This window comes from Silene latifolia, chromosome Y (genome assembly GCF_048544455.1).
Source record: "Silene latifolia isolate original U9 population chromosome Y, ASM4854445v1, whole genome shotgun sequence".
Lineage (NCBI taxonomy): Eukaryota > Viridiplantae > Streptophyta > Magnoliopsida > Caryophyllales > Caryophyllaceae > Silene > Silene latifolia.
In genome coordinates this window covers 274,108,236-274,180,324 of record NC_133538.1, presented here as the reverse complement: position 1 = coordinate 274,180,324, position 72,089 = coordinate 274,108,236, and the positions used below count along the sequence as shown (strand labels likewise).

Genomic DNA, 72,089 nt, shown 5'->3' with positions numbered 1-72,089 from the left:
AAACTAAACCCTAGGGAAGGACGGGCGATACACTGTCGAGGACGATATTTAAATTTGGGGAAAAACGCTCCTAAAACGGGATGGAAAATGGTTTAGGGTTGGATTAGGCAGCACCGCTTCGCGGAGCCGCCTAATCCAACCCTAAACCCTTTTCCTTAAAAAATCGTGGTGCAAAAAAACCAAAACTAAACCCTAGGAAAGGACGGGTGATACCCCGTCGTGGACGGGATTTAAATTTGGGGAAAAACGCTCCTAAAACAGGACGGAAAAGGGTTTAGGGTTGGATTAGGCCGCATCGCGGCGATGCGCGCCTAATCCAACCCTAAACCCTTTCCTTAAACAAAGGTTTTTCGTAGTACAACACTTTATTACGAGAAAATCAAAACTAAACCCTAGGAAGGACGATTTAAATCTGTCGTGGGACAGGATTTAAATTTGGGGAAAACGCTCCTAAACGTTACGGAAAGGGTTTAGGGTTGGATTAGCGGCACCGCTTGGCGAGCCGCCTAATCCCACCCTAAACCCTTTTCCTTAAAAAATCGTGGTGCAAAAAAACCAAAACTAAACCCTAGGGAAGGACGGGTGATACCCTGTCGTGGACGGGATTTAAATTTGGGGAAAAACGCTCCTAAAGCGGGACGGAAAAGGGTTTAGGGTTGGATTAGGCCGCACCGCTTCGCGGAGCCGCCTAGTCCAACCCTAAACCCTTTTCCTTAAAAAATCGTGGTGCAAAAAAACCAAAACTAAACCCTAGGGAAGGACGGGTGATACCCTGTCGTGGACGGGATTTAAATTTGGAGAAAAACGCTCCTAAAACGGGACGGAAAAGGGTTTAGGGTTGGATTAGGCGGCACCACTTCGCGGAGCCGCCTAATCCAACCCTAAACCCTTTTCCTTAAAAAATCGTGGTGCAAAAAAACCAAAACTAAACCCTAGGGAAGGACGGGTGATACACTGTCGTGGACGGGATTTAAATTTGGGGAAAAAGGCTCCTAAAACGGGACGGAAAAGGGTTTAGGGTTGGATTAAGAGGAACCACTTCGCGGAGCCGCCTAATCCAACCCTAAACCCTTTTCCTTAAACAAAGGTTGTTCGTAGTACAACATTGTTACAGTAAAACCAAAACTAAACCCTAGGGAAGGACGGGTGATACCTGTCGTGGACGGATTTAAATTTGGGGAAAAACGCTCCTAAAGCGGACGGAAAGGGTTTAGGGTTGGATTAGGCGCGCACGCCGCGAGCCACATAATCCAACCCTAAACCCTTTTCCTTAAACAAAGATTATTCGTAGTACAACACCACATAAAGAAAACCAAAACTAAACCCAAGGGAAGGACGGGTGATGCCTTGTCGTGGACGAGATTTAAATTTGGGGGAAAACGCTCCTAAAACGGGACGGAAAAGGGTATGGGTTTAGATTAGGCGGCACCGCTTCGCGGAGCCGCCTAATCCAACGCTAAACCCTTTTCCTTAAAAAATCGTGGTGCAAAAAACCAAAACTAAACCCTAGGGAAGGACAGGTGATACCCTGTCGTGGACGGGATTTAAATTTGGGGAAAAACGCTCCTAAAACGGGACAGAAAAGGGTTTAGGGTTAGATTGAAGCGGTGCCGCCTAATCCAACCCTAAACCCTTTTGCTTAAACAAAGATTATTCGTAGTACAACACTGTTACAGTAAAACCAAAACTAAACCCTAGGGAAGGACGGGTGATACCCTGTCGAGGACGATATTTAAATTTGGGGAAAAACGCTCCTAAAACGGGACGGAAAAGGGTTTAGGGCTGGATTAGGCGGCACCGCTTCGCGGAGCCGCCTAATCCAACCTTAAACCGTTTTCCTTAAAAAATCGTGGTGCAAAAAAACCAAAACTAAACCTTAGGGAAGGACGGGTGATACCCTGTCGTGGACGGGATTTAAATTTGGGGAAAAACGATCCTAAAGCGGGACGGAAAAGGGTTTAGGGTTGAATTAGGCCGCACCGCTTCGCGGAGCCGCCTAATCCAACCCTAAACCCTTTTCCTTAAACAAAGGTTTTTGGTAGTACAACACTGTTACAGTAAAACCAAAACTAAACCCTAGGGAAGGACGGGTGATACCCTGTCGTGGACGGGATTTAAATTTGGGGAAAAACGCTCCTAAAACGGGATGGAAAGTGTTTAGGGTTGGATTAGGCCGCACCGCTTCGCGGAGCCGCCTAATCCAACCCTAAACCCTTTTCCTTAAACAAAGGTTGTTCGTAGTACAACATTGTTACAGTAAAACCAAAACTAAACCCTAGGGATGGATTTTGTGATACCACGTGGACGGATTTAAATTTAGGGAAAAACGCTCCTAAAACGGGACGGAAAAGGGTTTAGGGTTGGATTAGGCGGCAACGCTTCGCGGAGCCGCCTAATCCAACCCTAAACCCTTTTCCTTAAAAAAAAATCGTCGTGCAAAAAAATATAAACTAAACCCTAGGGAAGGACGGGTGATACCTGTCGTGGACGGGATTTAAATTTGGGGAAAAAGGCTCCTAAAACGGGACGGAAAAGGGTTTAGGGTTGGATTAGGCGGCACCGCTTCGCGGAGCAGCCTAATCCAACCCTAAACCCTTTTCCTTAAACAAAGGTTGCTCGTAGTATAACACTGTTACAGTAAAACCAAAACTAAACCCTAGGGAAGGACGGGTGATACCCTGTCGTGGACGGGATTTAAATTTGGGGAAAAACGCTCCTAAAACGTTACGGAAAAGGGTTTAGGGTTGGATTAGGCGGCACCGCTTCGCGGAGCAGCCTAATCCAACTTTAAACCCGTTTCCTTAAAAAATCGTGGTGCAAAAAAACAAAAACTAAACCCTAGGGAAGGACGGGTGATACCCTGTCGTGGACGGGATTTGAATTTGGGGAAAAACGCTCCTATAGCGGGACGAAAAAGGGTTTAGGGTTGGATTAGGCCGCACCGCTTCGCGGAGCCGCCTAATCCAACCCTAAACCCTTTTCCTTAAACAAAGGTTGTTCGTAGTACAACACTCATTCATAATAAAACCAAAACTAAACCCTAGGGAAGGACGGCTGATACCACTGTCGTGGGACGGGATTTAAATTTAGGAAAAACGCTCCTAAAATGGGATGGAAAAGGGTTTAGGGTTGGATTAGGCGGCACCGCTTGCGAGCCGCCTAATCCAACCCTAAACCCTTTTCCTTAAAAAATCGTGGTGCAAAAAAACCAAAACTAAATCCTAGGGAAGGACGGGTGATACCCTGTCGTGGACGGGATTTAAATTGGGGGAAAAACGCTCCTAAAACGTTACGGAAAAGGGTTTAGGGTTGGATTAGGCGGCACCGCTTCGCGGAGCCGCCTATTTCAACCCTAAACCCTTTTCCTTAAAAAATCGTGGTGCAAAAAAACCAAAACTAAACCTTAGGGAAGGACGGGTGATACCCTGTCGTGGACGGGATTTAAATTTGGGGAAAAACGCACCTAAAGCGGGACGGAAAAGGGTTTAGGGTTGGATTAGGCCGCACCGCTTCGCGGAGCCGCCTAATCCAACCCTAAACCCTTTTCCTTAAACAAAGGTTGTTCTTAGTACAACATTGTTACAGTAAAACCGAAACTAAACTCTAGGGAAGGACGGGTGATACCCTGTCGTGGACGGGATTTAAATTTGGGGAAAAACGCTCCTAAAATGTGACGGAAAAGGGTTTAGGGTTGGATTAGGCGGCACCGCTGCGAGCCGCCTAGTCCAACCCTAAACCCTTTTCCTTAAAAAATCGTGGTGCAAAAAAACCAAAAATAAACCCTAGGGAAGGATGGGTGATACCCTGTCGTGGACGGGATATAAATTTGGAGAAAAACGCTCCTAAAACGGGACGGAAAATGGTTTAGGGTTGGATTAGGCGGCACCACTTCGCGGAGCCGCCTAATCCAACCTTAAACCCTTTTCCTTAAAAAATCGTGGTGCAAGAAAACCAAAACTAAACCCTAGGGAAGGACGGGTCATACAAATCACATCGTGGGACGGGATTTAAATTTGGGGAAAAAGGCTCCTAAAATGGGACGGAAAAGGGTTTAGGGTTGGATTAGGCGGAACCACTTGCCGAGCCGCCTAATCCAACCCTAAACCCTTTTCCTTAAACAAAGGTTGTTCGTAGTACAACATTGTTACAAAAAACCAAAACTAAACCCTAGGGAAGGACGGGTGATACCCTGTCGTGGACGGGATTTAAATTTTGGGAAAAACGCTCCTAAAGCGGAACGGAAAGGGTTTAGGGTTGGATTAGGCGGCACGCGCTTCGCGAGCCACATAATCCAACCCTAAACCCTTTTCCTTAAACAAAGATTATTCGTAGTACAACACTTTATTAAAGAAAAACCAAAACTAAACCCAAGGGAAGGACGGGTGATGCCTTGTCGTGGACGAGATTTAAATTTGGGGGAAAACGCTCCTAAAACGGGACGGAAAAGGGTATAGGTTTAGATTAGGCGGCACCGCTTCGCGGAGCCGCCTAATCCAACCCTAAACCCTTTTCCTTAAAAAATCATGGTGCAAAAAAACCAAAACTAAACCTTAGGGAAGGACGGGTGATACCCTGTCGTGGACGGGATTTAAATTTGGGGAAAAACGATCCTAAAGCGGGACGGAAAAGGGTTTAGGGTTGAATTAGGCCGCACCGCTTCGCAGAGCCGCCTAATCCAACCCTAAACCCTTTTCCTTAAACAAAGGTTTTTGGTAGTACAACACTGTTACAGTAAAACCAAAACTAAACCCTAGGGAAGGACGGGGATACCTGTCATGGACGGGATTTAAATTTGGGGAAAAACGCTCCTAAAACGGGATGGAAAGTGTTTAGGGTTGGATTAGGCCGCACCGCTTGCGAGCCGCCTAATCCAACCTTAAACCCTTTTCCTTAAACAAAGGTTTTTCGTAGTACAACACTTTATTACAAAAACCAAAACTAAACCCTAGGGAAGGACGGGTGATACCCTGTCGTGGACGGGATTTAAATTTAGGGAAAAACGCTCCTAAAACGGGATGGAAAAGGGTTTAGGGTTGGATTAGGCGGCACGCCGCGGAGCCGCCTAATCCAACCCTAAACCCTTTCCCTTAAAAAAATCGTGGTGCAAAAAAAAAACCAAAACTAAACCCTAGGGAAGGACGGGTGATACCCTGTCGTGGACGGGATTTAAATTTGGGGAAAAAGGCTCCTAAAACGGGACGGAAAAGGGTTTAGGGTTGGATTAGGCGGAACCACTTCGCGGAGCCGCCTAATCCAACCCTAAACCCTTTTCCTTAAACAAAGGTTGTTCGTAGTATAACACTCACATTAGAAAACCAAAACTAAACCCTAGGAAAGGACGGGTGATACCCACATCGTGGACGGGATTTAAATTTGGGGAAAAACGCTCCTAAAGCGGGACGGAAAAGGGTTTAGGGTTGGATTAGGCGGCACCGCTTCATGGAGCCGCCTAATCCAACCCTAAACCCTTTTCCTTAAACAAAGGTTGTTCGTAGTACAACACACATATTACGATAAAACCAAAACTAAACCCTAGGGAAGGACGGGTGATACCACGTCGTGGACGGGATTTAAATTTAGGGAAAACGCTCCTAAAAACGGGATGGAAAAGGGTTTAGGGTTGGATTAGGCGGAACCGCTTCGCGGAGCCGCCTAATCCAACCCTAAACCCTTTTCCTTAATAAATCGTCGTGCAAAAAAACATAAACTAAACCCTAGGGAAGGACGGGTGATACCCTGTCGTGGACGGGATTTAAATTTGGGGAAAAAGGCTCCTAAAACGGGACGGAAAAGGGTTTAGGGTTGGATTAGGCGGAACCACTTCGCGGAGCCGCCTAATCCAACCCTAAACCCTTTTCCTTAAACAAAGGTTTTTCGTAGTATAACACTGTTACAGTAAAACCAAAACTAAACCCTAGGGAAGGACGGGTGATACCCTGTCGTGGACGGGATTTAAATTTGGGGAAAAACGCTCCTAAAGCGGGACGGAAAAGGGTTTAGGGTTGGATTAGGCCGCACGCTCGCGAGCCGCCTAATCCAACCCTAAACCCTTTTCCTTAAACAAAGGTTGTTCGTAGTACAACACTCATAAAAAAAACCAAAACTAAACCCTAGGGAAGGACGGGTGATACCCATGTCGTGGACGGGATTTAAATTTAGGGAAAAAACGCTCCTAAAACGTGACGGAAAAGGGTTTAGGGTTGGATTAGGCGGCATCGCTTCGCGGAGCCGCCTAATCCAACCCTAAACCCTTTTCCTTAAAAAATCGTGGTGCAAAAAAACCAAAACTAAATCCTAGGGAAGGACGAGTGATACCCTGTCGTGGACGGGATTTAGATTGGGGAAAAACGCTCCTAAAACGTTACGGAAAAGGGTTTAGGGTTGGATTAGGCGGCACGCTTGCGGAGCCGCCTATTTCAACCCTAAACCCTTTTCCTTAAAAAATCGTGGTGCAAAAAAACCAAAACTAAACCTTAGGGAAGGACGGGTGATACCCTGTCGTGGACGGGATTTAAATTTGGGGAAAAACGCACCTAAAGCGGGACGGAAAAGGGTTTAGGGTTGGATTAGGCCGCACCGCTTCGCGGAGCCGCCTAATCCAACCCTAAACCCTTTTCCTTAAACAAAGGTTGTTCGTAGTACAACACTGTTACAGTAAAACCAAAACTAAACCCTAGGGAAGGACGTGTGATACCCTGTCGTGGACGGGATTTAAATTTAGGGAAAAACGCTTCTAAAACGGGATGGAAAAGGGATGGGGGTTGGATTAGGCGGCATCGCTTCACGGAGCCGCCTAATCCAACCCTAAACCCTTTTCCTTAAAAAATCGTGGTGCAAAAAAACCAAAACTAAACCCTAGGGAAGGACGGGTGATACCCTGTCGTGGACGGGATTTAAATTTGGGGGAAAACGCTCCTAAAAACGATTTTAAAGGGTTTAGGGTTGGATTAGGCCGCACCGCTTCGCGGAGCCGCCTAATCCAACCCTAAACCCTTTTCCTTAAACAAAGGTTGTTCTTAGTACAACACTCACATACAAGAAAAACCAAAACTAAACTCTAGGGAAGGACGGGTGATACCCTGTCGTGGACGGGATTTAAATTTGGGGAAAAACGCTCCTAAAATGGGACGGAAAAGGGTTTAGGGTTGGATTAGGCGGCACCGCTTCGCGGAGCCGCCTAGTCCAACCCTAAACCCTTTTCCTTAAAAAATCGTGGTGCAAAAAAACCAAAACTAAACCCTAGGGAAGGACGGGTGATACCCTGTCGTGGACGGGATATAAATTTGGAGAAAAACGCTCCTAAAACGGGACGGAAAAGGGTTTAGGGTTGGATTAGGCGGCACCACTTCACGGAGCCGCCTAATCCAACCCTAAACCCTTTTCCTTAAAAAATCGTGGTGCAAGAAAACCAAAACTAAACCCTAGGGAAGGACGGGTCATACACTGTCGTGGACGGGATTTAAATTTGGGGAAAAAGGCTCCTAAAATGGGACGGAAAAGGGTTTAGGGTTGGATTAGGCGGAACCACTTCGCGGAGCCGCCTAATCCAACCCTAAACCCTTTTTCTTAAACAAAGGTTGTTCGTAGTACAACATTGTTACAGTAAAACCAAAACTAAACCCTAGGGAAGGACGGGTGATACCCTGTCGTGGACGGGATTTAAATTTTGGGAAAAACGCTCCTAAAACGGAACGGAAAAGGGTTTAGGGTTGGATTAGGCGGCACCGCTTCGCGGAGCCACATAATCCAACCCTAAACCCTTTTCCTTAAACAAAGATTATTCGTAGTACAACACTGTTACAGTAAAACCAAAACTAAACCCAAGGGAAGGACGGGTGATGCCTTGTCGTGGACGAGATTTAAATTTGGGGGAAAACGCTCCTAAAACGGGACGGAAAAGGGTATAGGTTTAGATTAGGCGGCACCGCTTCGCGGAGCCGCCTAATCCAACCCTAAACCCTTTTCCTTAAAAAATCGTGGTGCAAAAAAACCAAAACTAAACCCTAGGGAAGGACAGGTGATACCCTGTCGTGGACGGGATTTAAATTTGGGGAAAAACGCTCCTAAAACGGGACGGAAAAGGGTTTAGGGTTAGATTATGCGGCACCGCTTCGCGGAGCCGCCTAATCCAACTCTAAACCCTTTTGCTTAAACAAAGATTATTCATAGTACAACACTGTTACAGTAAAACCAAAACTAAACCCTAGGGAAGGACGGGTGATACCCTGTCGAGGACGATATTTAAATTTGGGGAAAACGCTCCTAAAACGGGACGGAAAAGGGTTTAGGGTTGGATTAGGCGGCACCGCTTCGCGGAGCCGCCTAATCCAACCTTAAACCCTTTTCCTTAAAAAATCATGGTGCAAAAAAACCAAAACTAAACCTTAGGGAAGGACGGGTGATACCCTGTCGTGGACGGGATTTAAATTTGGGGAAAAACGATCCTAAAGCGGGACGGAAAAGGGTTTAGGGTTGAATTAGGCCGCACCGCTTCGCAGAGCCGCCTAATCCAACCCTAAACCCTTTTCCTTAAACAAAGGTTTTTGGTAGTACAACACTGTTACAGTAAAACCAAAACTAAACCCTAGGGAAGGACGGGGGATACCCTGTCATGGACGGGATTTAAATTTGGGGAAAAACGCTCCTAAAACGGGATGGAAAGTGTTTAGGGTTGGATTAGGCCGCACCGCTTCGCGGAGCCGCCTAATCCAACCCTAAACCCTTTTCCTTAAACAAAGGTTTTTCGTAGTACAACACTGTTACAGTAAAACCAAAACTAAACCCTAGGGAAGGACGGGTGATACCCTGTCGTGGACGGGATTTAAATTTAGGGAAAAACGCTCCTAAAACGGGATGGAAAAGGGTTTAGGGTTGGATTAGGCGGCACCGCTTCGCGGAGCCGCCTAATCCAACCCTAAACCCTTTTCCTTAAAAAATCGTCTTGCAAAAAAACATAAACTAAACCCTAGAGAAGGACGGGTGATACCCTGTCGTGGACGGGATTTAAATTTGGGGAAAAAGGCTCCTAAAACGGGACGGAAAAGGGTTTAGGGTTGGATTAGGTGGAACCACTTCGCGAAGCCGCCTAATCCAACCCTAAAACCTTTTCCTTAAACAAAGGTTGTTCGTAGTATAACACTGTTACAGTATAACCAAAACTAAACCCTAGGGAAGGACGGGTGATACCCTGTCGTGGACGGGATTTAAATTTGGGGAAAAACGCTCCTAAAATGTTACGGAAAAGGGTTTAGGGTTGGATTAGGTGGCACCGCTTCGCGGAGCAGCATAATCCAACCCCAAACCCTTTTCCTTAAAAAATCGTGGTGCAAAAAAACCAAAACTAAACCCTAGGGAAGGACGGGTGATACCCTGTCGTGGACGGGATTTAAATTTGGGGAAAAACGCTCCTATAGCGGGACGGAAAAGGGTTTAGGGTTGGATTAGGCCGCACCGCTTCGCGGAGCCGCCTAATCCAACCCTAAACCCTTTTCCTTAAACAAAGGTTGTTCGTAGTACAACACTCATTCATAAAAACCAAAACTAAACCCTAGGGAAGGACGGGTGATACCCTGTCGTGGGCGGGATTTAAATTTGGGGAAAAACGCTCCTAAAGCGGGATTTTGGGGTCTAGGGTTAGATTAGGCGGCACCGCTTCGCGGAGCCGCCTAATCCAACCCTAAACCCTTTTGCTTAAACAAAGATTATTCGTAGTACAACACTGTTACAGTAAAACCAAAACTAAACCCTAGGGAAGGACGGGTGATACCCTGTCGAGGACGATATTTAAATTTGGGGAAAAACGCTCCTAAAAAGGGACGGAAAAGGGTTTAGGGTTGGATTAGGCGGCACCGCTTCGCGGAGCCGCCTAATCCAACCTTAAACCCTTTTCCTTAAAAAATCATGGTGCAAAAAAACCAAAACTAAACCTTAGGGAAGGACGGGTGATACCCTGTCGTGGACGGGATTTAAATTTGGGGAAAAACGATCCTAAAGCGGGACGGAAAAGGGTTTAGGGTTGAATTAGGCCGCACCGCTTCGCGGAGCCGCCTAATCCAACCCTAAACCCTTTTCCTTAAACAAAGGTTTTTGGTAGTACAACACTGTTACAGTAAAACCAAAACTAAACCCTAGGGAAGGACGGGTGATACCCTGTCGTGGACGGGATTTAAATTTAGGGAAAAACGCTCCTAAAACGGGATGGAAAAGGGTTTAGGGTTGGATTAGGCAGCACCGCTTCGCGGAGCAGCCTAATCCAACCCTAAACCCTTTTCCTTAAAAAATCGTGGTGCAAAAAAACCAAAACTAAACCCTAGGGAAGGACGGGTGATACCCTGTCGTGGACGGGATTTAAATTTGGGGAAAAACGCTCCTATAGCGGGACGGAAAAGGGTTTAGGGTTGGATTAGGCCGCACCGCTTCGCGGAGCCGCCTAATCCAACCCTAAACCCTTTTCCTTAAACAAAGGTTGTTCGTAGTACAACACTCATTGCGAAAAACCAAAACTAAACCCTAGGGAAGGACGGGTGATACCCTGTCGTGGACGGGATTTAAATTTAGGGAAAAACGCTCCTAAAACGGGATGGAAAAGGGTTTAGGGTTGGATTAGGCGGCATCGCTTCGCGGAGCCGCCTAATCCAACCCTAAACCCTTTTCCTTAAAAAATCGTGGTGCAAAAAACCAAAACTAAACCCTAGGGAAGGACGGGTGATACCCTGTCGTGGACGGGATTTAAATTTGGGGAAAAACGCTCCTAAAGCGGGACGGAAAGGGTTTAGGGTTGGATTAGGCCGCACGCCGCGGAACCGCCTAATCCAACCCTAAACCCTTTTCCTTAAACAAAGGTTGTTCTTAGTACAACACTCACATTAAAGAAAAAACCAAAACTAAACCCTAGGGAAGGACGGGTGATACCACCTCCGTGGACGGGATTTAAATTTAGGGAAAAACGCTCCTAAAACGGGATGGAAAAGGGTTTAGGGTTGGATTAGGCGACATCGCTTCGCGGAGCCGCGTAATCCAACCCTAAACCCTTTTCCTTAAAAAATCGTGGTGCAAAAAACCAAAACTAAACCCTAGGGAAGGACGGGTGATAACCTGTCGTGGACGGGATTTAAATTTGGGGAAAAACGCTCCTAAAACGGGACGGAAAAGGGTTTAGGGTTGGATTAGGCCGCACCGCTTCGCGGAACCGCCTAATCCAACCCTAAACCATTTTCCTTAAACAAAGGTTGTTCTTAGTACAACACTCACATTAAAGAAAACCAAAACTAAACCCTAGGGAAGGACGGGTGATACCCTGTCGTGGACGGGATTTAAATTTGGGGAAAAACGATCCTAAAGCGGGACGGAAAAGGGTTTAGGGTTGAATTAGGCCGCACCGCTTCGCGGAGCCGCCTAATCCAACCCTAAACCCTTTTCCTTAAACAAAGGTTTTGGTAGTACAACACTCACATAAAGAAAAACCAAAACTAAACCCTAGGGAAGGACGGGTGATACCCTGTCGTGGACGGGATTTAAATTTGGGGAAAAACGCTCCTAAACGGGATGGAAAAGGGTTTAGGGTTGGATTAGGCGGCAAAGACACGCCGCGAGCAGCCTAATCCAACCCTAAACCCTTTTCCTTAAAAAAATCGTGGTGCAAAAAAACCAAAACTAAACCCTAGGGAAGGACGGGTGATACCCCGTCGTGGACGGGATTTAAATTTGGGGAAAAACGCTCCTATAAGCGGGATTTTAAAAAAGGGTTTAGGGTTGGATTAGGCCGCACCGCTCGCGGAGCCGCCTAATCCAACCCTAAACCCTTTTCCTTAAACAAAGGTTGTTCGTAGTACAACACTCACACAGAAAACCAAAACTAAACCCTAGGGAAGGACGGGTGATACCCTGTCGTGGACGGGATTTAAATTTAGGGAAAAACGCTCCTAAAACGGGATGGAAAAGGGTTTAGGGTTGGATTAGGCGGCATCGCTTCGCGGAGCCGCCTAATCCAACCCTAAACCCTTTTCCTTAAAAAATCGTGGTGCAAAAAACCAAAACTAAACCCTAGGGAAGGACGGGTGATACCCTGTCGTGGACGGGATTTAAATTTGGGGAAAAACGCTCCTAAAACGGGACGGAAAAGGGTTTAGGGTTGGATTAGGCGGCACCGCTTCGCGGAGCCGCGTAGTCCAACCCTAAACCCTTTTCCTTAAAAAATGGTGGTACAAAAAAACCAAAACTAAACCCTAGGGAAAGACGGGTGATACCCTGTCGTGGACGGGATTTAAATTTGGAAAAAAACGCTCCTAAAACGGGACGGAAAAGGGTTTAGGGTTGGATTAGGCGGCACCACTTCGCGGAGCCGCCTAATCCAACCCTAAACCCTTTTCCTTAAAAAATCGTGGTGCAAAAACCAAAACTAAACGCTAGGGAAGGAAGGGTGATACACTGTCGTGGACGGGATTTAAATTTGGGGAAAAAGGCTCCTAAAACGGGACGGAAAAGGGTTTAGGGTTGGATTAGGCGGAACCACTTCGCGGAGCCGCTTAATCCAACCCTAAACCCTTTTCCTTAAACAAAGGTTGTTCGTAGTACAACATTGTTACAGTAAAACCAAAACTAAACCCTAGGGAAGGACGGGTGATACCCTGTCGTGGACGGGATTTAAATTTGGGGAAAAACGCTCCTAAAACGGGACGGAAAAAGGTTTAGGGTTGGATTAGGCGGCACCGCTTGGCGGAGACACCTAATCCAACCCTAAACCCTTTTCCTTAAACAAAGATTATTCGTAGTACAACACTGTTACAGTAAAACCAAAACTAAACCCAAGGGAAGGACGAGTGATGCCCTGTCGTGGACGAGATTTAAATTTGGGGAAAAACGCTCCTAAAACGGGACGGAAAAGGGTATAGGTTTAGATTAGGCGGCACCGCTTCGCGGAGCCGCCTAATCCAATCTTAAACCCTTTTCCTTAAAAAATAGTGGTCCAAAAAAACCAAAACTAAACCCTAGGGAAGGACAGGTGATATCCTGTCGTGGACGGGATTTAAATTTGGTGAAAAACGCTCCTAAAACGGGACGGAAAAGGGTTTAGGGCTGGATTAGGCGGCACCGCTTCGCGGAGCCGCCTAATCCAACCTTAAACCCTTTTCCTTAAAAAATCGTGGTGCAAAAAAACCAAAACTAAACCCTAGGGAAGGACGGGTGATACCCTGTCGTGGACGGTAGTTAAATTCGGGGAAAAACGATCCTAAAGCGGGACGGAAAAGGGTTTAGGGTTGAATTAGGCCGCACCGCTTCGCAGAGCCGCCTAATCCAACCCTAAACCCTTTTCCTTAAACAAAGGTTTTTGGTAGTACAACACAGTTACAGTAAAACCAAAACTAAACCCTAGGGAAGGACGGGTGATACCCTGTCATGGACGGGATTTAAATTTGGGGAAACACGCTCCTAAAACGGGACGAAAAAGGGTTTAGGGTTGGATTAGGCGGCACCGCTTCGCGGAGTCGCCTAGTCCAACCCTAAACCCTTTTCCTTAAAAAATCGTGGTGCAAAAAAACCAAAACTAAACCCTAGGGAAGGACGGGTGATACCCTGTCGTGGACGGGATTTAAATTTGGGGAAAAACACTCCTAAAACGGGACGGAAAAGGGTTTAGGATTGGATTAGGCCGCACCGCTTCGCGGAGCCGCCTAATCCAACCCTAAACCCTTTTCCTTAAACAAAGGTTGTTCTTAATACAACACTGTTACAGTAAAACCAAAACTAAACCCTATGGAAGGACGGGTGATACCCTGTCGTGGACGGGATTTAAATTTGGGGAAAAACGCTCCTAAAACGGGACGGAAAAGGGTTTAGGGTTGGATTAGGCGGCACCGCTTCGCGGAGCCGCCTAGTCCAACCCTAAATTCTTTTCCTTAAAAAATCGTGGTGCAAAAAAACCAAAACTAAACCCTAGGGAAGGACGGGTGATACCCTGTCATGGACGGGATTTAAATTTGGAGAAAAACGCTCCTAAAATGGGACGGAAAAGGGTTTAGGGTTGGATTAGGCGGCACCACTTCGCGGAGCCGCCTAATCCAACCCTAAACCCTTTTCCTTAAAAAATCGTGGTGCAAAAAAACCAAAACTAAACCCTAGGGAAGGACGGGTGATACCCTGTCGTGGACGGGATTTAAATTTGGGAAAAACGCTCCTAAAACGGGACATAAATGGTTTTAGGGTTGGATTAAGCCGCTCCGCTTCGCGGAGCCGCCTAATCCAACCCTAAACCCTTTTCCTTAAACAAAGGTTGTTCGTAGTACAACACTGTTACAGTAAAACCAAAACTAAACCCTAGGGAAGGACGGGTGATACCCTGTCGTGGACGGGATTTAAATTTGGGGAAAAACGTTCCTAAAACGGGACGGAAAAGGGTTTAGGGTTGGATTAGGCCGCACCGCTTTGCGGAGCCGCCTAATCCAACCCTAAACCCTTTTCTTTAAACAAAGGTTGTTCGTAGTACAACACTGTTACAGTAAAACCAAAACTAAACCCTAGGGAAGGACGGGTGATATCCTGTCGTGGACGGCATTTAAATTTGGGGAAAAACGATCCTAAAACGGGATGGAAAAGGGTTTACGGTTAGATTAGGCGGCACCGCTTTCGCGAGCCGCCTAATCCAACCCTAAACCCTTTTCCTTAAAAAAAAATCGTGGTGCTAAAAAACAAAACTAAACCCTAGGGAAGGACGGGTGATACCCTGTCGTGGGCGGGATTTAAATTTGGGGAAAAACGCTCCTAAAATCGGGACAGAAAAGGTTTAAGGGTTGGATTAGGCCGCACGCTTCGCGAGCCGCCTAATCCAACCCTAAACCCTTTTCCTTAAACAAAGGTTGTTCGTAGTACAAAGATCACATTAAAACCAAAACTAAACCCTAGGGAAGGACGGGTGATACCCTGTCGTGGACGGGATTTAAATTTAGGGAAAAACGCTCCTAAAACGGGATGGAAAAGGGTTTAGGGTTGGATTAGGCGACACCGCTTCGCGGAGCCGCCTAATCCAACCCTAAACCCATTTCCTTAAAAAATCGTGGTGCAAAAAAACAAAAACTAAACCCTAGGGAAGGACGGGTGATACCCTGTCGTGGACGGGATTTAAATTTGGGAAAAACGCTCCTAAAACGGGACGGAAAAGGGTTTAGGGTTGGATTAGGCCGCACCGCTTTGCGGAGCCGCCTAATCCAACCCTAAACCCTTTTCTTTAAACAAAGGTTGTTCGTAGTACAACACTGTTACAGTAAAACCAAAACTAAACCCTAGGGAAGGACGGGTGATATCCTGCCGTGGACGGGATTTAAATTTGGGGAAAAACGATCCTAAAACGGGATGGAAAAGGGTTTACGGTTAGATTAGGCGGCACCGCTTCGCGGAGCCGCCTAATCCAACCCTAAACCCTTTTCCTTAAAAAATCGTGGTTCAAAAAAACAAAAACTAAACTCTAGGGAAGGACGGGTGATACCCTGTCGTGGACGGGATTTAAATTTGGGGAAAAACGCTCCTAAAACGGGACAGAAAAGGTTTAAGGGTTGGATTAGGCCGCACCGCTTCGCGGAGCCGCCTAATCCAACCCTAAACCCTTTTCCTTAAACAAAGGTTGTTCGTAGTACAACACTCATTCATATAAAACCAAAACTAAACCCTAAGGAAGGACGGGTGATACCCTGTCGTGGACGGGATTTAAATTTAGGGAAAAACGCTCCTAAAACGGGATGGAAAAGGGTTTAGGGTTGGATTAGGCGACACCGCTTCGCGGAGCCGCCTAATCCAACCCTAAACCCTTTTCCTTAAAAAATCGTGGTGCAAAAAACCCAAAACTAAACCCTAGGAAGGACGGATGATACCCTATCGTGGACGGGATTTAAATTTGGGGAAAACGCTCCTAAAGCGGGCGGAAAAGGGTTTAGGGTTGGATTAGGCGGCACGCCGCGGAGCCGCCTAATCCAACCCTAAACCCTTTTCCTTATACAAAGATTATCCGTAGTACAACATCATTATTGCGAAAAACCAAAACTAAATCCTAGGGAAGGACGGGTGATACCCTGTCGTGGACGGGATTTATATTTGGGGAAAAACGCTCCTAAAACGGGACGGAAAAGGGTTTAGGGTTGGATTAGGCGGAGCCGCCTAATCCAACCCTAAACCCTTTTCCTTAAACAAAATTTGTTCGTAGTACAACACTGTTACAGTAAAACCAAAACTAAACCCTAGGGAAGGACGGGTTATACTCTATCATGGACGGGATTTAAATTTGGGGAAAAATGCTCCTAAAACGGGACGGAAATGGGACTAGGGATGGATTAGGCGGCACCGCTTCGCGGAGTCGCCTACTCCAACCCTAAACCCTTTTCCTTAAAAAAAAAAAAATCGTGGTTCAAAAAAACCAAAACTAAACCCTAGGTAAGGACGGGTGATACCCTGTCGTGGACGGGATTTAAATTTGGAGAAAAACGCTCCTAAAACGGGACGGAAAAGGGTTTAGGGTTGGATTAGGCGGCACCGCTTCGCGGAGCCGCCTAATCCAACCCTAAACTCTTTTCCTTCAAAAATCGTGGTGCAAAAAAACCAAAACTAAACCCTAGGGAAGGACGGGTGATACCCTGTCGTGGACGGGATTTAAATTTGGGGAAAAACGCTCCTAAAACGGGACGGAAAAGGGTTTAGGGTTGGATTAGGCGGCACCGCTTCGCGGAGCCGCCTAATCCAACCCTAAACCCTTTTCCTTATACAAAGATTATTCGTAGTACAACACTGTTACAGTAAAACCAAAACTAAACCCTAGGGAAGGACGGGTGATACCCTGTCGTGGGCGGGATTTATATTTGGGGAAAACGCTCCTAAAACGGGATTTTAAAAGGGTTTAGGGTTGGATTAGGCGCAACGCCGCGAGCCGCCTAATCCAACCCTAAACCCTTTTGCTTAAACAAAGATTATTCGTAGTACAACACTGTTACAGTAAAACCAAAACTAAACCCTAGGGAAGAACGGGTGATACCCTGTCGAGGACGATATTTAAATTTGGGGAAAAACGCTCCTAAAGCGGGCTGGAAAAGGGTTTAGGGCTGGATTAGCGGCACCGCCGCGCAGCCGCCTAATCCAACCCTAAACCCTTTTCCTTAAAAAAAATGGTGCAAAAAAACCAAAACAAAACCCTAGGGAAGGACGGGTGATACCCTGTCGTGGACGGGATTTATATTTGGGGAAAAACGCTCCTAAAACGGGACGGAAAAGGGTTTATGGTAGGATTAGGCGACACCGCTTCGCGGAGCCGCCTAATCCAACCCTAAACCCTTTTCCTTAAACAAAGGTTGTTCGTAGTACAACATCACTTTATTCTGAAAAACCAAAACTAAACCCTAGGGAAGGACAGGTGATACCACATGTGGACGGATTTAAATTTGGGTAAAAACGCTCCTAAAACGGGACGGAAAAGGGTTTAGGGTTGGATTAGGCCGCACCGCTTTGCGGAGCCGCCTAATCCAACCCTAAACCCTTTTCTTTAAACAAAGGTTGTTCGTAGTACAACACTGTTACAGTAAAACCAAAACTAAACCCTAGGGAAGGACGGGTGATACCCTGCCGTGGACGGGATTTAAATTTGGGGAAAAATGATCCTAAAACGGGATGGAAAAGGGTTTACGGTTGGATTAGGCGGCACCGCTTCGCGGAGCCGCCTAATCCAACCCTAAACCCTTTTCCTTAAAAAATCGTGGTGCAAAAAAAAAAAAACTAAACCCTAGGGAAGGACGGGTGATACCACATCGTGGACGGGATTTAAATTTGGGAAAAACGCTCCTAAAAGGGGACATAAATGGTTTTAGGGTTGGATTAAGCCGCTCGCAAACGAGCCGCCTAATCCAACCCTAAACCCTTTTCCTTAAACAAAGGTTGTTCGTAGTACAACACTCACAAAAAAACCAAAACTAAACCCTAGGGAAGGACGGATGATACCTTGTCGTGGACGGGATTTAAATTTGGGGAAAAACGTTCCTAAAACGGGACGGAAAAGGGTTTAGGGTTGGATTAGGCCGCACCGCTTTGCGGAGCCGCCTAATCCAACCCTAAACCCTTTTCTTTAAACAAAGGTTGTTCGTAGTACAACATCATTAAAGAAAAACCAAAACTAAACCCTAGGGAAGGACGGGTGATATCCTGTCGTGGACGGCATTTAAATTTGGGGAAAAACGATCCTAAAACGGGATGGAAAAGGGTTTACGGTTAGATTAGGCGGCACTGCTTCGCGGAGCCGCCTAATCCAACCCTAAACCCTTTTCCTTAAAAAATCGTGGTGCTAAAAAAAAAAAACTAAACTCTAGGGAAGGACGGGTGATACCCTGTCGTGGACGGGATTTAAATTTGGGGAAAAACGCTCCTAAAACGGGACAGAAAAGGTTTAAGGGTTGGATTAGGCCGCACCGCTTCGCGGAGCCGCCTAATCCAACCCTAAACCCTTTTCCTTAAACAAAGGTTGTTCGTAGTACAAAGATCACATTAAAAACCAAAACTAAACCCTAGGGAAGGACGGGTGATACCACATCGTGGACGGGATTTAAATTTAGGGAAAAACGCTCCTAAAACGGGATGGAAAAGGGTTTAGGGTTGGATTAGGCGACACGCCGCGAGCGCCTAATCCAACCCTAAACCCTTTTCCTTAAAAATCGTGGTGCAAAAAAACAAAAACTAAACCCTAGGGAAGGACGGGTGATACCCTGTCGTGGACGGGATTTAAATTTGGGAAAAACGCTCCTAAAACGGGACGGAAAAGGGTTTAGGGTTGGATTAGGCCGCACCGCTTTGCGGAGCCGCCTAATCCAACCCTAAACCCTTTTCTTTAAACAAAGGTTGTTCGTAGTACAACACTGTTACAGTAAAACCAAAACTAAACCCTAGGGAAGGACGGGTGATATCCTGCCGTGGACGGGATTTAAATTTGGGGAAAAACGATCCTAAAACGGGATGGAAAAGGGTTTACGGTTAGATTAGGCGGCACCGCCCGCGAGCCGCCTAATCCAACCCTAAACCCTTTTCCTTAAAAAATCGTGGTTCAAAAAAACAAAAACTAAACTCTAGGGAAGGACGGGTGATACCCTGTCGTGGACGGGATTTAAATTTGGGGAAAAACGCTCCTAAAACGGGACAGAAAAGGTTTAAGGGTTGGATTAGGCCGCACCGCTTCGCGGAGCCGCCTAATCCAACCCTAAACCCTTTTCCTTAAACAAAGGTTGTTCGTAGTACAACACTGTTACAGTAAAACCAAAACTAAACCCTAAGGAAGGACGGGTGATACCCTGTCGTGGACGGGATTTAAATTTAGGGAAAAACGCTCCTAAAACGGGATGGAAAAGGGTTTAGGGTTGGATTAGGCGGCTCCGCGTTTCGCGGAGCCGCCTAATCCAACCCTAAACCCTTTTCCTTAAAAAATCGTGGTGCAAAAAACCCAAAACTAAACCCTAGGGAAGGACGGATGATACCCAGTCGTGGACGGGATTTAAATTTGGGGAAAAACGCTCCTAAAACGGAACGGAAAAGGGTTTAGGGTTGGATTAGGCGGCACCGCTTCGCGGAGCCGCCTAATCCAACCCTAAACCCTTTTCCTTATACAAAGATTATCCGTAGTACAACACTGTTACAGTAAAACCAAAACTAAACCCTAGGGAAGGACGGGTGATACCCTGTCGTGGACGGGATTTATATTTGGGGAAAAACGCTCCTAAAACGGGACGGAAAAGGGTTTAGGGTTGGATTAGGCGGCACCGCTTCGCGGAGCCGCCTAATCCAACCCTAAACCCTTTTCCTTAAACAAAATTTGTTCGTAGTACAACACTGTTACAGTAAAACCAAAACTAAACCCTAGGGAAGGACGGGTTATACTCTATCATGGACGGGATTTAAATTTGGGGAAAAATGCTCCTAAAACGGGACGGAAAAGGGACTAGGGATGGATTAGGCGGCACCGCTTCGCGGAGTCGCCTACTCCAACCCTAAACCCTTTTCCTTAAAAAATCGTGGTTCAAAAAAACCAAAACTAAACCCTAGGTAAGGACGGGTGATACCCTGTCGTGGACGGGATTTAAATTTGGAGAAAAACGCTCCTAAAACGGGACGGAAAAGGGTTTAGGGTTGGATTAGCGGCACCGCCGCGAGCCGCCTAATCCAACCCTAAACCCTTTTCCTTAAAAAATCGTGGTGCAAAAAAAAAAAACTAAACCCTAGGGAAGGACGGGTGATACCCTGTCGTGGACGGGTTTTAAATTTGGGGAAAACGCTCCTAAAACGGGAGGGAAAAGGGTTTAGGGTTGGATTAGGCGGCACGCTTGCGGAGCCGCCTAATCCAACCCTAAACCCTTTTCCTTATACAAAGATTATTCGTAGTACAACACTCATTACAGAAAAACCAAAACTAAACCCTAGGGAAGGACGGGTGATACCCTGTCGTGGACGGGATTTATATTTGGGGAAAAACGCTCCTAAAACGGGACGGAAAAGGGTTTAGGGTTGGATTAGGCGGCAACGCTTCGCGGAGCCGCCTAATCCAACCCTAAACCCTTTTGCTTAAACAAAATTTGTTCGTAGTACAACACTGTTACAGTAAAACCAAAACTAAACCCTAGGGAAGGACGGGTTATACTCTATCATGGACGGGATTTAAATTTGGGGAAAAATGCTCCTAAAACGGGACGGAAAAGGGACTAGGGATGGATTAGGCGGCACCGCTTCGCGGAGTCGCCTACTCCAACCCTAAACCCTTTTCCTTAAAAAATCGTGGTTCAAAAAAACCAAAACTAAACCCTAGGTAAGGACGGGTGATACCCTGTCGTGGACGGGATTTAAATTTGGAGAAAAACGCTCCTAAAACGGGACGGAAAAGGGTTTAGGGTTGGATTAGGCGGCACCGCTTCGCGGAGCCGCCTAATCCAACCCTAAACTCTTTTCCTTCAAAAATCGTGGTGCAAAAAAACCAAAACTAAACCCTAGGGAAGGACGGGTGATACCCTGTCGTGGACGGGTTTTAAATTTGGGGAAAAACGCTCCTAAAACGGGAGGGAAAAGGGTTTAGGGTTGGATTAGGCGGCACCGCTTCGCGGAGCCGCCTAATCCAACCCTAAACCCTTTTCCTTATACAAAGATTATTCGTAGTACAACACTGTTACAGTAAAACCAAAACTAAACCCTAGGGAAGGACGGGTGATACCCTGTCGTGGACGGGATTTATATTTGGGGAAAAACGCTCCTAAAACGGGACGGAAAAGGGTTTAGGGTTGGATTAGGCGGCAACGCTTCGCGGAGCCGCCTAATCCAACCCTAAACCCTTTTGCTTAAACAAAGATTATTCGTAGTACAACACTGTTACAGTAAAACCAAAACTAAACCCTAGGGAAGAACGGGTGATACCCTGTCGAGGACGATATTTAAATTTGGGGAAAAACGCTCCTAAAACGGGCTGGAAAAGGGTTTAGGGCTGGATTAGGCGGCACCGCTTCGCGCAGCCGCCTAATCCAACCCTAAACCCTTTTCCTTAAAAAATCGTGGTGCAAAAAAACCAAAACAAAACCCTAGGGAAGGACGGGTGATACCCTGTCGTGGACGGGATTTATATTTGGGGAAAAACGCTCCTAAAACGGGACGGAAAAGGGTTTAGGGTAGGATTAGGCGACACCGCTTCGCGGAGCCGCCTAATCCAACCCTAAACCCTTTTCCTTAAACAAAGGTTGTTCGTAGTACAACACTGTTACAGTAAAACCAAAACTAAACCCTAGGGAAGGACAGGTGATACCCTGTCGTGGACGGGATTTAAATTTGGGTAAAAACGCTCCTAAAACGGGACGGAAAAGGGTTTAGGGTTGGATTAGGCCGCACCGCTTTGCGGAGCCGCCTAATCCAACCCTAAACCCTTTTCTTTAAACAAAGGTTGTTCGTAGTACAACACTGTTACAGTAAAACCAAAACTAAACCCTAGGGAAGGACGGGTGATACCCTGTTGTGGACAAGATTTAAATTTGGGGAAAAACGCTCCTAAAACGTTACGGAAAAGGGTTTAGGGTTGGATTAGGCGGCACCGCTTCGCGGAGCCGCCTAATCCAACCCTAAACCCTTTTCCTTAAAAAATCGTGGTGCAAAAAAACCAAAACTAAACCCTAGAGAAGGACCGGTGATACCCTGTCGTGGACGGGATTTAAATTTGGGGAAAAACGCTCCTAAATCGGGACGGAAAAGGGTTTAGGGTTGGATTAGGCCGCACCGCTTTGCGTAGCCGCCTAATCCAACCCTAAACACTTTTCTTTAAACAAAGGTTGTTCGTAGTACAACACTGTTACAGTAAAACCAAAACTAAACCCTAGGGAAGGACGGGTGATACCCTGCCGTGGACGAGATTTAAATTTGGGGAAAAACGATCCTAAAACGGGATGGAAAAGGGTTTACGGTTGGATTAGGCGGCACCGCTTCGCGGAGCCGCCTAATCCAACCCTAAACCCTTTTCCTTAAACAAAGGTTGTTCGTAGTATAACACTGTTACAGTAAAACCAAAACTAAACCCTAGGGAAGGACGGGTGATACCCTGTTGTGGACAGGACTTAAATTTGGGGAAAAACGCTCCTAAAACGTTACAGAAAAGGGTTTAGGGTTAGATTAGGCCGCACCGCTTTGCGGAGCCGCCTAATCCAACCCTAAACACTTTTCTTTAAACAAAGGTTGTTCGTAGTACAACACTGTTACAGTAAAACCAAAACTAAACCCTAGGGAAGGACGGGTGATACCCTGCCGTGGACGGGATTTAAATTTGGGGAAAAATGATCCTAAAACGGGATGGAAAAGGGTTTACGGTTGGATTAGGCGGCACCGCTTCGCGGAGCCGCCTAATCCAACCCTAAACCCTTTTCCTTAAAAAATCGTGGTGCAAAAAAACAAAAACTAAACCCTAGGGAAGGACGGGTGATACCCTGTCGTGGACGGGATTTAAATTTGGGAAAAACGCTCCTAAAACGGGACATAAATGGTTTTAGGGTTGGATTAAGCCGCTCCGCTTCGCGGAGCCGCCTAATCCAACCCTAAACCCTTTTCCTTAAACAAAGGTTGTTCGTAGTACAACACTGTATTACATAAAGAAAACCAAAACTAAACCCTAGGGAAGGACGGGTGATACCCTGTCGTGGACGGGATTTAAATTTGGGGAAAAACGTTCCTAAAACGGGACGGAAAAGGGTTTAGGGTTGGATTAGGCCGCACCGCTTTGCGGAGCCGCCTAATCCAACCCTAAAACCTTTTCTTTAAACAAAGGTTGTTCGTAGTACAACACTCACATTCGAAAAACCAAAACTAAACCCTAGGGAAGGACGGGTGATATCCTGTCGTGGACGGCATTTAAATTTGGGGAAAAACGATCCTAAAACGGGATGGAAAAGGGTTTACGGTTAGATTAGGCGGCACTGCTTCGCGGAGCCGCCTAATCCAACCCTAAACCCTTTTCCTTAAAAAATCGTGGTGCTAAAAAACAAAAACTAAACTCTAGGGAAGGACGGGTGATACCCTGTCGTGGACGGGATTTAAATTTGGGGAAAAACGCTCCTAAAACGGGACAGAAAAGGTTTAAGGGTTGGATTAGGCCGCATTCGCTTCGCGAGCCGCCTAATCCAACCCTAAACCCTTTTCCTTAAACAAAGGTTGTTCGTAGTGCAAAGATCACATTAAAACCAAAACTAAACCCTAGGGAAGGACGGGTGATACCCTGTCGTGGACGGGATTTAAATTTAGGGAAAAACGCTCCTAAAACGGGATGGAAAAGGGTTTAGGGTTGGATTAGGCGACACCGCTTCGCGGAGCCGCCTAATCCAACCCTAAACCCATTTCCTTAAAAAATCGTGGTGCAAAAAAACAAAAACTAAACCCTAGGGAAGGACGGGTGATACCCTGTCGTGGACGGGATTTAAATTTGGGAAAAACGCTCCTAAAACGGGACGGAAAAGGGTTTAGGGTTGGATTAGGCCGCACCGCTTTGCGGAGCCGCCTAATCCAACCCTAAACCCTTTTCTTTAAACAAAGGTTGTTCGTAGTACAACACTTTATTCTGATAAAACCAAAACTAAACCCTAGGGAAGGACGGGTGATATCCTGCCGTGGACGGGATTTAAATTTGGGGAAAAACGATCCTAAAACGGGATGGAAAAGGGTTTACGGTTAGATTAGGCGGCACCGCTTCGCGGAGCCGCCTAATCCAACCCTAAACCCTTTTCCTTAAAAAATCGTGGTTCAAAAAAACAAAAACTAAACTCTAGGGAAGGACGGGTGATACCCTGTCGTGGACGGGATTTAAATTTGGGGAAAAACGCTCCTAAAACGGGACAGAAAAGGTTTAAGGGTTGGATTAGGCCGCACCGCTTCGCGGAGCCGCCTAATCCAACCCTAAACCCTTTTCCTTAAACAAAGGTTGTTCGTAGTACAACACTCATTCATGATAAAACCAAAACTAAACCCTAAGGAAGGACGGGTGATACCCTGTCGTGGACGGGATTTAAATTTAGGGAAAAACGCTACTAAAACGGGATGGAAAAGGGTTTAGGGTTGGATTAGGCGTCACCGCGGAGCCGCCTAATCCAACCCTAAACCCTTTTCCTTAAAAAAAAAAAATGGTGCAAAAACCCAAAACTAAACCCTAGGGAAGGACGGATGATACCCGATCGTGGGACGGGATTTAAATTTGGGGAAAACGCTCCTAAAGCGGAACGGAAAAGGTTTAGGGTTGGATTAGGCGGCGGAGCCGCCTAATCCAACCCTAAACCCTTTTCCTTATACAAAGATTATCCGTAGTACAACACTGTTACAGTAAAACCAAAACTAAACCCTAGGGAAGGACGGGTGATACCCTGTCGTGGACGGGATTTATATTTGGGGAAAAACGCTCCTAAAACGGGACGGAAAAGGGTTTAGGGTTGGATTAGGCGGCACCGCTTCGCGGAGCCGCCTAATCCAACCCTAAACCCTTTTCCTTAAACAAAAGTTGTTCGTAGTACAACACTGTTACAGTAAAACCAAAACTAAACCCTAGGGAAGGACGGGTTATACTCTATCATGGACGGGATTTAAATTTGGGGAAAAATGCTCCTAAAACGGGACGGAAAAGGGACTAGGGATGGATTAGGCGGCACCGCTTGCGAGTCGCCTACTCCAACCCTAAACCCTTTTCCTTAAAAAATCGTGGTGCAAAAAAAAACCAAAACTAAACCCTAGGGAAGGACGGGTGATACCCTGTCGTGGACGGGATTTAAATTTGGGAGAAAACGCTCCTAAAACGGGACGGAAAAGGGTTTAGGGTTGGATTAGGCGGCACCGCTTCGCGGAGCCGCCTAATCCAACCCTAAACTCTTTTCCTTCAAAAATCGTGGTGCAAAAAAACCAAAACTAAACCCTAGGGAAGGACGGGTGATACCCTGTCGTGGACGGGTTTTAAATTTAGGGAAAACGCTCCTAAAGCGGGAGGAAAGGGTTTAGGGTTGGATTAGGCGGCACGCGCTTGCGAGCCGCCTAACCAACCCTAAACCCTTTTCCTTATACAAAGATTATTCGTAGTACAACACATTACATAAAAACCAAAACTAAACCCTAGGGAAGGACGGGTGATACCCTGTCGTGGACGGGATTTATATTTGGGGAAAAACGCTCCTAAAACGGGACGAAAAAGGGGTTTAGGGTTGGATTAGGCGGCACCGCTTCGCGGAGCCGCCTAATCCAACCTTAAACCATTTTCCTTAAACAAAGGTTGTTCGTAGTACAACATCATTCATAAAGAAAAACCAAAACTAAACCCTAGGGAAGGACGGGTGATACCCTGTCGTGGACGGGATTTAAATTTGGGGAAAAACGCTCCTAAAATGGGACGGAAAAGGGTTTAGGGATGGATTAGGCGGCACCGCTTCGCGGAGCCGCCTAGTCCAACCCTAAACCCTTTTCCTTAAAAAATCGTGGTTCAAAAAAACCAAAACTAAACCCTAGGTAAGGATGGGTGATACCCTGTCGTGGACGGGATTTAAATTTGGAGAAAAACGCTCCTAAAACAGGACGGAAAAGGGTTTAGGGTTGGATTAGGCGGCACCGGAGCCGCCTAATCCAACCCTAAACTCTTTTCCTTCAAAAATCGTGGTGCAAAAAAACCAAAACTAAACCCTAGGGAAGGACGGGTGATACCACTGTGGGACGGGTTTTAAATTTGGGGAAAAACGCTCCTAAAGCGGGACGGAAAAGGGTTTAGGGTTGGATTAGGCGGCACCGCTTCGCGGAGCCGCCTAATCAAACCCTAAACCCTTTTCCTTAAACAAAGGTTGTTCGTAGTACAACACATTACGAGAAAACCAAACTAAACCCTAGGAAGGACGGGAGATACCCTGTCGTGGACGGACTTAAATTTGGGGAAAACGCTCCTAAAACGTACGACAGATTTAAATTTGAGGAAAAAGCGCTCCTAAAACGGTACGGAAAAGGGTTTAGGGGTGGATTAGGCGCATCGCTCGCGGAGCCGCCTAATCCAACCCTAAACACTTTTCCTTAAACAAAGGTTGTTCGTAGTACAACACTCATTCAGATAAAACCAAAACTAAACCCTAGGGAAGGACGGGTGATACCCTGTCGTGGACGAGATTTAAATTTGGGGAAAAACGCTCCTAAAACGGAACGGAAAAGGGTTTAGGGTTGGATTAGGCGGCACCGCGTCGCGGAGCCGCCTAATCCAACCCTAAACCCTTTTCCTTATACAAAGATTATTCGTAGTACAACATCATTGCATAAAAAAACCAAAACTAAACCCTAGGGAAGGACGGGTGATACCCTGTCGTGGACGGGATTTATATTTGGGGAAAAACGCTCCTAAAACGGGACGGAAAAGGGTTTAGGGTTGGATTAGGCGGCACGCTCGCGGAGCCGCCTAATCCAACCTTAAACCATTTTCCTTAAACAAAGGTTGTTCGTAGTACAACACCACATAAAGAAAAAACCAAAACTAAACCCTAGGGAAGGACGGGTGATACCCTGTCGTGGACGGGATTTAAATTTGGGGAAAAACGCTCCTAAAACGGGACGGAAAAGGGTTTAGGGATGGATTAGGCGGCACCGCTTCGCGGAGCCGCCTAGTCCAACCCTAAACCCTTTTCCTTAAAAAATCGTGGTTCAAAAAAACCAAAACTAAACCCTAGGTAAGGACGGGTGATACCCTGTCGTGGACGGGATTTAAATTTGGAGAAAAACGCTCCTAAAACGGGACGGAAAAGGGTTTAGGGTTGGATTAGGCGGCACCGCTTCGCGGAGCCGCCTAATCCAACCCTAAACTCTTTTCCTTCAAAAATCGTGGTGCAAAAAAACCAAAACTAAAACCTAGGGAAGGACGGGTGATACCCTGTCGTGGACGGGTTTAAAATTTGGGGAAAAACGCTCCTAAAACGGGACGGAAAAGGGTTTAGGGTTGGATTAGGCGGCACCGCTTCGCGGAGCCGCCTAATCAAACCCTAAACCCTTTTCCTTAAACAAAGGTTGTTCGTAGTACAACACTGTTACAGTAAAACCAAAACTAAACCCTAGGTAAGGACGGGTGATACCCTGTCGTGGACGGGATTTAAATTTGGAGAAAAACGCTCCTAAAACGGGACGGAAAAGGGTTTAGGGTTGGATTAGGCGGCACCGCTTCGCGGAGCCGCCTAATCCAACCCTAAACTCTTTTCCTTCAAAAATCGTGGTGCAAAAAAACCAAAACTAAAACCTAGGGAAGGACGGGTGATACCCTGTCGTGGACGGGTTTTAAATTTGGGGAAAAACGCTCCTAAAACGGGACGGAAAAGGGTTTAGGGTTGGATTAGGCGGCACCGCTTCGCGGAGCCGCCTAATCAAACCCTAAACCCTTTTCCTTAAACAAAGGTTGTTCGTAGTACAACACTGTTACAGTAAAACCAAACTAAACCCTAGGGAAGGACGGGAGATACCCTGTCGTGGACGGGACTTAAATTTGGGGAAAAACGCTCCTAAAACGTACGACAGGATTTAAATTTGGGGAAAAACGCTCCTAAAACGGGACGGAAAAGGGTTTAGGGGTGGATTAGGCGGCACCGCTTCGCGGAGCCGCCTAATCCAACCCGAAACCGTTTTCCTTAAACAAAGGTTGTTCGTAGTACAACACTGTTACAGTAAAACTAAAACTAAACACTAGGGAAAGACGGGTGATACCCTGTCGTGGACGGGATTTAAATTTGGGGAAAAACGCTCCTAAAACGGGACGGAAAAGGGTTTAGGGTTGGAATAGGCGGCACCGCTTCGCGGAGCCGCCTAATCCAACCCTAAACCCTTTTCCTTAAAAAATCGTGGTGCAAAAAAACCAAAACTAAACCCTAGGGAAGGACGGGTGATACCCTGTCGTGGACGGGATTTAAATTTGGGGAAAAACGCTCCTAAAGCGGGACGGAAAAGGGTTTAGGGTTGGATTAGGCCGCACCGCTTTGCGGAGCCGCCTAATCCAACCCTAAACCCTTTTCCTTAAACAAAGGTTGTTCGTAGTACAACATCACATAATAAAACCAAAACTAAACCCTAGGGAAAGACGGGTGATACCCTGTCGTGGACGGGATTTAAATTTGGGGAAAAACGATTCTAAAACGGGATGGAAAAGGGTTTAGGGTTGGATTAGGCGGCACCGCTTCGCGAAGCCGCCTAATCCAACCCTACACCCTTTTCCTTAAAAAATCGTGGTGCAAAAAAACAAAGACTAAACCCTAGGGAAGGACGGGTGATACCATGTCGTTGACGGGATTTAAATTTGGGGAAAAACGCTCCTAAAACGGGACAGAAAAGGGTTTAGGGTTGGATTAGGCCGCACCGCTTCGCGGAGCCGCCTAATCCAACCCTAAACCCTTTTCCTTAAACAATGGTTGTTCGTAGTACAACACTGTTACAGTAAAACCAAAACTAAACCCTAGGGAAGGACGGGTGATACCCTGTCGTGGACGGGATTAAAATTTGGGGAAAAACGCTCCTAAAACGGAACGGAAAAGGGTTTAGGGTTGGATTAGGCGGCACCGCTTCGCGGAGCCGCCTAATCCAACCCTAAACCCTTTTCCTTATACAAAGATTATTCGTAGTACAACACAACACATTACAAGAAAAACCAAAACTAAACCCTAGGGAAGGACGGGTGATACCCTGTCGTGGACGGGATTTATATTTGGGGAAAAACACTCCTAAAACGGGACGGAAAAGGGTTTAGGGTTGGATTAGGCGGCACCGCTTCGCGGAGCCGCCTAATCCAACCTTAAACCATTTTCCTTAAACAAAGGTTGTTTGTAGTACAACACTCACATTCTGAAAAACCAAAACTAAACCCTAGGGAAGGACGGGTGATACCCTGTCGTGGACGGGATTTAAATTTGGGGAAAAACGCTCCTAAAACGGGACAGAAAAGGGTTTAGTGATAGATTAGGCGGCACCGCTTCGCGGAGCCGCCTAGTCCAACCCTAAACCCTTTTCCTTAAAAAATCGTGGTTCAAAAAAACCAAAACTAAACCCTAGTTAAGGACGGGTGATACCCTGTCGTGGACGGGATTTAAATTTGGAGAAAAACGCTCCTAAAACGGGACGGAAAAGGGTTTAGGGTTGGATTAGGCGGCACCGCCAGCGGAGCCGCCTAATCCAACCCTAAACTCTTTTCCTTCAAAAATCGTGGTGCAAAAAAACCAAAACTAAACCCTAGGGAAGGACGGGTGATACCCTGTCGTGGACGGGTTTTAAATCTGGGGAAAAAAGCTCCTAAAACGGGACGTAAAAGGGTTTAGGGTTGGATTAGGCGGCACCGCTTCGCGGAGCCGCCTAATCATGTTGGGAAATGTGTCCTCAACAATAGTGCGATCATATGATTTAAATATCATTATTAAATCTCATTTTAAGAATACAATTGGGAAGTAATATTGTTACTGTCAACTGGTCAACATATATCGGTAATGATTGGTGACTAGAGTTTGACATTATCGTGTGTGTGACGGTGGTGATCGATTGACCCCTAGGTCATACCTAAAGGGCAATACTCTTAATTGATTATTTAATTAATCGTATAATGTTACGAGTTAATTAAATTACTTGAAAATTGACGGACAATTTTGGAAGTAAAATTTACGTATCATATTGAAATGTGATTAAATAAGATACGGTCTGAGTAATTGAATTGTATCATTACTCGGATGAAATTATTGTTTAAAGAAACAATCGGAATTGAATGATTTATTATAAATACAATCTGTTGTGATTTATAAATTGGTAAAATATTTTGGCACAAGTAATTATGATATTACTAAGTCGATTTTTGTATGTGACGTATTTTTATTAATACGTTGATTTTTAATATGTTAAAAATACATAACATATTTATGTCACATATGACATGTGACACATTGACAATTGACAAAAATAATATGGGATCCATATTATGTAAAGTGCCGAAAAATTGGGGAGCATTAAGCTAGTTAATTGTTTTATTTAGTTGATAAAACATAATGATGAAAAAGCAAGTCTAGGCATGCAAGCCTATTGTTCCTTGTGAAGAACAATTTTTCCATGCATTGGCTCCCCAATAGCTCTCCTCTTACACGGTTTTGGGGAAGAAAAACTATCATTGTTTTTCTATAATTTTTACCTAATAATATACTAAGTGTAGTGTATTATTTTCATTCTAACATTATCATCCAAAATTAAGTTCTAGAGAGAAGAAAAATCCTCCTCATCTTCTCTCATAAAACCGAAATAATATAAGTGTTTTATAAATTTTTGGTTCAATTTTCTACCTAGATTAATATTATACTAGCTCAAATAATATTAATTAGATTAAGAGGAAGCCTTGGGTATAATACATAGGGAGAGATCTTACACTTAGATCTTTGTTCTTCCATTGAAAAGCTCAAGAACAAGAAGAGAAAGGTGATCTCTCTTGTGCCCTAATAGCCGAAATCTACTATGTAAGGACATGATTTCTCCTCTATTTATATTATCGTTTGCATGCATAAGATCCGTTTTAATTTTATGACAAATTAGTTTTGACATATTTGAGTATGTTAACATGTATATGAATCTACATTTCCTTCAATCGGTATCAGAGCCACGGTTGTTTGCATGCAAATTGGTTAAAAGTTTTTCCGAGTTATATGAATAACAAAATAAAACTTGTAAAATTTGTGTTATTATGATATATCACGAAATTATTACATGCATGTTAATATTTCTGGTCCTAAAGTGTTTTAGGATATTTTGGTTAATTTTTCGGATTTTTATTGTTCATAATTTACAATAATGGCATTTAAATGTGATTTTATGAGTAAAAATGTCATTTTTGGTCTAAAAATAGCTATACTTCGAATTTTCACTTGGTTTTTGGATATGTTGTTACATATATTATTTTGAGATAACCTGTAAATTTTCATAATTTTTGGACTTGTTATGCTCGAAAAATGAATTTTTCTTTATTAAATTCGGATTTAAGTGAAAAATAGGTTAATATGAGTTAAATTTCGAATCTGGTCATAGAAAATTAATATGTTGTCACATGCAATTTTACAAGATGTGTGTAAAATAATTGGCTATAAAGAAGTCTTTTTGCATGATTTATGAATTTTTGAAGAAAAATGGCATAAATAGTGACATTATTAGTGAAAATTAATTAAAACATAATCTATGACTTAGGAAAAATGTCTAATGTTGCATTTTATTATATTTTTCAGATCTAAAATTGAAAAGTTAATGAAAATAATTTTTCCCTTTGTTTTATGATTATTTTATTAAATATCGATAAACCGCAACATTGTTTTTCCGGAAAAATTTCGAAATTTTTAACCTAAGATTTTGAACATTATGAGTGTCATGGAATTTTTCCAGAATGTTCATGAATTTAAATTTCAAATTTTGAATTTATTTGAAATTTTTAGATTTATTTGAAGTTTAATGGCTTATTTTTGTAATTTTTGGTCCATTTTTGAACAATTTTATAAATAAAGGTTAATTATGGTCAAATTATTAGTGAAGACTATATTTTGAGTCCTAAGAGGTTAGGGTAATTAACTTATGCATAAATATGAGTTTATGCATTTTTGTGATTATAAAATGTTGAAATCACGCAAATCCGTAAAAACCGAGTAATATACGATATTGGCTAATTAAAAGGCGATTTAGCATAAAAATTGAGCATGTTCATACATATTATATTGCTGCATTTTTCCTTTATGATTGTCATAATTTTAATTTATGTAATTTTGAATTATGTAATTTTACTTAGTATGGCCTTAGATTTTAATTGGTATTTCCCGAAATGTATGGGAATATCGATTCAGTTGTAATTTATTATTGTGATCTCGTATCACCGTTTTGTAATTTAATAGATTTATTTTATTTTAGTTACAAATGTATAATAGGAAATTATGTAATTTATTATGTAATTTTATTCATTCCGGAGTTCCAAAAGACGGATTACTTCAAGAATGGCGATACATAAAGACGGTGTTACCTCAAGATGCGTGCCACAACCGAAGTTCAAGGGACCAATGGAGTTGGTTTCCGAATATGTAATAGATTAATAGTTTTTCTATTTTAGGAAAGGCCATACTAGGATTTATTTATCTTTATGCTTGCATTTTATTTTATGTCACATGCATCGCTAAATCGCCATAACTAAACATGCATTGTCTTTTATCGAGTTTATCGACCGTGTCAATTAGAATTATCGTAGTTCACCGCTTTAGTTCACTTAAAACGTGATAGATAATAAATTGACACGACCTCTCGCTAAAACAACTAATTGAGACATAGCCTTACCAAATAGTAGAAACCATGAAAACCTATTTCGCGAGGGAGTGCACTCGGCTACCCCGGGGGTACAAACCTTGTTACGTAGGGGAAGTGGGTGATAAATGTCAAATCCACCGAATTCATATTGATGAGGGTTTCATCGGCTACCCCGTGCCTAAATTAATGTGGGTTTGGACAATGGACACATTTATTCGAAATTTGGATTGAACTCAACAAAAGTAATTGATAAGGGTTTCATCGGCTACCCCGTGCCCTTGTTGATGTGTTTTGGGCTATAGATAAATATTAGAGTAATTTTATCGACCAAGAGTTCTAAAAGTAGAATCGATTAAAAGGTTAATCCACCGAGTTATATTGATGAGGGTTTCATCGGCTACCCCGTGCCTAAGTTGATATGAATTTGGGTCTTGGAATCATTTATTATAGTTGGGTAGAGGTCACTATATAAATGTTCATATCTTGTTAAATTTGCAAGTATGATTTAAAAAGACAAATGTTAATATTTCCTTTCCTCCATATTTGTAGTGCATTACAATGAATCCATCAAATGCTACCACACCGATAACCATTGAGTCATATCACCATGTTCTTGACGACGTATGCTCCAACAATAATTTCGATACAACTAGAGAACTTCATTTCGGGATAGGTTCGGATGGAAACCTTAATTTCATCACCACTTCTAAACCACCCACTACTACTAGACCTCGTGTGAGTCCGTCTCAGGAAGACTACCTCATACGATCTATAGGGCCTTTATCTCTGAAAGATAAGGATGCCAAAGCTAGTGGGAGCTCTAGCAATCAAGTTCTTGCTTCAAAGGGCAAGAGGTTCAAGAAGAAAGGAAAGAAAATCAAAAACTTCAAGCAAGTTAATGATGAGTGCCATTATTGCTATGGCATGGGACATTGGCTTAGGAATTGCCCTATGTATTTGCGAAATATAAGGGAAGGACTCATTACTCCAAAAGGTACAATTCCTAAAGAAATTTATGTTATTGATATAAATTATACTTCCACTACGACATGGGTACTAGATACCGGTTGTGGTTCTCACCTTTGTAATCATTTACAGGGTTTAAGAGATGTGGAGAAGCTTAGCAAGGGAGATGTGGATCTTCGACTTGGAAATGGAGCTCGGGTAGCGGCCGAATCCAAAGGAACTTATGTTCTAGCTTTGCCAAACGGTTTTGAGTTGTATTTGCATAATTGTTTTTATGTTCCTACGCTCTCTAAAAACATTATTTCAATCGCCATGCTAGACATGGACGGTTTTTGTTTTGTCATTAAGAACAATCGTTGCTCTATTTCTAGGAATGATTTGGTTATTGGCCAAGCTTCTTCCATAAATGGCATTTACATTTTAGAGACCTCAAAACCGACTAATGATATTTATAACATTCAATCAAAGAAACTCAAAACAAGTGACCCAAGTGAAGCGTTCATTTGGCATTGTCGATTAGGTCACATAAACGAGAATCGCATCAAAAGATTAATTTCAACTAATGTGATTACACCTTTTGATTATCAATCATTTGGTACATGCGAATATTGCCTACTTGGCAAAATGACTCGTAATCCTTTTAGCGGTAAAGGGACACGAGCTAGTGAGCTATTGGGACTCATACACACCGATGTATGCGGACCAATGAGTATCACCGCTCGTGGTAATTATGACTACTTTATAACCTTCACCGATGACTTGAGTAGATATGGGTATATCTATTTAATGAAACACAAGAGTGAAGCATTTGAGAAATTCAAGGAATTCCAAAACGAAGTAGAGAACCAATTGAACAAAAGGATTAAGGCACTACGATCCGATCGTGGTGGTGAATACCTTAGTCTTGAATTTGATTCACACTTGAAAGGTTGTGGCATTATATCACAACTTTCTCCACCCGGAACACCACAACTGAATGGTGTTGCCGAAAGGAGGAATCGAACCCTACTTGATATGGTTCGATCCATGATGAGTCAAACCGAGTTACCGAACTCGTTTTGGGGATTTGCAATCCAAACTGCAATTCTATCTTTAAATAATAGTCCCACTAAGGCCACCGAAAAGACTCCATTTGAGACATGGAAAGGAAGGGTTCCTAATCTATCCTATATGAAAATTTGGGGATGTGATGCTTACGTCAAGGCTAAACCCGACAATAAGCTTGCCCCAAGATCCGAAAAATGCATCTTTGTAGGTTATCCTTTGACCTCTCGAGGTTACTACTTCTACAAACCTCAAGAAAACAAAGCGTTTGTGTCTAGTGAGGTTGTCTTCTTAGAAAGTCAATTTATTTCTAAGCGACAGAGTGGGAGAAATTTTGAACTTGACGAAGTTCAAGAGCCACAAACCGAGGTAGAGACGCAAGAAGATGTTCCTTCGTCGTCTAACGCGGTTGTACCTCCTCCACTAAGAAGGACGGGCCGAGTCATTCGCCATCCCGATCGATATGTGGGACTTATCGAAGAAGATGGAACGCTCGATGTGTTGCTTATGGAAAGTGACGAGCCCGCCACCTACAAGGCCGCAATCTCTAGTCCTAATTCCACCTTATGGCTTGAAGCCATGAAGTCCGAAATGGATTCTATGCTTGAAAACCAAGTTTGGGACTTGGTTGATTTGCCTAAAGGGGCAAGACCCCTCTAATACAAATGGATATTCAAGGTCAAAAATGGCATAGAAGGACATGACGATGTCTACAAAGCTAGGCTAGTGGCAAAAGGATTTACCCAAGTCCAAGGTCTCCATTATGATGAGACCTTCGCCCCCGTAGCCATGCTAAGATCCATACGGATTTTGTTAGCGATCGCCGCATTTCATGATTATGAAATTTGGCAAATGGATGTCAAAACCGCTTTTCTAAATGGGCATTTAGAAGAGGAGGTGTACATGATACAACCCGAAGGTTTTGTTGATTCTAAAAATCCTAACAAAGTGTGTAAGCTTAAGAGATCCATTTATGGTCTTAAGCAAGCATCTAGAAGTTGGAATCATCGATTCAATCATGTTATAAAAGAAAATGGTTTCACTCGAAATGTTGAGGAACCATGTTTATACATGAAATTCAGTGGGAGCAATGTTGTGTTCCTAATCTTGTATGTCGATGACATACTACTCATTGGAAACGATATTCCAATGTTGTCTTCTTAAGAAGTGGTTAGGTAACCACTTCCAAATGAAGGATTTAGGAGAGGCACAACGCATATTAGGTATCCGGATCTATAGAGATAGACCCAAGAGGATATTGGCACTAAGTCAAGAGTCTTATGTTGATAAGATTCTTCGACGATTCAGCATGGACAAATCCAAAAGGGGTTTGGTACCTATGGTAACCGGAACGATATTGAGCAAGACTCAATGTCCCTCCGAACCCCATGATGTTGAACGCATGAAGTTGATCCCTTACGCTTCCGCTGTTGGATCAATCATGTATGCCATGATATGCACACGTCTCGATGTCTCGTATGCCTTGAGCATGACGAGTAGATATCAAGGAAATCCAGGTGAGAGTCACTGGATTGCTGTCAAGAACATCCTTAAGTACTTGAGAAGAACTAAGGACTCTATCCTTGTGTTTGGAGGAGACACTGAGTTGCGTGTTACAGGATACACGGACTCAAGTTTTCAAACAGATAGAGATGACATGAAATCACAAGTGGTTTTGTTTTCATGCTCAATGGTGGTGCCGTAGTGGAGAAGCTTCAAGGAAGTCAGAACCGCGGATTCGACAACGGAGGCTGAGTACATAGCAAAGATCGAAGCTGCCAAGGAAGCTATGTGGATCAAGCAATTCACGGAAGGTCTAAAAGTAGTACCTACCGCCGATGATCCCATCACTCTCTATTGTGATAATAGTGGGACGATCTTCCAAGCTAAGGAGCCAAAGTCTAGTAATAGATCTAGACATGTACTTAGAAAGTATCATGTAATAAGAGATTTCATTGAAAGAAAGGAAATTGCGATTTGTAAGGTTGGGACGGATGACAACATAGCCGATCCGCTCACCAAGCCTTTATCGCAGGCTAAGCATGATGGGCATGTTGCGTCCATGGGACTTAAACGTGTACCAAATTTTTGTTAGATTTTGAAATGAAATAAAAGTGTTGTTTTTGTTCATGTTCATAATCGCATTGGTCTTTTATCCTTAATTTATACTTTGTTACATCCAAACGGGTTGTAGAGACAATTGAACCCCGTTAAAGTGAACATGGATTAACATTGTTTTGCCCATAGTTACTTATATGAGGTGACGTCTCGAAGTGACTAGAGTGTGAGGCGATTGATGGCAAGTTCAAGTGCCATACAGTCATGTGAGATGACTAGTCGATCACATAGGCAGACTGTTAGGAACATTTTGTCGGGCCTTATGACCGCTTATAGAGTTCTGGCAAATTTATATAGCCTGGTCGTGGCGAGAGCTACTATAGTATTCGAATGAGTCGATTCTTTTGACTAGAGACTATTCGCCTAAGATGGCACAGTTTCAGATTAACTTTGATTTGTGTTACTACGACCTTCGTAAATGGGGTCAAATGGGCATATTTTGGGTTATGATGGCTGTGGCTAGTCGAAGGGAATGAGTGCGATAGGAATTGTCCACCCCTTGTCAGGGTTATAACAATATCTTAGGGCCACTCGAGGAGCAATGAACTGGAAATGCGTGGCCACGCTCGGAAGGTATCCAGAGTGGATAAATCCGGTCAATCGGTTATTCTCGGATCGAGGAAACCACTCTCGATGTGATCACTTGCAAGTACGACCTGAAAGACACCTTGCATTGAGTGGGAGATAGTAATAGGACAAGAGAATTGGTGACACACACTTGTCGAGAACAAGTGGGAGATTGTTGGGAAATGTGTCCTCAACAATAGTGCGATCACATGATTTAAATATCATTATTAAATCTCATTTTAAGAATACAATTGGGAAGTAATATTGTTCTTGTCAACTGGTCAACATATATCGGTAATGATTGGTGACTAGAGTTTGACATTATTGCGTCGTGTGACGACGTGGTGATCAGTTGACCCCTAGGTCATACCTAAAGGGCAATACTCTTAATTGATTATTTAATTAATCGTATAATGTTACGAGTTAATTAAATTACTTGAAAATTGACGGACAATTTTGGAAGTAAAATTTACGTATCATATTGAAATGTGATTAAATAAGATACGGTCTGAGTAATTGAATTGTATCATTACTCGGATGAAATTATTGTTTAAAGAAACAATCGGAATTGAATGATTTATTATAAATACAATCTGTTGTGATTTATAAATTGGTAAAATATTTTGGCACAAGTAATTATGATATTACTAAGTCGATTTTTGTATGTGACGTATTTTTATTAATACGTTGATTTTTAATATGTTAAAAATACATAACATATTTATGTCACATATGACATGTGACACATTGACAATTGACAAAAATAATATGGGATCCATATTATGTAAAGTGCCGAAAAATTGGGGAGCATTAAGCTAGTTAATTGTTTTATTTAGTTGATAAAACATAATGATGAAAAAGCAAGTCTAGGCATGCAAGCCTATTGTTCCTTGTGAAGAACAATTTTTCCATGCATTGGCTCCCCAATAGCTCTCCTCTTACACGCTTTTGGGGAAGAAAAACTATCATTGTTTTTCTATAATTTTTACCTAATAATATACTAAGTGTAGTGTATTATTTTCATTCTAACATTATCATCCAAAATTAAGTTCTAGAGAGAAGAAAAATCCTCCTCATCTTCTCTCATAAAACCGAAATAATATAAGTGTTTTATAAATTTTTGGTTCAATTTTCTACCTAGATTAATATTATACTAGCTCAAATAATATTAATTAGATTAAGAGGAAGCCTTGGGTATAATACATAGGGAGAGATCTTACACTTAGATCTTTGTTCTTCCATTTGAAAAGCTCAAGAACAAGAAGAGAAAGGTGATCTCTCTTGTGCCCTAATAGCCGAAATCTACTATGTAAGGACATGATTTCTCCTCTATTTATATTATCGTTTGCATGCATAAGATCCGTTTTAATTTTATGACAAATTAGTTTTGACATATTTGAGTATGTTAACATGTATATGAATCTACATTTCCTTCAAATCAAACCCTAAACCCTTTTCCTTAAACAAAGGTTGTTCGTAGTACAACACTGTTACAGTAAAACCAAACTAAACCCTAGGGAAGGACGGGAGATACCCTGTCGTGGACGGGACTTAAATTTGGGGAAAAACGCTCCTAAAACGTATTTACGATTTAAATTTGGGGAAAAACGCTCCTAAAACGGGACGGAAAAGGGTTTAGGGGTGGATTAGGCGGCACCGCTTGAGCCCGCCTAATCCAACCCGAAACCCTTTTCCTTAAACAAAGGTTGTTCGTAGTACAACACTGTTACAGTAAAACTAAAACTAAACACTAGGGAAAGACGGGTGATACCCTGTCGTGGACGGGATTTAAATTTGGGGAAAAACGCTCCTAAAACGGGACGGAAAAGGGTTTAGGGTTGGATTAGGCGGCACCGCTTCATGGAGCCGCCTAATCCAACCCTAAACCCTTTTCCTTAAAAATCGTGGTGCAAAAAAACCAAAACTAAACCCTAGGGAAGGACGGGTGATACCATGTCGTGGACGGGATTTAAATTTGGGGAAAAACGCTCCTAAAGCGGGACGGAAAAGGGTTTAGGGTTCGATTAGGCCGCACCGCTGCGAGCCCCTAATCCAACCCTAAACCCTTTTCCTTAAATAAAGGTTGTTCGTAGTATAACACTCACACAAAAAACCAAAACTAAACCATAGGGAAGGACGGGTGATACCTGTCGTGTGGACGGGATTAAAATTTGGGGAAAAACGCTCCTAAAACGGAACGGAAAAGGGTTTAGGGTTGGATTAGGCGGCACCGCTTCGCGGAGCCGCCTAATCCAACCCTAAACCCTTTTCCTTATACAAAGATTAGTCGTAGTACAACACTGTTACAGTAAAACCAAAACTAAACCCTAGGGAAGGACGGGTGATACCCTGTCGTGGACGGGATTTATATTTGGGGAAAAACACTCCTAAAACGGGACGGAAAAGGGTTTAGGGTTGGATTAGGCGGCACCGCTTCGCGGAGCCGCCTAATCCAACCTTAAACCATTTTCCTTAAACAAAGGTTGTTTGTAGTACAACACTATTACAGTAAAACCAAAACTAAACCCTAGGGAAGGACGGGTGATACCCTGTCGGGGACGGGATTTAAATTTGGGGAAAAACGCTCCTAAAACGGGACGGAAAAGGGTTTAGTGATAGATTAGGCGGCACCGCTTGCGAGCCGCCTAGTCCAACCCTAAACCCTTTTCCTTAAAAAATCGTGGTTCAAAAAAACCAAAACTAAACCCTAGTTAAGGACGGGTGATACCACATCGTGGACGGGATTTAAATTTGGAGAAAAACGCTCCTAAAACGGGACGGAAAAGGGTTTAGGGTTGGATTAGGCGGCACCGCTTCGCGGAGCTGCCTAATCCAACCCTAAACTCTTTTCCTTCAAAAATCGTGGTGCAAAAAAACCAAAACTAAACCCTAGGGAAGGACGGGTGATACCCTGTCGTGGACGGGTTTTAAATTTGGGGAAAAACGCTCCTAAAGCGGGATTTTAAAAGGGTTTAGGGTTGGATTAGGCGCGGCGCTTGCGGAGCCGCCTAATCAAACCCTAAACCCTTTCATAAACAAAGGTTGTTCGTAGTACAACACCATTTATTCTGATAAAACCAAACTAAACCCTAGGGAAGGACGGAGATACCACTGTCGTGAACGGGACTTAAATTTGGGGAAAAACTCTCCTAAAACGTACGACGTGATTTAAATTTGGGGAAAAACGCTCCTAAAACGGGACGGAAAAGGGTTTAGGGGTGGATTAGGCGGCACCGCTTCACGGAGCCGCCTAATCCAACCCGAAACCCTTTTCCTTAAACAAAGGTTGTTCGTAGTACAACACTGTTACAGTAAAACTAAAACTAAACACTAGGGAAAGATGGGTGATACCCTGTCGTGGACGGGATTTAAATTTGGGGAAAAACGCTCCTAAAACGGGACGGAAAAGGCTTTAGGGTTGGAATAGGCGGCACCGCTTCGCGGAGCCGCCTAATCCAACCCTAAACCCTTTTCCTTAAAAAATCGTGGTGCAAAAAAACCAAAACTAAACCCTAGGGAAGGACGGGTGATACCCTGTCGTGGACGGGATTTAAATTTGGGGAAAAACGCTCCTAAAGCGGGACGGAAAAGGGTTTAGGGTTCGATTAGGCCGCACCGCTTTGCGGAGCCCCCTAATCCAACCCTAAACCCTTTTCCTTAAATAAAGGTTGTTCGTAGTATAACACTGTTACAGTAAAACCAAAACTAAACCCTAGGGAAAGACGGGTGATACCCTGTCGTGGACGGGATTTAAATTTGAGGAAAAACGATTCTAAAACGAGATGGAAAAGGGTTTAGGGTTGGATTAGGCGGCACCGCTTCGCGAAGCCGCCTAATCCAACCCTAAACCCTTTTCCTTAAAAAATCGTGGTGCAAAAAAACAAAGACTAAACCCTAGGGAAGGACGGGTGATACTCTGTCGTTGACGGGATTTAAATTTGGGGAAAAACGCTCCTAAAACGGGACAGAAAAGGGTTTAGGGTTGGATTAGGCCGCACCGCTTCGCGGAGCCGCCTAATCCAACCCTAAACCCTTTCCTTAAACAAAGGTTGTTCGTAGTACAACATCATTCATAAATAAAACCAAAACTAAACCCTAGGGAAAGACGGGTGATACCCTGTCGTGGACGGGATTTAAATTTGGGGAAAAACGATTCTAAAACGGGATGGAAAAGAGTTTAGGGTTGGATTAGGCGGCACCGCTTCGCGAAGCCGCCTAATCCAACCCTACACCCTTTTCCTTAAAAAATCGTGGTGCAAAAAAACAAAGACTAAACCCTAGGGAAGGACGGGTGATACCACATGGTTGACGGGATTTAAATTTGGGGAAAAACGCTCCTAAAACGGGACAGAAAAGGGTTTAGGGTTGGATTAGGCCACACCGCTTCGCGGAGCCGCCTAATCCAACCCTAAACCCTTTTCCTTAAACAATGGTTGTTCGTAGTACAACACTGTTACAGTAAAACCAAAACTAAACCCTAGGGAAGGACGGGTGATACCCTATCGTGGACGGGATTAAAATTTGGGGAAAAACGCTCCTAAAACGGAACGGAAAAAGGTTTAGGGTTGGATTAGGCGGCACCGCTTCGCGGAGCCGCCTAATCCAACCCTAAACCCTTTTCCTTATACAAAGATTAGTCGTAGTACAACACTGTTACAGTAAAACCAAAACTAAACCCTAGGGAAGGACGGGTGATACCCTGTCGTGGACGGGATTTATATTTGGGGAAAAACACTCCTAAAACGGGACGGAAAAGGGTTTAGGGTTGGATTAGGCGGCACCGCTTCGCGGAGCCGCCTAATCCAACCTTAAACCATTTTCCTTAAACAAAGGTTGTTTGTAGTACAACACTGTTACAGTAAAACCAAAACTAAACCCTAGGGAAGGACGGGTGATACCCTGTCGTGGACGGGATTTAAATTTGGGGAAAAACGCTCCTAAAACGGGACGGAAAAGGGTTTAGTGATAGATTAGGCGGCACCGCTTCGCGGAGCCGCCTAGTCCAACCCTAAACCCTTTTCCTTAAAAAATTGTGGTTCAAAAAAACCAAAACTAAACCCTAGTTAAGGACGGGTGATACCCTGTCGTGGACGGGATTTAAATTTGGAGAAAAACGCTCCTAAAACGGGACGGAAAAGGGTTTAGGGTTGGATTAGGCGGCACCGCTTCGCGGAGCCGCCTAATCCAACCCTAAACTCTTTTCCTTCAAAAATCGTGGTGCAAAAAAACCAAAACTAAACCCTAGGGAAGGACGGGTGATACCCTGTCGTGGACGGGTTTTAAATTTGGGGAAAAACGCTCCTAAAATAGGACGGAAAAGGGTTTAGGGTTGGATTAGGCGGCACCGCTTCGCGGAGCCGCCTAATCAAACCCTAAACCCTTTTCCTTAAACAAAGGTTGTTCGTAGTACAACACTGTTACAGTAAAACCAAACTAAACCCTAGGGAAGGACGGGAGATACCCTGTCGTGGACGGGACTTAAATTTGGGGAAAAACGCTCCTAAAACGTACGACAGGATTTAAATTTGGGGAAAAACGCTCCTAAAACGGGACGGAAAAGGGTTTAGGGGTGGATTAGGCGGCACCGCTTCGCGGAGCCGCCTAATCCAACCCGAAACCCTTTTCCTTAAACAAAGGTTGTTCGTAGTACAACACTGTTACAGTAAAACTAAAACTAAACACTAGGGAAAGATGGGTGATACCCTGTCGTGGACGGGATTTAAATTTGGGGAAAAACGCTCCTAAAGCGGGACGGAAAAGGGTTTAGGGTTGGATTAGGCGGCACCGCTTCGCTGAGCCGCCTAATCCAACCCTAAACCCTTTTCCTTAAAAAAAATCGTGGTAAAAAAAAAAAACCAAAACTAAACCCTAGGGAAGGACGGGTGATACCCTGTCGTGGACGGGATTTAAATTTGGGGAAAAACGCTCCTAAAGCGGGACGGAAAAGGGTTTAGGGTTCGATTAGGCCGCACCGCTGAGCCCCTAATCCAACCCTAAACCCTTTTCCTTAAATAAAGGTTGTTCGTAGTATAACACTGTTACAAGAAAACCAAAACTAAACCCTAGGAAAGACGGGTGATACCACATGTCGTGGACGGGATTTAAATTTGAGGAAAAACGATTCTAAAACGAGATGGAAAAGGGTTTAGGGTTGGATTAGGCGGCACCGCTTCGCGAAGCCGCCTAATCCAACCCTAAACCCTTTTCCTTAAAAAATCGTGGTGCAAAAAAACAATGACTAAACCCTAGGGAAGGACGGGTGATACCCTGTCGTTGACGGGATTTAAATTTGGGGAAAAACGCTCCTAAAACGGGACAGAAAAGGGTTTAGGGTTGGATTAGGCCGCACCGCTTCGCGGAGCCGCCTAATCCAACCCTAAACCCTTTTCCTTAAACAAAGGTTGTTCGTAGTACAACACTGTTACAGTAAAACCAAAACTAAACCCTAGGGAAGGACGGGTGATACCCTGTCGTGGACGGGATTTAAATTTGGGGAAAAACGCTCCTAAAACGTTACAGAAAAGGGTTTAGGGTTGGATTAGGCCGCACCGCTTCGCGTAGCCGCCTAATCCAACCCTAAACCCTTTTCCTTAAAAAATCGTGGTGCAAAAAAACCAAAACTAAACCCTAGGGAAGGACGGGTGATACCCTGTCGTGGACGGGATTTAAATTTGGGGAAAAACGCTCCTAAAGCGGGACGGAAAAGGGTTTAGGGTTCGATTAGGCCGCACCGCTTTGCGGAGCCCCCTAATCCAACCCTAAACCCTTTTCCTTAAATAAAGGTTGTTCGTAGTATAACACTGTTACAGTAAAACCAAAACTAAACCCTAGGGAAAGACGGGTGATACCCTGTCGTGGACGGGATTTAAATTTGAGGAAAAACGATTCTAAAACGAGATGGAAAAGGGTTTAGGGTTGGATTAGGCGGCACCGCTTCGCGAAGCCGCCTAATCCAACCCTAAACCCTTTTCCTTAAAAAATCGTGGTGCAAAAAAACAAAGACTAAACCCTAGGGAAGGACGGGTGATACCCTGTCGTTGACGGGATTTAAATTTGGGGAAAAACGCTCCTAAAACGGGACAGAAAAGGGTTTAGGGTTGGATTAGGCCGCACCGCTTCGCGGAGCCGCCTAATCCAACCCTAAACCCTTTTCCTTAAACAAAGGTTGTTCGTAGTACAACACTCATTCGATAAAACCAAAACTAAACCCTAGGGAAGGACGGGTGATACCCATCGTGGGACGGGATTTAAATTTGGGGAAAAACGCTCCTAAAGCGGGACGGAAAAGGGTTTAGGGTTGGATTAGGCGGCTACGCGAAGCGGTGCGGCCTAATCCAACCCTAAACCCTTTTCCTTAAACAAAGGTTGTTCGTAGTACAACACTCATTATTCATAAAACCAAAACTAAACCCTAGGGAAGGACGGGTGATACCCTGTCGTGGACGGGATTTAAATTTAGGGAAAAACGCTCCTAAAACGGGATGGAAAAGGGTTTAGGGTTGGATTAGGCGGCATCGCTTCGCGGAGCCGCCTAATCCAACCCCAAACCCTTTTCCTTAAAAAATCGTGGTGCAAAAAAAACCAAAACTAAACCCTAGGGAAGGACGAGTGATACCCTGTCGTGGACGGGATTTAAATTTGGGGAAAACGCTCCTAAAACGGGACGGAAAAGGGTTTAGGGTTGGATTAGGCGGCACGCTTGCGGAGCCGCCTAATCCAACCCTAAACCCTTTTCCTTAAACAAAGGTTGTTCGTAGTACAACACTGTTTCATGATAAAACCAAAACTAAACCCTAGGAAGGACGGGTTATACCTGTCGTGGACGGGATTTAAATTTGTGGAAAAACGCTCCTAAAACGGGACGGAAAAGGGTTTAGGGTTGGATTAGGCGGCACCGCTTCGCGTAGCCGCCTAATCCAACCCTAAACTCTTTTACTTCAAAAATCGTGGTGCAAAAAAACCAAATCTAAACCCTAGGGAAGGGATACCCTGTCGTGGACGGGTTTTAAATTTGGGGAATAACGCTCCTAAAACGGGACGGAAAAGGGTTTAGGGTTGGATTAGGCGGCACCGCTTCGCGGAGCCGCCTAATCAAACCCTAAACCCTTTTCCTTAAACAAAGGTTGTTCGTAGTACAACACTGTTACAGTAAAACTAAACCCTAGGGAAGGACGGGAGATACCCTGTCGTGGACGGGACTTAAATTTGGGGAAAACGCTCCTAAAACGTACGACAGGATTTAAATTTGGGGAAAAACGCTCCTAAAACGGGACGGAAAAGGGTTTAGGGTTGGATTAGGCGGCACCGCTTCGCGGAGCCGCCTAATCCAACCCGAAACCCTTTTCCTTAAACAAAGGTTGTTCGTAGTACAACACTGTTACAGTAAAACTAAAACTAAACACTAGGGAAAGACGGGGGATACCGTGTCGTGGACGGGATTTAAATTTGGGGAAAAACGCTCCTAAAACGTACGACAGGATTTAAATTTGGGGAAAAACGCTCCTAAAACGGGACGGAAAAGGGATTAGGGTTGGATTAGGCGGCACCGCTTCGCGGAGCCGCCTAATCCAACCCTAAACCCTTTTCCCTAAAAAATCGTGGAGCAAAAAAACCAAAAATAAACCCTAGGGAAGGACGAGTGATACCCTGTCGTAGACGGGACTTAAATTTGGGGAAAAACGCTCCTAAAACGTACGACAGGATTTAAATTTGGGGAAAAACGCTCCTAAAACGGGACGGAAAAGGGTTTAGGGTTGGATTAGGCGGCACCGCTTCGCGGAGCCGCCTAATCCAACCCTAAACCCTTTTCCTTAAAAAATCGTGGTGCAAAAAAACCGAAACTAAACCCTAGGGAAGGACGGGTGATATCCTGTCGTGAACGGGATGTAAATTTGGGGAAAAACGCTCCAAAACGGGACGGAAAAGGGTTTAGGGTTAGATTAGGCGGAACCGTGAAAAACAAAGGTTGTTCGTAGTACAACACTGTTACAGTAAAACCAAAACTAAACCCTAGGGAATGACGGGTGATACCCTGTCGTGGACGAGATTTAAATTTGGGGAAAAACGCTCCTAAAACGGGACGGAAAAGGGTTTAGGGTTGGATTAGGCCGCACCGCTTCGCGGAGCCGCCTAATCCAACCCTAAACCCTTTTCCTTAAACAAAGGTTGTTCGTAGTACAACACTGTTACAGTAAAACTAAAACTAAACCCTAGGGAAGGACAGGTGATACCCTGTCGTGGACGGGATTTAAATTTGGAGATAAACGCTCCTAAAACGGGACGGAAAAGTGTTTAGGGTTGGATTAGGCGGCACCGCTTCGCGGAGCCCCCTAATCCAACCCTAAACCCTTTTCCTTAAAAAATTGTGGTGCAAAAAAAACAAAATTAAACCCTAGGGAAGGACGGGTGATACCCTGTCATGGATGGGAATTTAAAGTTGGGGAAAAACGCTCTTAAACGGGACGGAAAAGGGTTTAGGGTTGGATTAGGCGACACCGCGAAATCCTTAAACAAAGGGCATCTTTACAAAACAAATTGTATAACACTGTTACTGTAAAACTTTGGAAATATGCTCCTAAAACGGGATGGAAAATGATCCTAAAACAATATGTATTGCTGTATAAAATGTTGTAAGTGCTGTATAAAATGTTAACTATGATGTACGAAAATCGAATGACTTTTTACTGTGACATGATATTGTCACAGCAACACACAATTCTACTTTTTTTTTTACTGTGACATATTATTGTCACAAAGAACACAAAATCCTACTAATTATTGATAAGGTCACAATGTTACTGTAACATCATAACAGTATCAAACTTTTTTCTTTTTAGCTGCTTTCTCAGCAGCTTCATCAGCTATGTGAAGAGGGCATGTTCTCCTGTCGTGGTTAACTATTTCTTTGCAGTATGCACATAGCCTCTTTGGCTTGGCTGCTTTTTCAATGGCCTGTTGTTTAGCTGACTTTAATCTTTTTCCGCTGCCCTTGTTGCGTGCTTGTTCCGGAGGGTGGATAGTGACTTCAGACGACGAGCTGCAGCCCAACAGAATCTCCATCTCTTGGTCTTTTGTAAGCGGTTCAATACATAACTTCTGCCGGAACTCAACTAGGAGGGATGCTAACTCTTCCGTGTGTTCAAGCGAGTAAAGTTTTGAGAACACCAACTATCCGACGGAACTCGACCATATGTTGCACAAATGATCTGTTATCGACGTAGCCATATATGAATCCTCAATGACATTCCCATTCGAATCAAGCTTGGAAGTAAAACAATGAGTTCTTATTTTATCATGGTGACAATGTTACTATAAGAAATTATGGTTACAATGTTATCAGTAAAACAATCTTGTAACAAAGTCAAAATCATCATCTTTGTAATAATGTTTTCGAATCAAACCTGTTCGCTGCGTGTGTGTTATTTAGCCAACGATCTACAATGTACTTGCTTGGTATTCGCCCAATTCCTTTGCCCTTGTACACCCACACAATATGCCTGCAGAGTAATCCAATTCTTTTGAACAGTTTACACTCGCATACTGCATCTGTGCTTCTAAGGTCCAACCTCACCTTGAAAATTACTGTCTCTCGCAAAGATCGATTACATGAATTATGCGCACATGCTCCTCCTTCTCAAAGTCATCAACACCACATGAATCGGCAGCCATTACTTCTTCTTGAAACACCTTGAACTTAGCATGTGTGTATATAATAGCGTCATGCTTTTCTATAGGTAATTTTGTCTTAAGCTCAGGGAATGAGTGGTCGTTGTTATAATCATCGCACCTTCGTGTATAGCGCTGCTGGTCCATAGCAGTTTGGAACCTGATTTTAAAGCAACAAGGATTCGGCAACAAATTATTTATGTAACAATGAAACAATGGTATCTTGTAACATACACCTTCCCCCGATCTTTGTAAGGAATGAAAAAGAGTTGTTTACCTCATCCAAAATTCGACCAGTGTACCAAAGTGATTCTCATAGCGCTTGAAAAACGAATTTGTACTTTCTGATCGCTGTGTTGTTCTTAATATGCAGCCCAAGGCAAGGTCACGATGGTACGCAGGAATCCAATGGTGTCCGTCGTCGAACATTGTAGTCAACCAATCATTATCTTCCAGCTCGAAATCAGAAATGACCTTCTGCCACTTCTCTTCGAACTACGACGGCTCCATATCAGGGTCCCAAACAACAGCGTTGAAGCAAGCAAAGAATTCCGTGTCTCTGCAGAGTGGCTGAACCAACTTTGTCTGTGATCTTCTGTGTAATATGCCACATACAATAACGATGCCTAGCTGTCTTGAAAACAGAAGGGAAAGCCTGTTGTATGTCAATCATAATGAAACAGCAAGTCAGAACGTGATATTGACCAGTGATAGGGAAAGAGCAAGTGAGTAAATTATATGTTAGTAATTTAGTTACAGTAACATTGTTATTGGTCAGTGATAGGGAAAGTGCAAAAAAACAAAAACTAAACCCTAGGGAAGGACGGGTGATACCCTGTCGTGGACGGGATTTAAATTTGGGGAAAAACGCTCCTAAAACGGGATGGAAAAGGGTTTAGGGTTGGATTAGGCCGCACCGCTTCGCGGAGTCGCCTAATCCAACCCTAAACCCTTTTCCTTAAACAAAGGTTATTCGAAGTACAACACTGTTACAGTAAAACCAAAACTAAACCCTAGGGAAGGACGGGTGATACTCTGTCGTGGACGAGATTTAAATTTGGGGAAAAACGCTCATAAAACGGGACAGAAAAGGGTCTAGGGTTGGATTAGGCGACACCGTGAAGCGGTGCCGCCTAATCCAATCCTAAACCCTCACTAGTACAGAAATGGCTTTTGGCTACGGTTAAAAACGACTTTTGGCTACGGTTCTTCGACCGTAGTAAATCGGGGCGTTGCCTTAGATCAAGTAGTTATAGCTACGGTCAGGAACCGTAGCCTAAAGTGACTTATGGCTACGGTTATTAGAAGGAACCGTAGCCTAAAGTGACTTATAGCTATGGTTATTAAGATTTAACCGTAGCCATAAGTCACTTTAGGCTACGGTTCTCTTTTAACAACCGTAGCCATTTCTTAATTAAAATTTTAAAAAAAAAATTATTTACAAAAATATGATTTATTATAAATGTAAATTCTTTAATTAAGATAATAATAATTAATTACAAAACCAATGTTTAATATAAAACTAACATTACAAATCAACATCAATACTTGGCTAAAAAAATAAGCATATTCTACTCGGATGCAAAAGGTAAAAGCTACAAATTTTCTCCAAGCAGCATCATTCTAATTGATTTCACACATCAACAATTTCTTAAGCACAATTCCTGTCCCTCCATGCCTGAAAGAAAACAGACAAAAAAAACATATTGGACTCCACAAAAGAATTTTAAGCAGTATGAACTGCAGATTAAGCTGTATAATAAGCTGTCAGAAATCAGTAGGAGAATCGAATCATCAATACTTAGCTTGCACCATCACATTCTTGTATTTGAAGGGTCACTTTCAATCAAAATAGCATGTAAAAATTTATGAAATGACTCGGCAGTACAAAAGTGAGTCAAACTTCAAAGTAACTTCAACAACAATATAATAAGGATTTTCCGAGAGCTTACAGTCATAGTCCTTAATAACAAGGAATCATCAAACATCTATCAAATTGTGAAAAGAGAAACAGGTTACCTTGGTTGATGCTGGGTGTGACATCTGAGGCCTCTGAAACTACGACAAAGCCTTAGTCTCAACAAAGGTTAGGGTCGGCTAACTTGAATCATCATCTGAATCCGTGTAGGTTTGCATCTGCCAATATAGAAGCTCCTAGACTAAACCATTTGTATTTGTCAAATTCGGTCCATTATCGTTGGAGATATAGCACTTGGGAAACCGTGTCACAGTATACAACAATTACAACATACTTGTCACGGGTTTACCTATTTGAGCAAATATTAAATTACTCTTTGAAGGAAAAGTTTTATCACTTTATGATACCTATGAGCTAAATGCTCAAAAATGACTATGAATGTACTCTCTCAAACACGGCATCAAATCAAGTTGACACATTCTAAGCAAATTAATGGATATTAAACGGACTCAATAGCGCATAGAAAACACAAGTCACACCTATACAAGTTTAAGATAGAAATCACTACCAAAGATAGTTCCATAGCCATCTGCTTTACTTTACCCGACAATAGGAAATGTGACTTATGGTTCTTAGAAACTGCAGATTCCATTTGAGAGTCAAATATAGTTCAAATCAGTGTTAGCATTATCAAGAGACCTTATAACTTTAAGCGGCTTACAATCTTGCTCTCTGCTGTCATACTTGATTCATCAATAGCAAGAGCTTGACCAGATATTAGCACTCCATCAGCAGGAACCTAAATACAATGAAAGAGAACAAGCATATATCATATACACAAGAAGCAAAAGAATAGCTATTTGAGCAGCTATTTTGAACGACCTTGACACCATAATAAGCTCGAAATCACTATACTTAACACGACCAATCACCTCAATATTATGATAATAATCGCCAGCAAAGATGGCACACTCATGCTCAAAATAAGCAAATTATGATCCTTCATACAGTAAATAAGCAAATTTCAAGCAACATAAGGACAACAAGCACCAGAACAACAAGCAGCTCATTTGCTTATACACAACATCATCAAACAAATTAACCGGAATAAGTTTTGTTATCGTTTCAACTACCTGAAAGGCTGAAATACATTTGAAATCACTTCATTCCTTTGCAATCACCGGACTAAAACCCTCTATCCTTTCACCGACGCTTCAATCGAAATCATCCCATCTCGATTTTATCAAGTTGTAACAATCAATTGAAACCTTAAACCACACATTAACCACACCAAATTAAGCTCAACTTAATGAAACGCTGCTTGTAAATTAATAATTTTCATCATATATACAGATTACTGAAGAGAGTTGATGAAATACCAATAAAATAAAATGCAAGAGGGGCGAAATAAAGAGACAAACCCTAACTTTATCCATTTTTGCGATTGTCCTCTTTATTGTTAAAATGCCCAATCTCAAGGGTTTATTGAAGAAGAATCAAAATAACAATATAAACCTGAGATTGTCAAAGAAACTAGTAAGTTTATCGAGTTATAAGAATTGGGGTTGGAAGCTAGATCAAAACAGGTGACAATACATAACAATGATAAGTCATTTAAAGTGTTAGCTTTAAGCAGTTGAAGTGGTGGAGCCATTTATATACACATCCAAACCTGGATTGAACTTATTTGGATTTAAGTATAGTTCCGTGAGACCGTGACATCCGCCTTGGATTTGGTATAGGTGCGATCAAGTTCGTTCATGTCCAAATTTCCGAAATTCAAACCCATAATAAATAAATCAAACTAGTTTGGATCAAATCTGCTTGAAAAATTGCTCAATTCGCCATATCTAAATACGAAAGAACATTCACGAATATACTTTTTTCCTTCAATGAATCCATCAGTTCCAACGAAGTAATCATATATGTCCGCTAAGGGAGTATCAAGTCTAACGGACCTTGATAAGATACAAGACGCGTTACAAATAGTCGTACACTCGTATGGTTGTACCTAATATTGTCTACATACAAATGACATTGTACTATAGATGTACTACTGCATGCATATAATAAATTGAGCTGAATTAGATTTGGTCCCATGAACCTCAACATAGCCAAAAACACGTTTGAACCATGTATGTACATCTTAATAATCAACTCGACCGGGTATACATTTGCTATTTCTATTTTCATTACCCCGGATAATATCACACATAAATTCCACAACTCTCGATCATGCCGCACACGAAAAACAAGTTAACAGTTCAAACAACTGCGTGTCTCTCCTTTTTTATTTGCATTCTCAGCGGCACATTTCACAAATATCTCCTTCACTAAAATCCTAAACTCGGGAATAGAGCGTTTCATATTATACATCCAACTTCGGTCCATCTCTAAAAACACCAAAGAAGGAAACATTTAATCATCAACAAATAACGTAGAGACAATAAAGTTTATTAACTACAGCACTAAAAAAGATTAATTTGATCACATAAAGCTAATTTTCGTTGTTGATTGTTAATTTGATCCATCTTTTCACAAGAATTGGTTAATTGGGAAAACTGTCAAACTTGATTGCCCCTTCCTCATAGAATTTTCATGTAAATGCAAGTTGTGAACTTAAAAAAAAAACTAAGAAAAGTAAAAAGACAATCAGATAATAAGATGATCAGAAAACACACTTGATAAAACACAAGGGATTCTTACAAGTATACTAATTAAAAATAAGCAAAGAAAACTCTACCACATATATCAAACAACATCGACGATCATAAATACAAACTTTATATTACTGAGCTTGATGAGTTAAGTCAAAAAAAACAATACAACCACAAAACAGAAACTAGCTCTTTAGAGAGAAATAAGAAGAACAAAGGAGCTAAGAAAAATCGACCCTCGTTACCAAACTTGTCCCAATATTGATGTGTTAAGTAAACTGTAAATTATAAAATCCATTAACGTCGGTAGTTTATAAATGGAAGAGCCCATATGGCTAATATTTTGTAAGACTTCAATACATCTTGATTTTTTCTTTTTCATTGAAGGGTTCATGCATTCAATATCAATCGTACATCAATGTTTATCTATATTCTGCCATGTCCTTAATAAATCTATAGTACATACTTTCCATGTCCTTGATTTGCAAAATCGTCAATATACACTATCAATACATATTTTGCTAATATATCTTTTTATAATTTGCAAATTTGAATCAATATACACTATCAATACGACTCTAACTATTACTGTTAATTTTTTATGGTAACTTGTTTGGAGTCCCTCTTAAGCTAGATGTAAACAAACAGGAGTATAAGAATAGAAAAATGCATGCAATTGAGAAGGAAAAGAAGGCAACATAATGTTTTCATTATAGAAAACCCAAAACAGGAGTATAAAAATAGAAAAATGCATGCCAATTGTATGGAGTTCTCCTCTCATAGATGGATACTATTCAATAATTTAACTTTTAAATACGGTTGTCACTAAATTTTGGGAGCAATAAACGTCAAACAAAAATAGGTTCAGCTAGTCTTGCTTGTGACGGGCTAATCCCATCACAAGCTTGTGACCTCTCACAAAAAGGGAGAGGGGATAAGGTGGGGCACCCTCATGTGCTTCCCACTCACCTCTCAATGGGCATTTTGTGAGAGGAAACGGTACCCGTCACAAGCTTGTGACGGATATCAACGTCACAAATGAGAGTTTGTGAAATAAGTTTAGCCGGATTTTAAAATTTGAAACATGGACAATGGCTTTTTTAAACAATTGTAATAAGAAATACCATTTACTTAAAGAGGTGTTTGTGTTCAAGATGACCATTTGACACTCTGTGTTTGTGCATATTTATTCTGCAAGGCTACTTTCCATACCTACCTCACAAGCATTATCGTCGGCATTGGCACCGAAGACACATCCTCACCAATGCCATTTTCACCAACCAAAGAACTCGGCAAAAAAGCTACACACCAAAACTTACCTAGTAAGCTACACTTTTATACTAATCTCAGTCAACAAAGACGATATTCATTTATACCCACTCGTATACTTCTAATCCTAAACTAAAATATTCGATTAAGATATTAAAAAAACTCAACCCCAACCTATTGGACCAGAATCCCCAAATTACAGCACTAGAACCAAAGGTGATTTAAAAAACAATTATTCCTAAGCTTTATAATGATTAAAAAAACTGAATTCCGTATAACAATGGACCAGAATATACCCACAATACACCAAAATAAGCTTTTCCTAAATCCAAAAGAAAAACCATACAAATTGATTGCATATAATCCAACCCTAAATCCAAAAGAAAATCCTAAACTTAGTATAATACTAACCCTAAATCAAATTAATTAAAAATTAAATAAATATATTGATTTCTTCAGGAAAATAATATATAATCCAAACCCTAAAAAATTGATTTGTTCAGGAAAAAATATCAGAATTGATTACCCGAATTTTCAATATGGCGGTGGTGGTGGCTGCGGCGTGAGCGAAAGGAGGTTGAGGTCGTGACCTGCTGGTGTTGGCGACAATCAGTTGGCGATCGGTGTTGGCGACTTGGAAGTAAATTGTGATAGAGTTGATAGGGAAGAAATTAAACGGTGCTGCGTTGTGATTTTGAGTGCACCCTTTGGTTTTAAAAAAAATAAAATAAAAAATATGATATAGAGTTGGGACAGGAGCTTGCAATAGAAAAAGTCAAGCAGCGCCAAAAATTATTACTTTTGCGCCTAAATTCATTTCGATAAAGGGCTACGGTCTATAAAATAGCCGTTGCCTTAATATATTTTCAGCTACGGTTGTTAATATAACCGAAGCCATTTCTTTTTTTTTATTACTAATGCTACGGTTATTTGATAACAACCGTTGCCTTTTATAATAGGCTACGGCTATTTCTCATGACCGTAGCCATTTGTATCCGCCTTATGTCATTTTTGTACTAGTGCCTTTTCCTTAAACAAAGGTTGTTCGTAGTACAACATTGTTACAGTAAAACCAAAACTAAACCCTAGGGAAGGACGGGTGATACCCTGTCGGGCACGGGATTTAAATTTGGGGAAAAACGCTCCAAAAACGGGATAGAAAAGGGTTTAGGGTTGGATTAGGCGGCACCGCTTCGCGGAGCCGCCTAATCAAACCCTAAACCCTTTTCCTTAAACAAAGGTTGTTCGTAATACAACACTATTACAGTAAAACCAAAACTAAACCCTAGGGAAGGACGGGTGATACCTTGTCGTGGACGGGATTTAAATTTGGGGAAAAACGCTCCTAAAACGAGACGGAAAAGGGTTTAGGGTTGGATTAGGCGGCACCGCTTCGCGGAGCCGCCTAATCCAACCCTAAACCCTTTTCCTTAAAAAATCGTGGTGCAAAAAAACCAAAACTAAACCCTAGGGAAGGACGGGTGATACCCTGTTGTGGACGGGATTTAAATTTGAGGAAAAACGCTCCTAAAACGTACGACAGGATTTAAATTTGGGGAAAAACGCTCCTAAAACGGGACGGAAAAGGGTTTAGGGTTGGATTAGGCGGCACCGCTTCGCGGAGCCGCCTAATCCAACCCTAAACCGTTTTCCTTAAACAAAGGTTGGTCGTAGTACAACACAGTTACAGTAAAACCAAAACTAAACCCTAAACCCTTTTCCTTAAAAAAATCGTGGTGCAAAAAAACCAAAACTAAACCCTAGGGAAGGACGGGTGATACCCTGTCGTGGAAGGGATTTAAAGTTGGGGAAAAACGCTCCTAAAACGGGACGGAAAAGGGTTTAGGGTTGGATTAGGCGACACCGCGAAATCCTTAAACAAAGGGCATATTTACAAAACAAATTGTATAACACTGTTACTGTAAAACATAGGAAATATGCTCCTAAAACGAGAAAGAAAATGGTCCTAAAACAATATGTATTGCTGTATAAAATGTTGTAAGTGCTGTATAAAATGTTAACTATGATGTAGGAAAATCGAATGACTTTTTACTATGACATGTTATTGTCACAGCAACACACAATTCTACTTTTTATTTTTACTGTGACATATTATTGTCACAAAGAACACAAAAATCCTACTAATTATTGATAAGGTCATAATGTTACTGTAACATCATAACAGTATCAAACTTTTTTCTTTTTAGCTGCTTTCTCAGCAGCTTCATCAGCTATGCGAAGAGGGCATGTTCTCCTGTCGTGGTTAACTCTTTCTTTGCAGTATGCACATAGTCTCTTTGGCTTGGCTGCTTTTTCAATGGCCTGTTGTTTAGCTGACTTCAATCTTTTTCCGCTGCCCTTGTTGCGTGCTTGTTCCGGAGGGTGGATAGTGACTTCAGACGACGAGCTGCAGCCCAACAGAATCTCCATTATCTCTTGGTCTTTTGTAAGCGGTTCAATACATAAATTCTGCCGGAACTCAACTAGGAGGGATGCTAACTCTTCCGTGTGTTCAGCAGGTAAAGTTTTGAGAACACCAACTATCTGACGGAACTCTGACCATACGTTGCACAAATGACTGTTATCAGACGTAGTCATATATGAATCCTCAATGACATTCCCATTCGAATCAAGCCTGGAAGTAAAACAGCAGGTTACTGTTTATCATGGTGACAATGTTACTATAAGAAATTATGGTTACAATGTTACTGTAAAACAATTACTGTAACAAGTCAAAACTGTCATTGTAATAATGTTTTCGAATCAAACCTGTTCGCTGCGTGTGTGTTATTTAGCCAACGATCTACAATGTACTTGCTTGGTATTCGCCCAATTCCTTTGCCCTTATACACCCACACAATATGCCTGCAGAGTAATCCAATTCTTTCGAACAGTTTACACTCCCATATTGCATCTGTGCTTCTAAGGTCCAACCTCACCATGAAAATTCTGTCTGTCTCAGCATCGATTACATGGATTATGCGCACATGCTCCTCCTTCTCAAAGTCATCAACACCACATGAATCGGCAGCCATTACTTCTTCTTGAAACACCTTGAACTTAGCATGTGTGTATATAATAGCGCCATGCTTTTCTATAGGTAATTATGTCTTACGCTCAGGGAATGAGTGGTCGCTGTTATAATCATCGCACCTTCGTGTATAGCGCTGCTGGTCCATAGTAGTTTGGAACCTGGTTTTAATACAACAAGGATTCGGCAAGAAATTATTTATGTAACAATGAAACAATGGTACTGTAACATACACTTTTCCGGCAATCGTAAGGAATGAAAAAGAGTTGTTTACCTCATCCAAAATTCGACCAGTGTACCAAAGTGATTCTCATAGTGCTTGAAAAACGAATTTGTACTTTCTGATCGCTGTGTTGTTCTTAATATGCAGCCCAAGGCAAGGTCACGATGGTAGGGAGGAATCCAATGGTGTCCGTCGTCGAACATTGTAGTCAACCAATCATTATCTTCCACTCGAAATCAAATGACCTTCTCGCCACTTCTCTTGAACTCCGACGGCTCCATATCAGGGTCCCAAACAACGGCGTTGAAGCGAGCAAGGAAGTCCGTGTCTCTGCAGAGTGTTGAACCAACTTTGTCCGTGATCTTTTGTGTAATATGCCATATACAATAACGATGCCTAGCTGTCTTGAAAACGAAGGGAAAGCTGTTGTATGCCGGTCATAATGAAACAACAAGTCGAACGTGATATTGACCATTGATAGGGAAAGAGCAAGTGAGTAAATTATATGTTAGTAATTTAGTTACTGATAACATTGTTATTGAATAACCTTGTAAAAGAGGAAGAGATGGAACAGTGGTAGTTGGAGTCGAAAAGTTGTGGTACAATAATTTTAAGTAAGTCTCATTACTGATAACATTGTCACACTATTACCTTCTTTATGCCAGGGCATTGATCCGTGATCATGAATGCGGCTCTTTTGCCCATGGCGATCAAGAAATGCTTTGAAAGGTCCATTGGAAGGAGATGTCATCCTCGTGTAACAGAGACAACCGGCAAACAACACCGACTTTATGTGGTGATTAACACCTGTGAATGGTGTAAAAGCCATATCATACTTGTTGGTTCCGTAAGTAGGGTCGAAGCTCACAGCATCCCCAAAGAATGAGTAGTTTCTAATACATGTAGCATCAGCCCAAAAGAACTTTGTTAGACGATTTTGCGAATCAACATCATAGGCGAAGTAGAACTGGGGTTGGGTCGCTTTGAGTTTCTCGAGTCGATCGATGAAAAGATCAGCATCTCTTAACCCAATGTAGCACTTGATATCTCTTTGAAAGTTCTTAAAATCTATCAATCTAGCACCGATATTTTCATACCCATTGACAAGTTCCTTAACCTGTCTAAAGGTCAATCCAGCGCCAATATTCAACTTGGAGTTTTCCAAGATAAGCGTCTTCTGGAACATATCAAGGGATCGTGAAATCTTATCGAGATCTCTGTTACAGACAGAGGTGAGACGATGATTGTGGACTTCATAAAACTCGTCAATCATAGCTGGGCCATCAAGGCCATGTAGAAGGGCAAATCTGACGTACGCTCGACATCCAATTCTTGTGATTTTAACTCGCCGTGTAACTGTACTAGCTGTGGACGAACCATCACTCATATTCTCATCATCCTTGGTTCTGGGACGCTGTTTCGGTTTAGATTCCCTGAACCCTTGACGGTTGCAGACTACAATTTTTTGGTGTGCAACACCTCCTCGTAGTGTTTTCGTACTGTGCTTCCGAGGGGTAAATCCACATGCCCGAGCATAAACCTCGTAGAACTTGATTCCAGCCTCAAGGGAGGCGAAAACTACACCAATGGTAGGTCTAAACTTGTGCTCCACCACACGCATCCAGCGCTCACCTCCATTAGGCGTGTGAGACAGAACAAGCTGATTATTTGGTTGAGGATTGGGTTGCTCTTGGACAATTGGCGTAGAATGGGGTTGAGTCACAGAAGCAGAGGAGAACGCAAATATGAAAATTCGATAGGAAAAACAACAAATACAAGGATATTTCACCTAATATTTAAGAGAAAAGCAAATACGAGAATAATCAAAGGAAAGGACACCGTAAAATTCAAGTAGAAGTGAACGGATGTCATTAAAATTGAATCAAATATAAAATCGATTAACCTAAAAAACTGAAAAGCAACGGAATAATGAAATTACAATAGCGAATGATAAGCGATATAGAATCCAGATGAAATCGCGAAAAGGAAAACTGAAAACGAAAGGATTACGGAAATTACCTGTTTGCATGTTAATGTCAGTAGAATCTGCATCCATTGTAGCAACGAGAACCTGGAAAACAGACGAATTTGATTGATTTGTGAATGAATTGATAAAAGCGAGTAAAAAACAGGAACCTAGGGTTTGTTTGCTTGATTCAGAGGATTATTTTGACTTAGAGAGAGAGATAGAGAAAACGAGGGAAAGAGACGGAGGAGAGAGAAAGTGAAACTGAATTATGAGGGGGTGGTTTGAATTCTTAGCTTTTATAGGTTTGTTATAATTTCTGAGATTTAATCTCAGCCGTTGATTAGGAGTAGATCTAGTGGATGAGATTAAAATGCTAGACTCACCTAAGATACCTAGACTCACTTGATGCAATTTATATATATATATATATATATATATATATATATATATATATATATATATATATATATATATATATAGAGAGAGAGAGAGAGAGAGAGAGAGAGAGAGCAGTTCTCTTAAGTTCCTCATATATAATGAGTCCCTAAGTCCTTATATGGATCATTGGATGAGGGGAATGGAAGGATGGGATTGCATCTCATTGGATGGCTACAAACTAATCTAGTCTAATTACCTCCTCAACTTAATTATCTCCCTCATTAATCTCTTCACTCCTCTCATTATCACAAACTCCTACCCTCTCTACATCTCACATCTACCTTCTCTCATTTACTCTCATAAAACAAAACCAAACAAAAACCAAACAATAAAAAAAAAACCACCTTCAGCCAGCCCGACAACCTTCAGCCGGACCAACACACCACCACCACCTCCTCTCCCTCTATTCACGACACATCCACAACCGCGAACACCGCGACCCACATCCACGACACCACACACCACCAAACGACTGACACAACCTCTCGGATCTGCAACAACCGTCACCACTGCACCGACACCAGAGGCCCGACAACACCAACACCGCACCACTACACCATCAGCTTCGCCGCAACCACCTCCATTCACGAACTCCCTTCTCCTCTTCCCCAAGCCGCCTCTGCCGCACACCACCCACACCACCAGACCCGACTACCACCGCCAACCGTAGTTCTCCTTCTCACCTGCCGCCACCACTACAACCAACAACAACAGTCGAGATCTTCTCCGGCACACACCGTCCCCGACAAAAAACCAACCGTGTCAAATCTGGTTTTTTATTGCTCTTTTTTCTAAGTTTTTCGTTTGTTTATGCTTTTTCTTATTGTTCTTTTTTTTTATGCTTTTTTTATTGGGTTTCTTTATTTTTTCACTAGAAATGAATGAAGTTATACAAATGTATAACTTCACTAGAAATTTTGATGATTTTCAAATTTTTTTTATTGGCTTTCTTTATTTTTTCAGATTTGGTCTTAGTCGTTCAATATTTAGTTTGTTTATTTTTTTATTTCAGATTTCGATCTAATTTTTTTTGTTTAAGTTTCGTTTTTTTTTATATTTCAGAATTCCTCACATGTTCGTCTCTTTTTGTAAAATTTCATATTTTATATATAATTTGAAAAAAATAATTTTAGATGGGTGCTGGTTGTTTATTTTATTTCAGATTTCGTTTGCTCTTTTCGTATTCGTTGATGTCGTTGGTGTTGTCGTGGAGGTTGTCGCCTGGTGATGTCATGGAGGTGGTCGTTGGTGTTGTTATTGTTGTCGGTTTTTTTTTTTTCAGATTTGGTTTTTTTATTGGGTGTTAGTGTTATTATTTATATATGAAAAAAGAAACGTTACACTGTTTACGACTAAAGTTATACACTTAAAACATTAAAGTTATACTATTTACGACTAAAGTTATACACTTAAAACATTAAAGTTATACTATTTACGACTAAAGTTATACCCTTAAAACATAAAAGTTATACAATTTACGACTAAAGTTATACCCTTTAAACATTAAAGTTATACTATTTTTTGTTATTTGGTTTTTTCTTTGATTTACGATTTTTTTTGTTATTATGGATTAATGTAGTATTGTTTAGTTTGTTTCTTCTTCTCATTTGTTTTTATTTTTCAGATTTAAAATTTAAACTTATATGTGCAACTTCAGTGGTCATTGTGTACAACTTCAATGCCCTTATGTACAACTTCAGTGATCATTGTTATTTGGTTTTTTTTTGGACTAAAGTTATACATCTTGTCTATTAAAGTTATACACTGCGTGCATTAAAGTTATACGCACGATATATAAATTTGTCAAATTTAAATATTTAAATGTTTAGATATGACGTTTTTTATTTCAATTATTGTTATTGTATTGTATTTCATTGTTATTTGGTTTTTTTCTTAGACGGGTTTTTTTTGTTAGATTGGCGGGTTTTTTTATTTTAGATCTTGTATTGGCGAGATTTGGTTTTTATTTTTTCAGTTTTGTTGGTTTTTTATTTTTGGACTAAATTTATACAATTTTTGGACTAAAGTTATATAATTTTGGACTAAAGTTATACATTTGGACAAAAGTTATAAGTTTGTTGGATTAAAGTTGGATTTTGGACTAAAGTTACACGCTTTTGGACTAAAGTTATACATATGAAGGATTAAAGTTATACAAATAAGGACTAGAGTTATACAAAAATTGACTAAAGTTATACAAATATGGACAAAAGTTATACAAAAATGGACTAAAGTTATACAAATATGGACTAAAGTTATACAAATATGGACTAAAGTCATACAAAAATAGGCTAAAGTTATACAAATAAAGACTAAAGTTATACAAAAATTGACTAAAGTTATACAAAAATGGGTTAAAGTTATACAAAAATTGACTAAAGTTATACAAAAATGGACTAAAGTTATACAAATAAAGACTAAAGTTATACAAAAATTGACTAAAGTTATACAAAAATGGACTAAAGTTATACAATTAAGGACTAAAGTTATACAAAAAATGGACTAAAGTTATACAAATATGGACTAAATATGTATAACTTTAGTCCTTATTTGTATAACTTTAGTCGATTTTTGTATAACTTTAGTCCTTATTTGTATAACTTTAGTCCATATTTGTATAACTTTAGTCGTTTTTTGTATAACTTTAGTTCATTTTTGTATAACTTTAGGCTTTATTTGTATAACTTTAGTTCATATTGGTATAACTTTAGTCCATTTTTGAATAACTTTGGTCCAGTTTTGTATAACTTTACTCCATATTTGTATAACTTTAGTTCATTTTTGTATAACTTTAGACTTTATTTGTATAACTTTAGTTCATATTGGTATAACTTTAGTCCATTTTTGAATAACTTTGGTCCAGTTTTGTATAACTTTACTCCATATTTGTATAACTTTAGTCCATTTTTGTATAACTTTAGTCCATTTTTGTATAACTTTAGACTTTATTTGTATAACTTTAGTTCATATTGGTATAACTTTAGTCCATTTTTGTATAACTTTGGTCCAGTTTTGTATAACTGTACTCCATATTTGTATAACTTTAGTCCATTTTTGTATAACTTTAGTCCTTATTTGTATAACTTTAGTCCATATTTGTATAACTGTAGTCAATTTTTGTATAACTTTAGTCCTTATTTGTATAACTTTAGTCAATATTTTAGTAGATCTTACTCATCTTAGTTGGAAAAAAGTACATCTCCAAAAAAAACGATATTTAAAACCCGAAATTTTTATTTAAAAAACGTATAATAAGAATAGATTTGAAAAGAATAAATAACAACAAAAACTAACAAAAATTAAGAAATAGAATAAACCGACCCCAAACAACTAATTTAACACAAAATCTGGAAAAAAAAAAAAAAAAAAAGTGACGAAAAAAACCGAGACGCAAAATCTGGAAAAAAAAAAAAAACGAGTTTATATAATTACCGACGGCGGTGGTGGAGGTGGCGGTGGATGTGGGCGGTGGGTGGTGTCGGGTGGGATAGTGGTGGGTGGTGGTGAATGAGGAAGAGAGAAATGAATGATTTATTTGGTTTTTTGATTTATTTGGATTTTTTTATTTATTTGGATTTTTTGGGTTTTTGATATGTTTGGATTTTTTATTTTTTGGATTTTCTATTTATTTGGTTTTGTTGGGTTTTTTTTATTTATTTGGATTTTTTGGGTTTTTTTATTTATTTGGATTTTTGGGTTTTTTTTATTTATTTGAATTTTTTGGGTTTTTTATTTATTTGGATTTTTTGGGGTTTTTTTTTTTGAGGTTTTGAGAGAAGAGAAGAGTGAAATGTGTGAGATGAGAGAGAAATGGGTGGGTAGAAAACAAATATATAGTAAATTAGTGGTTAATTAGGGTGGATTAGTAAAGTGTGTTAATTAGCTTGTATAATGACTTTGGGTGGGTTCATCTCATCCCTCCATCTCCCTCCATCCAATGGCTCACAATAGGACTTATGGACTCAAATATATAAGTGGCCTTAGTTGATCCTTCCTATATATATATATATATAAGAATGGGATCATGTGAGGATACACTATCTTTTTGAGGATTGAGGATTTCATTATAATATCACAGCTTGTTCAATACAATATCACAGGTTATTCGATATTTAAGAATGGGATCATGTGAGGATATATATCCTAACTTTCACACAATATTCATTATTTCTCATTCACTTTATCTCTCTAAATTTTCCTCATCTCAGCTTTTCTTTCTTTCCTTGTTCGTTATCTACGTCTCTTTTTTAGGTGTGATCTCTTGTGCTCCTTCAATTAATTTCTTCTCAATCAAGCTACAAAATTTGATTTCCTTCATCACTTTTCCTATTTGCTATGTCAGGTATTATTCTCTCTCTTTTTGTTTCGTTTTAATCAATGTTATTATTATCATCTTCTAGTATTTGAAAGTCAGGTATTATTATCTCTTTTGTTGTTTTAATTGATGTATTTTTCTCATCTCTTTTCGTTTTTAATCGATGTATTGTTATCATCGTTTTTTGTAAGATTTCATCAACACTATCATAATTTTCGCTGTATTTCTTCTTTTCACATGGTTGTGACATGTATATTCACTATATTTAGCATGATTTGTTCAGATTTGTATTTTAATCGAGTTTTCATTAAAGTAAATAGCTGTTATTGTTTAACTAGTTAATGTAAATTAGTATCACATGTCATTCTTAAGAGTATCACAGGCTGAAATATACCGTATACATTATTATTTAACTAATTATTAATTAATGTGAATTAGTATAAGACATTATTCTTAATAGTATCACATGATTGATAAACTAATTCATTCTTTTGTTTATCATCTCGTGTTATTATGTTTTAGTCATCTCACTTAATTTCTTTTTGTATATTCATTATATTCAGCATGATTTTGTTCAAAAATATGTTTACCTAATTAATGTAAAGTAGTATCACACGTTATTCTTAATAGTATCACTGTCTGAAATATACTATAATACATTTTGTTTAAATAATTTATTCAAATTAGTATCATAGGTTATTCTAAATAGTATCACATGTTATTCTTAACAGTATCACATTATTAACTACATTGAATTATATTTTACTCTTTCATGCTAGAACTTATTGCCTAACTCTATACAATAGATAACAATCCTTATCCTTTTGTTACATCTGTTCCTACTCTATAATGCACACAAACTATTGATGTGCATGCTGAAAATCACCTTTCTTTGAGGTTGATCTAGGGAGGTTCTGAGGAGTAGATTAGGAATGTTGCCACTGAATATACGCCTAAACTAGGTCAACCTTTTGGTACATTAGATGCTTGAATCAAAATTTATGAGATATATGCAGCAACATGTGGATTTGAACCCATATAAAGACAAAATTGATTGTCGACCAACGAGAAGGCTGTAGAGTAAGTAAAATGAGAGTTTTGCCTCTAATGATGAAGGACATGGACATAATGTTATTATATAGCTATCAACACATCCATCTTTATTAATATGCTAAATCTATCTACGTAGATGTAGCATTATCATACATCATGAAGTGACCCATTTGTTAAACACATTTGTTAAACACAGCTGTTAATTTGTTAGAGCTTAGTGACCCATTTGTTAAACACAGCTGTACAATTGCAGGAATAAATAACAATAAAAAATTTTCTGCTAACAATTTTTTTAGAATAAATCTCTTTCCATATTGTTTTTCTCCGTTCAAACGAATCACAGACATGGTTTTGCTAAGCACAAGTAACTTAGTATTGCTATTTCAATTGCTTCTACCGACTTTTCCAAATCAAGTGATTGCTTCATTCTCAACAACCATGCCGGCGTCATCCAATCTCTTGCTTTTCTGAAATATTTTGTAGATTTGAAAACATGATATTAATTTTTTTTCATAATTTTACCACACCAAAAACCAAATGGCGATGAGGACATCGGCGCGACATGCACCTGGGTGACTGGCAGCGTTGAAAGGCAGGATCATTGCCGGCGCAAAAGGTAAGGAAATGTCGGAGAGCCGACGGTGATTAATGCGCAGGATCGGAGATGAGAAAAGAGGAAGAAGAGGCGCGTCTAGACGGCAAATGGGGGCAACGGTGGTCGCCAGATTATCGCCGGCGGGAGCTGAGGTAGAGTCGGTGAGGCGACCGTCCTGGCGGCATCAGAGCTGACCGTTGGTGAAGTAGTTCGTGGTAGGTGTGTAGTGACTGGTATAGATGGAGAGAGATTTAGGAGTAATTTAAGGCTTATTATTAGAATATTAGCCCTTGGTCTGACTTTGATACATGGATGTAAGGCAGTTCGCACCGTAACTCAATTTGCACGGGGTCCCGCCTTATATATATATATATATATATTAGAATATATAGGGATATTCTATTGTGTACCCCTGAGTTTTTCGGTTTTCTATGTTGTACCCCTCCTTTTTTTTATATTCTACATTGTACCCCTAAACTCCTTACCTATTTCTCCTTCATGACCTCGTTTAACTCTCAATTAACTTTATCACTATCAAACAACAGTACTCTGACCTTTATTTTGACGTATTAATGTTGTATCACCATTCTACATGAGAAACATTACAAATTACCTTTAATAAGCACAAACTAGTATTAAAACATCCGTTATAATTCATGACATGATAATGGAGAATTTATGAACTTTAAGTTAGATTCGTATACTATTTGGTAGGATAATGAGTAATTCGGCGAACTAAGAAGTAAATATGTAAGTTATCGAGTAATTAAAATGGCAAATAAACGATTTAGTAGGTCAATTAAGAAATTAAGTTAGCAAAGACAATAAATAAGGTTATGGTATAGACTAATGTATAAAGTTCAGGGGTACACCATAGAATTTAAAAAATGTAGGGGTACACCATAGAATACCGAAAAACTCGAGGGTACACCGTAGAATATCCCTATATATATATATATATATATATATATATATATATATATATATATATATATATATATATATATATATATATATATATATATATATTAGAATATATTAGAGAGAGAGTGTGTGTTGGTAGGAGGCATTTAATAACTACCCACATTATTGCAATTGTATATGAAATGTAATGGGTATGACCGTAGTCAATTGGTTTATTTGTTATTATTCAGCTTAAAAATAAAGTGGTAGGAATATTTAGAATTCGTTTTTAAAATAATGCTCAAAAATAAAATATTTATCGTTTCGGGTTGGTTTTGAAATTATTTGTTAACATGGTGTCGACGTAGGTTTAGATTTTTTTCAAACCTAAAATACGGAATAAACACGCCATTGCCAATGGCGTGTTTAGAGTTATTAAGAACGCATAATAGAAAGCTCAAACAATATGGCGGGTCTTTAGTGGGTAAACACGCCATTCTTTTTGGCGTGCGTCCACTGGAGTAGCTATGTAAACCAATCGTACACAGTTCTCAAAAACTAGCGCCTTCTCTTTTCTCTATCCTCCAATCTCAGACCCCTTTTCTTTATCCTCCCACCTTCGCATCATAACCCAGAACAATCGAGTGACACCATTCCTCTCCCAACCACCATTGCTTCATCTTCAAACACTATTAATATGAACTATTTTTGGATGAAAATTTTTTCTGGCCAATTAATCTCTAAATAATCATCTAAATATTAAGTATTTGATTTGATTGACATGAGAAAATGGAAATAGAAGATGGCAAACATTCTGGCCAATTAATCTCAATCACCACCACCATTTGACCACCTTAACCCCTCTCTCACCCATTACGAACCACCACGCACGGACCCAAAAACAAAGAGCTTCAGCGTCTGGCTTAATTTGATTGGGCTTTGAGATTGGTCCGAACGAATCCATGTGATTTGATTCGTGATCGGTCCGATTGATTTGGTGGTACAAACTAGTTTGAGGATAGTTATTATGGAACATAGTAAGATGTGATGCAAACGAAGTTGATGAAAGATGCAGAGCCAAGAAGTTTATTCATCGACAAGACAAGAGTAATAAATAAGGTAGAGGTGGGGTCTACTTTTTCTACAAAAAGAAAGCAACTTAGAGACGCCATTCTTATCGGCGTGTTTATAGAGGAAGACCCGCCGCTTACAGTGGCATGTTTAGATTTTTAATTTTGCCTTCTTAATAACTCGAAACACGCCATTGGTAATGGCGTGTTTATTCCGTGTTTTAGGTTTGAAAAAATCCGAACCTATGTGGGCACCATTTTGACAAATAGTTTCAAAACCAACCCAAAACGATAAATATTTTATTTTTGGGCATTATTTTAAAAACGGATTCCAATATTTATTGTCATATTAATTCCCTTCTTAAGATTGAAAATCACATCGGGAGTTATATTAAAAAATTAGAAAATTGAATATCAAAATAACATTATGTCATTTACTTGATACTCTTTTATAGTATGAGTTGCATATAGACTTAGAGTTGTAATTAATATGTAGGAAATGGATTGTGTTTTTTTTTTTTTTTTACTCTATCACCAACAATCACCATTTTTTTATGAGTAAGATAACTGGAGTTTGTTATAGACACCAAATGTGAGAAATAATGTGTTGAAGGGGACAACACTGTCTTGTTTGAGAAATAACCGGAAGTTACTTATGTCAAATAACGTACCTGAAAGGCTGAAATGCACTGCGAACGGAGCCTAATTATTTATTTTATAGCTGTTAAAAAAAATACTCATATTTATCAGGAAATTTATCAATTATGGGTGTCGTGATATCAATTATGGGTGTCGTTTCTGTGTTCTTCCTTCTTATTGTTTTACCCTGTAGTTTCGCTCCCGGACCCGTGTCTCCTCCTTATTCTTTCACCCTTGTTATCATTCCGGTGGTTCTTATTACCATTTTCATTGTCCTTCACGCTTCTTCCTGGCTTTATCCTCGTTCCCGAATTGCATACCCCCGGGTGTTCCCAAGTTAAGCAATCTATTAATATTTGTTTGATACTTTAGTATTGTAATGTTCCCGAACGAAGTTGTGTGAGTTCGTATTGTTAAGTATACTTTTTTCGTTTGAAATATGTTAGAATGTAAATATCTTATGAGATATGATTGTATATTCTTGTTATACATATCTTGTAGGTTTAGTTAAGTTGTTATTTGTTACCTAATATTTAGGATACCAAAAGATATGATTAGGGTAAGTTATGTGTATATATGCAAAACCTATGTACGTTCTTCATCATCAATGATAATTCAGTTCTTCTCAATTCCGAACTTTCACATGGTATCGTGAGCAGTCATAAAAAAAAAAAAAAAACAAAAACGATCCTGACATTATCTTCTAAGTCGACCAAAGTATGACTGGAGGCGATAAATCACAAGGCAACGATAAATTGAAAGGTGGCATGGGAAGTCCAAAGACAATTCCCACAACTTCACCACTGTTCTTACACCCTTCGGATAATCCGAATTTAATGGTTACGCAAATTATTTTCAATGGAAACAATTATGATCTTTGGGCAGAGGCTGTCAAAAACGGTCTCGATGCAAAAAACAAATTGGCGTTCATTGAAGGGAAAGTAAAGAAGCCGATTTGTAATGATGAAGAAGAAACTATTGAATCCTTCGCATGGAGACAATGTAATGCTATGATTAGGGCATGGTTTCGGAATGTAATCGATCCGAAATTACACCCAAGCATTACGTTTACAGTATCGGTTCAAGAGATTTGGGAAGAACTCCGTGATAGGTATTCAGCGGGTAATGCGCCTAGAGTGCACCAACTGAAGCATGAACTTAATGAGTGCAAACAAGGATCCGACTCAGTTGTCGAATACTACACACAGCTCAAAACCATTTGGGATGAGCTAGGAAATTATAGCAAGGCCAAGGAATGCACATGTGGAGCAGCGGCTTCGATCATTAAGGAGAAAGAAGAAGAAAAGGTTCACCAGTTTTTAATGGGTTTGGATTCGACATTATACGGAAATATTCGAACAAACCTATTAATGGAAGAACCAATAGCTACTCTCACCTGTGCATATGGCATAGTGTTAAGGGAAGAACGTCATGCTTCCATGACCAAAGTCAAGGAAGAGCGAGTAGATGCGGCAATGGCAACTCGAGTCAATACAACAAGAGGAAGAAGCGTCGATGATGAACCATATATGCCACCACAAAGTGTACTCACTTTGCAAAAAAGTACTACCACACCGAGGAGAAACTCTGCTGCATGACAAACACGGATACGAAGTAGTCAAAGCAAGAGAGAATGGCGGTGGTAGGAGAGGAGGCACTAGCAACCGTGGTGGACGTGGACGAGGCGGGGCGAACCAAGGAAATCAGCGAGCCAATGCCGTGGGAACTGGAGCAGGGTCGAAGGCGTCAGAAGGCGTGCAACAAAATTTGCCTTTCACTAGCGAAGAAATTGACAGACTAAAGATCCTGTTGAGTGCGAGTCCGCATGTAATGATAAACTAAAAGGTATGAAGTTAACCATTAATGTTGAGTGGATGATTGATAGTGGAGCTTCCCATCATATGACGGGAAGACGAGATTTGTTAACGAATGTTTGAACAGACGATGTCTCGAAAGTGAGTTTACCTGATGGACGAGTTGTTGCAGCTAGCATACATGGGGAAGTGAGATTAAATGACAAACTTGTTCTACAGGATGTGCTATTTGTGCCAAATCTCACATGTCATCTTATTTCTGTTCAACAACTGATAAGTGAAAAGAATTGTGTAATAACGTTTTATTCGGATTATTGTGATATGCAGGACCCGACTACGAAGATGACGATTGGACGGGGTGAGCATAGACATGGTGTGTACAACTATCAGTCGAAGGAGCCAAGGGAGGATGAGAAGGTGCGTAAAGTGACGCTGACGAAGGAAGGACGGTTGTGGCATAAACGATTAGGACATCCGTCAAAGAGTATTTTTTCCCGTTTTTCTAATTTAGTTGGATGCAATTTACATTGGAACTCGGATTTTGTTTGCGATTCATGTTGTCGAGCAAATCTTTCTCGAACTCCTTTCAAAACAAATAATAAGAAGTGTGATGTTTTATTTGGATTAATTCACTGTGATATATGGGGCAAATATCGAGTAGCAAGCTTGACACAAGCACATTATTTTTTTACCATAGTGGATGACCATAGTCGGGGCGTATGGGTTTATCTAATGAAAGACAAAAGTGAAGCAGGCGATTTTATGAAAATATTTTGTCAAATGGTTAAAACTCAATTTGATACTTATGTTAAGAAAATTCAAAGCGACAATGGCACGGAATTATTATCCGGACCAATGCAACGATATTACAATGAAAATGGGATTAAGTTTCAAACTAGTAATGTGGATACACCCCAACAAAATGGTAGAGCGGAAAGGAAACACCGTCACATATTAGAGAAGGCACGAGCCTGCGGTTCAAGGAGGGTTACCATTAGTTTTTTGGGGAGAATGTATATTGACCGACCTACCTTATAAATAGGACACCTACCCCGTTATTGGATGGGAAAACACCTTATGAGATTTTGTATCGAAAGAAACCTTGTTTTGACAATGTTAAAGTATTTGGGTGCTTGTGCTATGCACATAATAAAGAAAAACCTCGAGACAAGTTTGGTGAGCGAGGAAAGAGGTGCATATTCATAGGTTACCCACATAGCAAGAAGGGGTGGAAGGTGTACGATTTAAAGGAAAGGCGGGTTTTTGTGTCGCGTGATGTGGTTTTTTATGAGAATGTGAGCCCTTACTTGATGCTCGAGAAGGGCGATGAGAAACAGGGGAGCATTCACAACGAGTAGACCAAGATCACTTGTTCATTGAATATGAACAAAGCGACGAGACTGAGCAGGCTGACAGGGGGAGTTTAGAAGCTGATGGAGTAGAGGAAGATGTGGGTACTAGTGATATGAGTGGAGGAGTAAATGAAGAGGAAGCTGGTAATGACGCCGGGAGCATTACGCATGTGACTGGTGGTGAGACAGAGAACGAAAGAATGGGTCGAGGAGCAAGACAAAAGTTCGAACCGTCTTGGAAAAAAGATTATTACTGTAAGTCGACAAGAATAGACACACCAATGTCCAATGCTCATCGCGAAAAATCAGCTTCTTCGTCGTCAGGTACGCGCTATCCTTTATCCAATTACGTTAGTACTAATTGCTTTTCCACTTCCCATAAAGCTTTCCTAGCCAAGATTGATGAAGAAAAGGAGCCACAAAATTACCACGATGCTGCGCGAAGTGAACAATGGCGGGAGGCAATGCGAAAAGAAATAGAAGCCTTGGAAAACAATAATACTTGGAGAATTGTTGATTTACCAGAAGGAAAGAAAGCGATTGGGTGCCGATGGGTATATAAGATCAAGTACTTAGCTAATGGTGAGGTTGAAAGATACAAAACGAGACTTGTAGCCCAAGGTTTCACTCAAGTGGAAGGAGTCGATTTTCACGAGACATACGCGCCTGTAGCTAAAATGA

The 72,089-nt window shown here is 41.4% G+C and overlaps 4 protein-coding genes and 1 long non-coding RNA gene across 5 annotated transcripts; 1 reads left to right on the top strand and 4 right to left on the bottom strand.

Moving 5' to 3' along the window:
* Positions 1-47,313: 47,313 nt before the first annotated feature.
* LOC141630697 (protein FAR-RED IMPAIRED RESPONSE 1-like) lies at positions 47,314-48,591 on the bottom strand. Its single transcript, XM_074443468.1, has 4 exons — positions 48,440-48,591; positions 48,080-48,322; positions 47,898-47,993; positions 47,314-47,533 (listed from the first exon to the last, which is right to left on the bottom strand). Exons 1-4 carry the CDS (start codon positions 48,589-48,591, stop codon positions 47,314-47,316), a joined length of 711 nt encoding a protein of 236 aa, XP_074299569.1.
* Positions 48,592-50,782: 2,191 nt separating this feature from the next.
* Positions 50,783-54,709, bottom strand: LOC141626919 (uncharacterized). Its single transcript, XR_012536487.1, has 4 exons — positions 54,533-54,709; positions 51,502-51,595; positions 51,214-51,348; positions 50,783-50,879 (listed from the first exon to the last, which is right to left on the bottom strand). It is a non-coding gene; the product is annotated as an uncharacterized LOC141626919 (long non-coding RNA).
* A 1,484-nt stretch (positions 54,710-56,193) lies between these two features.
* LOC141630695 (protein FAR1-RELATED SEQUENCE 2-like) lies at positions 56,194-57,041 on the bottom strand. The gene is made up of 2 exons (XM_074443466.1): positions 56,776-57,041; positions 56,194-56,641 (listed from the first exon to the last, which is right to left on the bottom strand). Exons 1-2 carry the CDS (start codon positions 57,039-57,041, stop codon positions 56,194-56,196), a joined length of 714 nt encoding a protein of 237 aa, XP_074299567.1.
* Positions 57,042-57,870: 829 nt separating this feature from the next.
* On the bottom strand, positions 57,871-59,316 carry LOC141630694 (protein FAR1-RELATED SEQUENCE 5-like). Its single transcript, XM_074443465.1, has 2 exons — positions 59,200-59,316; positions 57,871-59,049 (listed from the first exon to the last, which is right to left on the bottom strand). Exons 1-2 carry the CDS (start codon positions 59,314-59,316, stop codon positions 57,871-57,873), a joined length of 1,296 nt encoding a protein of 431 aa, XP_074299566.1.
* A 9,645-nt stretch (positions 59,317-68,961) lies between these two features.
* On the top strand, positions 68,962-69,840 carry LOC141630693 (uncharacterized). Its single transcript, XM_074443464.1, has one exon. The coding sequence runs from the start codon at positions 68,962-68,964 to the stop codon at positions 69,838-69,840; it is 879 nt and encodes a 292-aa protein (XP_074299565.1).
* Positions 69,841-72,089: the final 2,249 nt, after the last annotated feature.

Coding starts and splice junctions, on each gene's coding strand:
- LOC141630697 (XM_074443468.1), bottom strand. CDS start 48,591: ATGTTCGACGACGGACACCATTGGATTCCTGCGTACCATCGTGACCTT. Junction 48,323..48,439: donor CTGGTCGAATTTTGGATGAG/GTAAACAACTCT, acceptor CTTTAAAATCAG/GTTCCAAACTGCTATGGACC. Junction 47,994..48,079: donor ATCGATCTTTGCGAGAGACA/GTAATTTTCAAG, acceptor ATTACTCTGCAG/GCATATTGTGTGGGTGTACA.
- LOC141630695 (XM_074443466.1), bottom strand. CDS start 57,041: ATGGCTGCCGATTCATGTGGTGTTGATGACTTTGAGAAGGAGGAGCAT. Junction 56,642..56,775: donor AACACACACGCAGCGAACAG/GTTTGATTCGAA, acceptor TTTTACTTCCAG/GCTTGATTCGAATGGGAATG.
- LOC141630694 (XM_074443465.1), bottom strand. CDS start 59,316: ATGGATGCAGATTCTACTGACATTAACATGCAAACAGGTAATTTCCGT. Junction 59,050..59,199: donor ATCGCTTATCATTCGCTATT/GTAATTTCATTA, acceptor CTTAAATATTAG/GTGAAATATCCTTGTATTTG.
- LOC141630693 (XM_074443464.1), top strand. CDS start 68,962: ATGACTGGAGGCGATAAATCACAAGGCAACGATAAATTGAAAGGTGGC.